The following is a 72,089-nucleotide window of genomic DNA, read 5'->3' as shown; positions in this document are numbered from 1 at the left end:
TGTGTCTCTACTAGCCAACAAAGAAAGAACAATCAAAAACAATTCTGGCCTACATCGGATCACTTACCGACGCTTTCTCCGTGTTAAACTGTGATATTTGTGTCAAATTGCAAATAAAATGAAGAAAAAGTTGGACATTGTGAGGCAAATGACCGAATCAGAAACAATAACGATTTTGAATGTAAACTCTTACTTGAGAAATACAGTTTTTTTGTTTCGTTTGGAAAAAATATTCTTATCCATTCTAAAGTGTGTGTAGTTAACAACCGTTCTATGTATGATAGTCCTATATACTGTAAAGTTCCCTCCCAACTAACATTTTCAGCGCTATAAGCTTCAGTCATTTGCTTTCTGTTATGTAACCATCGAGTAAAAGCAGTCAACGCTGAATAAAAGGAAAGCTAGTCAAATATAAATCGTAAGCTAATATACGACTGCAAAACAAGCATCATACAGCTACCAAACTCTGTTTTCAGAAATTCATTGCTTGTCACTGGGGCTGCCTTTACTCCACCGTATTCCAACTCCGGGAGATTTCCCGGAAGATGTGAAAACTTGACCACATCGAATAGGAGTCCCCACTAACAAAACAGCTGCTACTATACAGTACAATTCGTTCTACTGACAAATCCCCAAACCAGCAGCGCTTTAAAGGCCGTTATGCGATTTCATTACGGCTAGAAGCTGTAATAAAGAAACTGTTGGTTTACCAACACGGCTTGTCGGATATAAACATTTTTGCAAAACAAACTTTAAGCGGGATATATAGCTACTACACAAATTCTTTACAGCTATCCATGTATGCGCTGTGAAATTATTTGGGTTGCTTCTATTGCACTTTAATTCAATGCCGGAAGATTTGCCGGAAGATGTGCAAATCGAGTAAGAGTCCCAGCCACTACAACAGCTGCTTTTATACAGTATGTTTTGTAATGTTGCCAAAACACAAAACAGCAGCGCTTCGTAGCCGTTTAAAGAACACTCTTTCAGCTAGAAGCTGTGAAGAAGAATCTGTTGGCGCAACCACACAGCTTGTTCAATGTAAACATTATTGCGTTTGACGTTTCACAAGCTTTTGCAGCAAGATGAAGTTGGGTAAGGTTTCTTGTGGCACAATTATGAAGCCTTGTCTGGAGTAAAACAAAACGGGCTATTTTCTATGTTATTTATATATAGCAGTGTAACAGCGAGGACATCATCGGGACCAGTGGATACGGAGATCGGGAGTTCGATTCCAAGTAGCGGCAAGTACTTTAATTATTCAATTTTAGACGTAATAATTCCAGTTCCACATGTATTGCGTCACGGTATCCATAACCTAATTATATTTAATCGTTTAATTTGGGGATGCCGTAAAACTATTATTTAACAACTGCGAAAAGGCTGAAAAAGCGCCTTCTCAAGATGTTATTCAGATAGTGGTTACATAGGAGCCGAGAAAAGAGCTATGACTAGGTGGCATAGAAGCTGATCGCACAGCATGTACAAGCTGATTAAGTTCGCCAGATTCATTGGTATAGGGCTTGCATAGAAGCTTCCGTCCATATGTACAACACAGTAACTCAGCATCAAGCCGTATTAAGGACGCTTTGTTGACGTTTACATTCACAATAAATGTTAGTTGGGCTATTACATGGATCAATATGTGTTCAAATTACAATTTTTCACAGGTTTCGTTATTCAACTTTCAACATAGAGCGACATTATCACAAAAGAAACAAATTCATTGCAGCAATAAACGACAGCACGAAGCGATTGTGATTGCTGAAGTGCAAGAAAGGATGAAACGGTATGCGTAGATTTTGGGAAACTGCCAATAGAGCGCGGCACAAGACTGCGCCATGAAAGGAGATTTGCTGACACACAAAACAATGCAATGGTGACAGCCAGATATAATGAATGTGTACCAATAAATAGGATAAACATAGATTGTTGATGACGATCAAGTGGTGGAACTGTACTGCCTCCATTCTCATAACAATCTCATATGAATAGGAAAATGAGCTAAGATGGGACTGTTGTACGAGTGTTGTACTATGAGCAACTGCTTGTAAGCATTGTAATAACAGCTACTCACCTTCACAAAGGCAGCATTGATGTAATTATCCGTGGCAGTTGGCAACGTTACCCGAGCATGATCGTACGGCACGCAGTCAATTGAACGATTCTTTTCCGGGAAAAGCCGAGCCACGCTCACTTGCCTTTTGGACTCCTCCTTAACCTGTGAAAGCATAACAATTCTCATGAAACAATCTCTCCTATCGCACCTCAAAATTCTGTCTCAACGAACCAACAAATCCTGCAATTCCTTCCATTTGCCGTCCAGCGGCGTGGTTCCGTTCAGCGTTTTCACATTCAAACTATCGATAAACTTCTCCAACCGTTCGACCTCCTTGTGGAACCACTTCAGCGTGGCCTGATCCTCGAAGGGATCTCGCACCGACTGAACCGTCACAATGCTACTATCGACCATACTTCCGACGCGACTGTGCGTGCGGGAAGCTGCCGGCGCCGCCACCGTCGTCGGAGCTTCCGGCAAAGACCCGGCACGGACCGCCCGAATCGATGCACTTTCCCAATCGAAGTTCTGATCGATGGAACTCAGGTCCGAGCAGATCGACAGCTCGTCCGCGCTCTTTTTGCGGTCGATCGCGATCGGTGGATCCGGTTGAACAGGGATTACCGGTAGAGATGGAGCTGCTTTGGTCGGTGTTAGGATTTCGCTTTTGATGTCGTCGTCATCGGCCGGGGGAACCGAAGTTTGCGGTTGAAGGACAGGGGCCGCCACGGGTGCGGGGGTGAAGTCGATGCCGGAAAGAAGATCCAAGTTGGACGAACTTTTGGTGGTGAGTGTGGCGGGAGATTGAGGTTGGGGCTGGGGTCGAGGTTGTGGGGCTGCCGATGAGACTGTAGTTCTTGGTTGTTCGGCCACTGTTTGTTGAACTGGGGTTGGTTGTTGGTAGTTTGTGTATTGCGGCGTTTGGTCGGTGGTAGCTGTGTTCGGGTAAGTTCCGTAGTTGTAAGCGGTGGATGTTTGATTTGCGGGAGTTTGAGAGTGAGCATTGCTGTTTGAATACTGATTAGCATAAGTGCTATCTGCAGATGCCGGCTGATGGTTTTGGGTATAGGTCGATTGCGTAGGTTGATAGCCGTAACCTGTAACTCATAGATATTATAGAGCTTGTTTTAATCAAACGATATGTTTGTTATATTTTGTACAGCACACATGCTTCACGTTCCAAATTTGTCAAAATAAATTGAGAAAAGACGTGCTTTCCACAGATTTTTTTTATACGGTTGTGAACAGCTGCACGAAATAGGTAGTACATCGAAATCTACTGAAGATATGGGATGAAGATAAACTACCTGCACCGAGAAAATTTTCTACTCAGTGACTGAGTTGGTCTTACTCAGAAATCGAAAAATCCTTTTATTCTTACTCAGTTTCCGTTGTAAATGGGACAACCCATTGGCAATGAGGACCTCGGCTGGAGGACCTCAAAGCTCAATGAGGTACATATACAGGTGGCGCAGATAAACATTGAGAACCACTGGTTGTCTCTTTTGTTCTACCGCTGATCTTATGCAACTCAATTAGTGACGTCACTAATAACAACTAGTAGTTCGCAATGTTTATCTGCGCTTTCTTCTCTTTGCAAGGAGAACATGGACTAAAAGGCACCAACTACTGATGAATAACACTCATTAATTTTATGTACAAAATATGTCACGTATTCTGTTAAACAGAACGAAACTCGGCATCAAAATGTCTGATTTGCACGGCGTACAAGGGTCACACGATGGGCGGGCCTAAATGTCCAGGCACGCGAGGTGGTTGAACCAACCGACGATAATGCAGGTTAAACAGCTAAATCTGAACCACTATGAAGCCGCACAACAGTTGTTGTGACAGTCAGTCACGGAGTCAAATACAGACACCGCCCTACTATCAGACCCGTAGCGCATCCCTCCCGATAACGGGAACTGGCTAGCGGATAAGGCCAAGGTCGTTTTCCGGTTCAGGAAATAATTTCCATATCGTATGAGGGCTTCGCAATAGCGAAGTTTATTGCAGTTGTTATGCTCCCCCAGGTGGCCGATAGACCAGTTCTCACTAATGCTGGATTCGCTATCAAGCGCACTCGTGGCATTGAGTCCCGTGGTCATCGGTGGAGACCAATGAGAGTCTAATAGAGGTGGGGAAGACGATACTTCGTGTGCGTGAGATCCGTGTCTGGTGCAAAACATGTCACTACTACAAGCAAAGCGAGCTCCCATAAGAACGCTTGTCAAATAGTGACGTCACTTTTTGTGTTTACATTTTTCTTTGCTTACTAATACATAGCCATCTCTTCTTCTTCCCCACCTGTAATATACTCTCATTAGGTGGAGACTTCAACACCTGGGAGATTGAGTGTGGTAGCCGCTTGACTAACGCGAGAGGCTGGGCTAGACTGAACATGGATTTCGCGAACGTAGGCGACAAAAAAAACAACAGTAGGAACGATGCAGAGTCCATCATTGATGTGACCTTCTGAAGACCGCACGCTATGTCTGAACCAGCAGAATATAAAAAATGAATGTACATCGGGTTTCTTTCCACCAAACATCAGTATTCAAGCTATATTTTCATTTGCAGAAAGTTTCAAAATATTCTATCGGTGAAAATTTTTCCATACATTTTGTATGGGAGAGAAATTGCCCGAAATGAGAATTTCATGCAAATTTGTATGAAAAACAGCTAAAAAGATGATAAAATCAAAATTTCCCCGATGAAATATTTTAAAAGTTTCTGCATATGATAATATAGCATGAATTCTGATATTCTGTGGAAAGAAACCCGATGTACCGTCGTTGGGGGTGAGAATGGGTCAAAAAACGATACTCAAAGATTGTTTGTTATATAACAAATGCAATTGAAGTCGGAGTAACTTTTTATTTGGTATGTATACTCTCCTATGTGGTAATGATAGTTTAGCAAGAAAGTATCACGTTATATAAATTGCTTAGTAAACTACAAATGATTGAAAATTGATCCAATCTCACCCCTTAGAGGGGGTGAGAATGGGTCAAAGTATTCGAAATCACGTATCTAAAAATATAAATTAATTTTATTGATCATATATAGTTAACCTACTTAAAACACAATGTTATCATGACGAATAAAAGCTTAGGTAATTTTAAAAGATGATTAATCCACCTAAAAGGGCTAATACAACCGATAAAATGGTTGAAATTTGATAAAATAACGTTTGTATACTGTATCATCATTTTTAGCCATCATAATCATCCTCATTAAGAGTTTCAACCTCCATGAGAGGAGGAGAAATTACAATGAGGGCGGGGCGAAGAAAGAATGAAAGATTGATTGTAAAAAAACATGCTAGTTTTTGTATACTGCATAAGAAATGTTTAACCAAACCCTCCGTTATAAACTCTTATGTACATGATCATTGGCCTCCATATTGCTAAAGCAAATCACTCCATCTTAAGATAGAGGGTCGTTCAAATATTATGTTAAGTCTATTTTGTGAGCTTTCGTTATTGCAGTACACTAAAGAGTAGCTGATGATTAGAGGAACTGTCCACACGCATGGGTGTAATGTTATAAATGATTTTAGGCACTAAACGTATTAACACACTCGTTTGACGCTTCTTGACATATTTTTGAAAAAAAAGCACGCTTTAGTGGAAATACGGTAAACATGGCACCACTCTAACGTCAAATGAGGACTTGATAACAAGTTGAATTTTTAGTTAAGGTTATGTGCACTCGATAACTTGCTTGACCCAATCTCACCCCCATTCTTAATATTGAGACATAGGGTCGAAAATATTAAGTTTTTAAATAAAAAGAGCAATGACAGCCCGCTTTTTTTATTACATCAACCAGGTAATACCTACAGCTAACCACTTATAAGAAAATTTATGGTTAGGTACTTGTATTAAACATTACGAAGGAGAATTTTTTTCAGAGTGATTTACTAGTAGTTTCATCATATAAGTTTAGCCACAAATTTAACAAAAAACGATTATTACAAAACATCTTATTCTACATCATGACGTGTAAAAACATCTCCCCTTTCAAATAATATAAAGTTTTCAATATAAATTATCGATAGTTATTGAGCTATTTCAAATTTTATGTTTCTCTGTTTTGACCCAATCTCACCCCCCAGACCCATTGTCACCCCCATCGACGGTACATTCGATTTTTATAATGTGCTAGTTCAGACATAGCGTGGACCGGGTCTAAACGCTAGCTCAGACTGGAGAGTCGACGATGGGTACACGTACAGTGCCTGTACAGTGACACAGCATTTGATGAGCGATTGCTTCTGGAAGGGTAACACCGACTATCTATCCAGCGGTGATCTAGTCGGAACTACAAGCCGGCAACCACGAGTACCCTGGCCTCCTCCCAATACGAACCTCGGTTAAGAAAGCTATCAACTGTATGTAATTAGATTCCAAAAATGAATTTCGGCTCCGCAAAGCGTTACACGCGATTGAGCCAAAAAATAAACTTGCTGTGAGTGAGAACTAACACTTTTTTAGAAGTAGTGACTGACCCAACTTGCGCAGCGGTTGTGTTTATAAAAATGCAGCGGGATACGCGGGACCACACATAACTCGCGAACGGAACGTCCAATTTGAGCCATTTTTGATTCGTTCTGTTAGTTTGCACTCCAGGAAACTTTTTTTTGCTAGGTTTCTAGCTGTACTCTGAATAGAGTCAAAACCTCTACACTAGTCCTAAAGATAGTACAGAATACGTAATCTTTCAGAAGCAGTTTACCAGCCGTACGCGGATACTGACATCCAATAAGACACTGTTGCAAACTGACTCAGAAAGTTACGATAGGAGATTGGAAAATTTTCAATTGATCAGTCTTAAAGTCGTCATTTATCAGGATTTGTCTATATCGTGTTCTACACAGTTCTTACTTGTCTTTTTGTTTATTTTTGTGGTATGGTCCGATATTTTTTTCTATTGTCGCCAGTTGTCGTATATTTGTCAAGATTTCTGAAATATATTGTCTTATTTTGTTCGATAGTTGTTACGTCATGTCATTCAGTGCTCTTGGGTAAGTCTAAGTAAAATGCTAGATAGTTGTTATGTTTGTCATTTTGATTTATTAAGATACGCGTTTTTATACCGGTGTATTTTTCCACGATAAAAAGTCGTCTCGTCCACACACAAGCATAGAGAAAAAAGTATTAGTTCTTATTTTCTATAGATGTGGGCTGTTCCCGCTCCGGCTTTTCCCGATCTAGGCTATCTAGGCTAGCTGTGTAGTGTCGGTAGCGGTTGTCTCAATTGGCTAAGAATAGCACTACGGACCGCCTGATCCAGTGGTAAGAGTGCACTAAACAGGTGATCCCTAATTCATGGTGTTATGCGGCTTTATGCTTACCGTGCCAAGGAATGAATGGTTAGAGGGGTCCAATAAAAACCTAACCACATACGGAGCCTGCGGAGAATTAGGGCGTCCTCCACAGTATTACGCCCTTACTGCGCTAACCAGAGCAATAGTGCAGTGGACCTTGCGTTTCGCATTAGCATTAGCATTAGCATTAAGGCCGGACGGGACGGTGGGTGAATCGTCCGCCATTGCTCTGTTGTTAAAAAGATGCAAATCTCAACTTCTACGTCATATTTTCGACTAGAAATTTGATCGTTCATTTGCTCACTTTCGGTGCACAATCGACTAAAGTTTCAGCTTCGTCAGTGCAGTAGAAATTGACATTTCCTTCTTCAAAATCGCGAGGCAAATTGATAGAAAGAGAGACAAGATAGCAAAAATTACACGTCGTCCCGTGCGGCCTTAAGCGAGTCGCACAAATTCGTAGGTGGTACAGTCCTTGACCGCTGGTATGAGGGTTGCCTGCTTCCCGTCCGAACCAAAGCACAAAGATTTGGGACTAATCTCTGACTCTTAGACAAGACTGACGCAATCCTCCAATGGTCGAGCACTGTCCTGGCCACGTCCTTGCGACTGCTGAGGAATGGGAAAGGATGGTTAGTTTTGGACACCTATGAAAAATGTAGACAACTCTACGATCTCTCAGGCCTAGGTGTCACGGGAATTTGGGTGTTGTTAGTGGAAGGGTAAACTCCAAATAGTCCATAGATGTCTAGAGATGAGTTTAGACTTTTATTTGTTTAGAAAAAAGTTAGTTTTGCTTTATTTTTTGAGGAATTTGCAATGTATTTCTCACTTAGCTAAAATCATTGCTTCTAAACAATCGATTACCACTAGGACTTCCGTATTTTTTTTGTTTTAATATTTTTGTGAAACCTTGGCTGGACAGTTATGAAGCTATTCTGAATATGAATAAGTTAAAAAAATTTTTTGAAGTAATTTAACTAAAAGTTTTAATTTGTTGAACAAAATTCTGTCACATGGTTTTATGGAGATCCACTGGGTACTGATTTTACAGAAATTCTTTTGGCAATATTTCAATTGTCACTAAAGTTATCCGCAAAAATTGTTTTAATTACGGTAACTTCTGTATAGGTTACCTTGTGAACCCAGTTTTGCTTCTTTCATTATAAATGAAGTGTCGTGCCTCGAGCATGCTATATCTTAGAATAAGTTTAACAGTATGTTTCAACATTTCCTTATGGATGCCTTCAAGCAAGCTTTTGTTTTCAGCATTTTTTCGCTGGTATTTGGCAGTATTGCTACGATGATTACATCATCGGAAGTATCTCAAACATTAATTTGATCAGTTGGATGGATTACTTGGGTAGTACAGTTCATGGATAACTTAACATAGAATTGCACCTAACCCAACTCTGCATGAGCAGAATTTGTCATGAGTTGACTGATTGGGTTATGTCAGATGAGGAGTGTCCATTTGACCTTCTTTGCACTTTTGAGTGTTCCTTCGCAAAATTTGCGTATTCAGGCGACCCTGATCAACAAACTAGGAAACCTGTACTAATTGGTTGCGATCACATTTTATGGATAACCCGCTTCAGAATTTCATTGTGGTTTTGTACCTACAACGCCCTCCATTGTGGTATACCATAACTATTGCTTTGAAAGAAGCTTGTCTTCTGCAGTCTATGCGGACCGCATAGAGGTCCAATTCTGAGAAAACCTGGCAGAAACTCAATTTTTGAACATGTCTTATATGGGATACAGTACATTGAGCATTCATCCATGATACCAAGAGGACTAACTGGCATTTAAAACATTTTAAAATATTGATTTAGTATCTTGTTACAGCACTGAATTGCTGCTGATGGAAAAAGTGCTGAATTTTTGATAAATAACACAATCAAGTTAAACCACTACAAAAGTCTATTGATATAAGTAATACAATTGCTTTCAAAAGTTTATTTGTAAGTTCTTGTGTATATCAGACATCTGCAATGAAGAACGAGATCAAAATAACACTTTTGGCTTCAAAATTGACATTACATGTCATTAGTACGAGAAATTCTTACAGTTCGACTTCAAAGTGTCTTACAAATCGCTCCCCGCTACTCCCCGCGGAGAGATTCCGTTCAAATGCTCGTTTGTGTATGCAGAATCGATTAAAGAAAAATGCAACTGCCAAGAGCTGCCAAAACAATAGCGCCATGATGATATGTGTATAGTAAAATTGTATGAAAAACATCAATTTTGTTCGGATTTTGTTCGAAGAAATCGACAAAAAATGAAAATGCCTTTAAAATGAAATTCAGCGCAAAATCATGTTCCAATACATTCATATAGACTAAAACTAGCAGACTACTATGATTTGGCAATTTTTGCCAGGTATTTTCAAATCTGGACCACTGTGGACCGCAAGAGGTATTCCTGAATGGAACTCTGATCTGTTCATGTTCAAAATATCTTCGGATAATCCATTCGTTTGTAAAGATACGAATCTCTAGCTTCTGCTTGGGAATTATAGCTATATAGTCGACTTAGCGGGCCCTAAAAAGCTCTGCTTACTTCAAATCTCCAGGAGCAAATGGGGTTTTGTCCTTTTTTTCTCCAGAGGGATTTGAGTATTTCAAACATGTTTTGGACTCTAGTTTTCTATGGGGTATTTTAATGGCGTGAAATTACTCCATAGTTTTATCCAGAAAGGGTGAGTTCGTTGTACAAAGATGGAATGAGTTACAGATTTATATGGTTACCTCGTTCTTTCTGAAATGCTTGAAACGCAAGGTCGATTATCACATCGATCTGTGATGTTCGTCTGGCTGACATGCCTATTCATGTGAACTCACATGCCTCCCAATTTGGGATGTCCACAATGACTCCTTTACACAAAGTTGTATACGTTTTCAAGAAAGTACTCGCTCAAACGTAGTTTTTGCTTGGGTGATTTCTTGAATATTGAGGATGCTTTCGATGGCGTGCCATTCAATGTCATATTGAAAGTAGCATGACGTCACAAGCTACTTCCAATGAGCTATGGGCTCTCTTTACGCTTATGCGTTTTACTGTGTCCTTTTCAGTGCACTGATTAAACCCGTTGTGGTATGGGCTATGATCTCTCTTTGCGCGTTCATTCCCTCTTCTAGGCTACCCCTTCCTATTTCATCACCTTTCCCTTTCCTAATTCCCATCCCATATCCCATTCGGGAAGATTCAAAAATTACGTCCATCGTTTTTCGGGATTCCCCCCCCCCCTCCCCCCTCTGTCACGCAATTTCCCCATACCCAATACACGTACTGTCACACTTTTCTAGACCCTCCCCCCTCCCCCAAATATTGGACGTAATTTTTGAACGTTCTTTTCTCCCTCAGGTAAATGATGAAATACGCTTATATGTATGGCTATGGCACAAATGGAGGATAACGTGCCCCTGGAGCCGGCCTTCTGATATCCAGAAATGGACGCAAACCGGTATCTGGCGTTGTTAAGGACAAACTTGTTAGAATCCCAAAATGGCCACAACAATGACCGACATCGACAACTACTCATGATTTCGAGGGCACAAATCTCTTCGTAAACAAAACCAGCACACCTGACCTTCTTATTTTAAGCTATTTACATGTGAGCAAGAACAGAATAATCAAATGCACTTTTGTTTGAAGCTTGCCTCTTGAGATTTGTGCGTCTGAAGTTCTGATGCACTGTTTAAGCGGGATTTTATGACGTTTAAGAAATCGCAGAACTTGCTGTGAGTGACACTTTTTTAGAAGTAGTAACTGCTCCAACTTGCGCAGCGGTTGTGTATATAAAAATGCAGCGGAATACACGGGACCACACATAACTCGCGAACGGAACGAAATTTGAATTTTGGTTATTCTAATAATAACTTTTTAATAGTTTTTTTTAGTCGACAGGCGAATAACTAATTTTGATATTGTTCAGTTTTTAATAACTCATTAATGGTATATTTTGCAATTCTCAACGTTAATTTTTTTTTGTTCTTGGTTTGCCATTGTAATGTCAAAATTTGACATTCTTCAGTTATTTCATAGAACAATGTCAGTTATTATTTTTGCCCTTTTCTGCCGTCATTCTGCAAAGTGACGTAAGCGCCATTCAAAATGTCGATATTTAATGGTATATTATATATAATTTCTGGTGTAAAAATAACACTGTGGTATGTCTGATGTATTAGAAAGCAAGATCTAGTCGCAATCTATCATCTATAGAAATAATCTTAGAGGATGAGCAAGAGTTTTATGCATAGGGGTAGGCGGGGCATTATGGACACCCGGGGCAGAATGGACACCCTCAATATTTTGAAATATGCGAACTTTTTTGAACTTTTAATGAATGGAGAATATAGGCCATTTGTCTAAAATGCAGTTTCAAAAAATAAACATTCGAAATTAAAATTATACTTGATTTTACACAAAAAAGTTGCGTCTTCCGTTTTTTGTGCATGGAAATTATAATTTTCACACCATCTAAGATAAGATTTAGTGATTAATTTATTGCAGGTCGATTGAAACCTGATATTTCAAGAACACATGCAAGTAGTTTTGCTGTATCTACATGTTTAACATGTTTATATTTTCTTCTTTATTATATCAAAAATCAAGTTTACAAATATCTTCTGCTGCCGGGGCAAAATGGGAGCGGGACATTTGGCATAAAGTCATTTGGCATAAGGTCGTTTGGCATAAGGTCATTTGGCATAAAGACATTTGGCATAACGGTCATTTGGCATAATGGACATTTGGCATAATCGAAATGCACCCTTCTTTGTTATGCCAAGTGTCCATTATGCCAAATGACCGTTATGCCAAATATCTTTATGCCAAGTGACCTTATGCCAAATGACCTTATGCCAAATGACTTTATGCCAAATGACACAGACCCGGGCAAAATGGACACTCACCTTTTTGAAAGAAGCGGCAAGGGAAAAATATAACCTAAATCACAAACCAACCAAATTCTTCGATTTCAGTATATTTTCGGTTAAATGTTCACTATAGTAGACATAGGGTGAAACAAATTGGTCAAAAAACGACAGAAGTGGAAAATAGTTGTTCTAGGCACAGCTGTACATGCCGACAAAAACGAAGCTTTATCCAAAACAGCCTGAATTTAAATTAACTGAACAAAAATGAACTACTTCGGCGTATTATTCATCCATAATAGTTTGTTTTGTAATGAAATGACTTTATAGGTGTAAATAACGTACGAAATTCGTAAAAGTCTCATGGTGTCCATATTGCCCCATGGGGGTGTCCATTCTGCCCCGTATGCTTGAAGACGGTCATGAAAAACTAACATTTTTCAAAACATTTTTTGAAGTGGATAAATCATTTTTCTTCGTGAGCATTCTTATGCAATAGATGCTAAATAGACTTTAAAAGGATACATGTATCAAAAAACTAAACTTTTTTTACATCTTGCCAGGTAAAGTTGGCAAAAACCTTAGGGTGTCCATATTGCCCCGCCTACCCCTAATAACCAAAAAATGGGCCAAAACTATCAATGTCGCTTACGTCACTTTGCAGAATTTCGGCAGTTTTGTCACTTATTTCAAACAAACCAATGGCAAATTTTACCATTCAGTAATTCTTTTTGAATGGTAAAACTTGCAATTGTTTTGTAATTCTTTTCTGCCCGGGCAAGAACAAAATATTTCAAAATGTAGAATAACTGAACAAGTTATGGTCGGATCACTTAGCGGTCTTCGACAAAGTTGTTCGACATAATAGTCACCAATAATATCAAAGGGTTTGATCATTGAACACTTACAGCGCCACCTAGGCTTAGGCTTAATCGATTTTGCTCAAATTTTGAACATAGATTCTGGGAGTCCAAAACAACTAATTCAGGAGATAAGACTTAGACTTAGCATTTTTCGAAATTTTTGTTTTTCATGTAAGTGTGGGCCACCATAGAGAGAACATTTTATATGTAGGGAAGGGGAACCATCTCGGCAGGTGTTCTATTTTGGGCACTTTCCTGCTATAACTCAGCCAATTCTGAATCAATTGACACCATTTTTGGAACGCGATGAGATACGTATAGTATATAGCCGTGTACAAAATTTCAAGTCAATTGGTTTGGAATTGACTGAGTTATAGCGCAGAGTGCCCAAAATACCGGCCGCTGCCCAAGTGGTTCGCTACCCTAATATTCCGTAATTGTTCCAGTGTTAGGAATGATTAGTTTTGAGCCTAGCCCCATGTTGTGATGCTTTGCCGGAAATCAATGCTCGATACATTGCATTGTTCAAGTTGAGGTACATGAAGGGAGAGGAAAGGTAATACCTGTTAGTGCTTTTGGTGATACTATCACGACGGCCATTCAGAATGGTTCAACGGGTGTAGATGAGAAGATCATCCCTGCTGGCTTGCAGCGCTTGTAAAGCTCATGGTGAATTAAACGTAAGCCAAACGAACGCGGAAAAAAATACGAACACGCATATTACAGTGGCGTAGCCAGAAATTGTCTCTGGGAGGGTAGGGTGGTGCTAATTTCAAGAAATCTCTCCGATATATGATTTCTCAAGTGGAAAGTGATCTACTAGTCGAAATATGTGAGCTGTACAAAAACGAGCGATTTCGGTTGATATTTAGGGGTGGCGCAAAGGGTTCAAGTGATTTTTTTTACTAGAGCAAACTTTCAAAAAATCATTTCAAATTTAATTTTAAATCTTATTTTTTCTAGACTAATTGGGCCAAATTTGTGCTCAAAATTGCGATATCTCTACTGGTTTTCGAGATATTTCAAAAATATGTCATATTTTGGTACCCAACCCAAAAAAACCATAAAACGTCATTTTTTCCAAATATCTCAGAAACCAGTAGAGATATCGCAATTTTGAGCACAAATTTCGCCCAATTAGTCTAGAAAAAATAAGATTTAAAATTAAATTTGAAATGTTTTTTTGAAAGTTTGCTCTAGTAAAAAATTCACTTGAACCCTTTGCGCCACCCCTAAATATTTTTTTTTTTTTTTGCTAGGTTTCTAGCTGCACTCTGAATAGAGTTGAAACCTCTACACTAGACCCGAAGATAGAAAAGAGTACGTAATCTTTGAGAAGCAGTTTGCCAGCCGTACGCGGAAAATGATATCCATTAAGACACTGTTGCCTACTGACTCAGAAAGTTACGGTAGAAGGTTGGAAAGTTTTCAATTGGTCAGTCAGTCAGGATTTGCCTATGTAGTGTTATGGTCACACGGTTTGTGTTTGTCGTCTTGTTCGATTTTGTGGTATGGTTCAATATGTTTTTCTTCTCGTTAAGTCAGTGGTCGTATGTTTGTTTTTTCATCGAATCAATCAAACCCTGTATGTTAAAATATAGTCGATCCTGTGTCAAATTGATTTCTTGATTTCGCTAATCGTTTTCTACTTCTCTGTGTTCATCTCTTGTGTCCTTAAATTGTCATCGGTCCAAAACCCACAGAAATATGCAACTGAACTTCTGATATTTTTCTGTTGGTTCAAAATACCATCTAAGAGATAAACAAAAATACGTCAAGTTGGTCAGTTGATTGCAATAAAATTTAAAAATAATAAAGATTGCTTGTCAACTATTATGTATTCGTCCCCCTACAAATACTATGAAAAATGTTCAAATTCGTTCAATTGTCCTATCGGTCCTACCTAGATAAACCATTCTCAAGCGTAGCCTAGAAATGTCAACCTAGTCATACACAAGTAACGTTGTTCAGTTAATAAAAAGCAGTCAGTTTTTGTACAAAATGTCACGTCGAACGCATTGACGTCAACAATGCGTTTAAGTGTTCGCACGTTAGCTTCGAATCTATCAGCACAATTAAGTGCTGCAAATCTCCTTCCCACTATTAATTCTTCGATCGATTTTAATTGCTTTATTTAAAAAAATATGACCAACTAACATTCTAAAAATCTGAAAACGCGACTATGACATTAATAAACTGCCCCTCTTCGCATGTCGGTCCCATGTTGTTTTTCAAAGCGTCTACCATTTGTATTACAACTCCAATAATGTTCAAAGAAATGTATTCACTTCATGCATATCCTTTTCGTGGCATATTTAGCTGTGAGATAAGACAGGAAAAATATCTCATTTTTTTTGAATGACTTCGAGAGTGACAAAAATATGATCTGCATTAGAAACGACATGGGACTGACATGCCAAGAGGGGCAGTAAATTACTAATCAAAATCAACCGAGAAACGTGGGAAATAGAGCCCAAACAACATTTTGAAGTCAGCTGGCTGTAAAAGGTTCCAAAACCTGTCACAAATCCTACAATACTTTTATTAGGATTTGTAACGATCATCAAAACCTTCTTAAATCCAACCGACTTGGAACTATTGCTTGGGAATAGACTCTAATGAGCCCTGGCGGATCCTCCATGTTTATCGAGCATGTCTGATGCATATGATCAGCCATACTCCATCTGCAGCAGCCGGTTCGTGATGAACCGTTGGAGGCGCATTAAAGTGTTAAAAAGGTGATATGTTTCACTAAAGAACACTACATTACAATAATAAAAATGAAACTCCTTCACTTTAATACCGTCAACCCCTGCGAACTTGGCCAGGGCCTTTGCGCCACCCCTAAATATCAACCGAAATCGCTCGTTTTTGTACAGCTCACTTATTTCGACTAGTAGATCACTTTCCACTTGGGAAATCATATATCGGAGAGATTTTTTGAAATTAGCCCCACCCTACTGGGAGGGGTTTTCAACGGTCAGTGATACTTTTTTTGATTAGGTATACATTTACATTTTGTAAAATGTTATGAGCAATTGTATTCGTAGTTTGAAAATAGCGGCGCAGCCGAAAATTTTTTCGTCGCAAAGCGCTTTATACTGAAAATTTGTTCCACAAATTTTGGCTCAGGGGGGGGGGGTGGATTTAACCCTAACCCCCCGTGGCTACGCCAGTGATATTAAAAAAAAGTATGATCTTCCATCCCACCTTCAAGTGATCCTCACAAGCAGCATTTTTCGTTCAAGCACTTTGAATGTCCATTTGCAACTTGTTCACACAATAAATCTGCCTCGACCAAGTTGGCAGAACACGCTCATACCCCTTTCTATACCAAAGGGCAGGACACTCCAGAAAACTTTTCAAAGCGAAAATCATTTTCAAATTGAGAATTTTTAAAATGAGGGACTTAGCATTGAAATGCCAACAACGCAACGGACAGAATAAAGTTAACCGAGACGACTGGTGTTAAGCTGTGTTAGTATATATCAAATGATGCTCTGATTTTTTTTCATAGCTTCTATTGCTTCGAGAATTGACAATTCTTCAATTTCTCCTCGAATAAAACTGGAATTGGGCTGAAATGAAGTTTTAGCAGTTTTGCTTCTAGTTTCGAGAATTGTTACGTGGTTACATGTTCAACTCACCAGTATTTCCATAGTACGAATTCTGCGATTGATCCTGCGTTGAATAGTACTGCTGCGACTGCTGCTGCTGCTGTTGCCCAGTTGCGGATCCATCGGCTGTGACCATCGTTTGCTGTGGCTGCACATTTTGTTGACTGTAATCGTAGCCGGTTGCACTAGTGATGGTGGCACCGTAGGGATAGGTTCCCGCACTGGGCACAGTGGGCTGTTCCACTGTTGCACTGACGACCGGCGTTGGAGTGGGTTGACTGGGGACCGTGTTATTGTACGGTGACCCGTAGGTCGATACTTGAGGTTGTTGGACTTGGTTGTTGTAGTCGTATGGGTTTGTAGGTTGAACAGGATAGTAGTTGGAGGCGGCGGATGATGCTGTAGTTGTGGTCGTCGCGGTAGCAGTTGCTGGTGCAGCACTATACTGACTTGCGTAGGATGTCGGTTGCTGGGTGATCCCCGTGTAGTCGTAGGTTCCCGTTTGAGGATTGTAGGTGTATCCGGGATAGCTAGGATAGGAACTGGTGGAATCTTGGTTGATCTTGTGAGGTTCTTGCGGAGTCGGTTGCACAGATTGAGCGTACGATTGAGGTACTTGGATTTGCGGTTGCTGTTGTTGATAGTACTGACCGGTGGTCGTTTGATTCGGAGTCGTAGAGGGGCCATAGGCATTGTACTGTTGACTCATGGTGCTACTATCGGCTTGGTAGCTTCCATTTTGGGAGTAAGTTGCTGCAGCGGAAACTGTTGGAGCAACCGACGGCGTTTGATAGGATTGCGTCGGTTGTTGGAGATTCATAGCACCAAACTGTTGATTGATTTGATTCCACTGTTGTGTTCCCTAGAAAACATAAAATTGAAAAACAAAATTAGTTAAAATACTCTTACAAGTTGTCATGAAGAATATCTTCATGAAATGAAATTGTTTTTATTTCCTTACCTGGTTCAAACCAACTTCACTGGATGAACTGGATGAAAGCGATGGCGAAGGTTGCGAGGCCGGATACTGATTGTTGTTGTTGTAATAAGGTGGCATTGGATTCTGATAGATGGGATTCACATAACCCGTAGTTTGCGGCTGTGCCTGGGTGGCGGTAGCCGTAGTCGAGTTGGTGACACTCGACTGGAATGTTGAAGAAGGCATTGTATGACTCCCATAGGGCATCTGCTGCTGTTGTTGTTGTTGTTGTTGATAGTATTGGGAGTAGTCAGTTGCAGATGCCGCTGGAACGTTGTTTGCAGCCGAATAGTAATTGTAGTTCGCATAAGAATCCTGGTAATAACCGGGGACTCCGGTAGCAGCGCTTGAAACCGGAGCTGTACTTTCAGACCCCACTGGATTGGGTCGCACTGGTGGGATGTAAACCGATGGATTGTTGTCCACACCAGAAGCCTTTATAGACCCTAAACTAATGTTCCCGGATTTTAGATAATCTTTCAATTTTGGTCCCCCACTTGGTTTGGGGCTCTCACGAGAAGGCTCAGTTCTTTTCGCCATATTGCTGGACCTAAGCTTTTGATTGCGTTCTTCATCCTGAACATCGCAAGCGGCCTTCACTCGCGAAAAAAGCTTCTGAACGTTAGCCTGCAATTTCTTGTAAAATTCCAAACCTTTGGCGCTCTTCGAAAGTAAATCTTCGTACACGTCATACGACCCCTGAAGCGACGAGAAAAACTGTTCACGCTTGTTTTTCGCCTCGCTGATGGATTTGATGATCGGAGCACAGCGCGCATAGATATCAGTCAGTGCTTTCAGAATGTTGGCTTGGGCTTTGAGGTTGGCATCCAGGAGGGCTACCAGTTGATCGTGCTTGGCCAGTTCTTTTTTGAACAAATCTTGCATGCGTTTCTTATTATCCGCACCTCCCTCCAGAGCAATCAGTTGGGAAGTGATGTCGTCGTTGGTTACATTATCACGCAGATCCTGGTAGAGCTTTGCACGTTGTTTCTTCATTTCGTTCACCTGAAAGGCAATATTAAATGCTTAAAGTAAATATTGAACATCTAAATATTCTAAGAAATAAAGAACATTAAGATGTTGATAGCTGATTGTAAAAGACAGTTCAGCAGACTTACCTTATTCAGAATACTTTGCAGCTCCTTCAATGTTCCCTCATCGAATTGATCGCTGCTGGACGGAATCTGCAGCTTGATGTCCGCAAGAGGCTGCGCCAGAATCTTCAAATTCGAAACGTGCAATCCCATCGCCTTCCGCAGCGTATCGTTACTCTCACCGGCCTTGTTATGTGCCTCCTGATACTTTGCGAATTCGCGGTTCAGCTCGGCAATGTGGCCACCACCGTTCGAACGCTGACCAATCTTCTGTTGATAGCTATCCTCCTGGATCTCGTCTTGCTTCAGCATGTGTTTGATTTCCTTCAGCATCAGCTCCACCTCGGAACAAGTCTCAGCCAAGTTGGACATTGACTGCACCAAGTCCGGAATCGCACTCGGCTTGGCATTCAGCTCGGCACAACGATCAACCAATCCCTGCGGCAAGCGAGTATCGTTGAAACTGTTCGGATTTTGCACGTTGATGGCGTCCAAGTTCAACGAACTCATGAAAGAAGCCAACTCGTTATCCTTGTCTTCGACTCTGGTTCCAATAGTTCTCAGCAGGGTCGCCTTTTCTTCGCTGTAAACCGAACTGCTCTCGTGTGCCTTCATGGGAACCAACCGATGGAAAATGTCTTCCCCCATGGCATCCGCATCGGTCACGTTGAACGCAATCCCATGCACCAGATTCGCTCCCTGAACTGCGGAAATCGAACTCAATTCCGGTACCTCTTCATGGTAGATAAATTCGTTTTCATTCTTGGCCGATTTGCGTTTGGCCTCCACCACGTCCATCGTAAACTGGAGCGCATCGTTTACTTGGTCTGTGGAGGGAAAAAATTGATTGGATTGATTCGTTTTAATTATCAAACAACAAAGTTGTTTGAGGCTCAATCGCATATAACACTTCGCGGAGCCCACATTACTTACCTTGATTTGCAAGTCCTTTAGATTCCTTCCGTGCTTCTTCAAGCTTATCGAATGACGTTTGATAAAGCACAACTCTCTCACCCATTTTCTGTTGCTCCTCTGACTGCTGTCCTTGATACAGCAGCAAAATGCACGACAAATAGGAGATCTTGAATTTCACATACTTCCGCCACTCCTTAAACTGCTTGCTACCCACGATGTCTTGGATGCGACCATCCTCTCCGTTCTGGGTCAATAAGGCGGCCAAAGCCGAATTGTAATAGATCACAATTTGAGCCGTCACTTTGGCTATAATTCCGGACTTTCTGTTATCACAAAGACTCTTCTCCATGATGCACTCCTGAGCCTGAGCGAAACAAAGAGCTTGCATGAAGATCAACAATTCCGTCGACAGGTCGCCCTGCAGTAACAAGGCGTAATTATCCTTTATGTATCCAAACGCCCAGGCTGCACACTGAAAGTGCGTACAAGCCTTCTTCATACTTTCCGGATCGGCTCGCCCTTCGGCCGCTCCCAGTTGCGTGTGCAACGCTCCATAATTATGCAAAACCACTGCCATTTCGAACTTGATGTTACTCTTCTGCAGTGTCGATCCACTGTACAAATCACGCCAGCTGAAACTGAGCATCTGATGACTCTCCGGCATCTGGGCCAACAGGAATCGATTCTGGATCGAATGCAGCTGGCAGTAGTATCGCTTCATCACCGTTGTCCCATCCACGTCCTGCGATGGTCGAACGGCCGTTCCCCGTAACTGTTCCAGCTGATGACATTCCTTCGAGTACGAGTCCGGATCTTCATGGTAGTACTCCGCTATGTACTGTCGTGAGAAAAAAATGAAACACAACAAAGATAAGTTTAATCACCGATGACGTCACTTTTGATTACATGTCTCTCTACCACAAACGTTTGAAACCTTCCTAGACTTTTCCAACCAATTTAATCAAAAATTTTCTTCCAATTTCACCACCCAGAAAAACACCCAATTTCCCTAATTAAATTTGCAGTCCCCGCCCGTAGTTATCGGAAGACGTGACACCATTTTTCACCCAATCAAGAGAGAACAGTTGGTAGGCACAAGGAAAATACCTGTTTCAGCGGCCCGAAAGTGGTCGGTTCCGGGCTGACTTTCAGCTCGAAGCTAACCATCGGCATCCGGGGAACAGCTTCCATTGCGGGTGGCACTGATTTCGAACCGATTACACCATAAATTTAAGCGAAATCACCGAAAATTACGCAAATTATGTCGCACTTTTCCTCGGTTTGTTGGCAGAATGATGATTATTTTTTTCACTGCGCGCTGACGTTTTCCAAAGAAGAAGAAACGAGAAAAATAATGACAAAAACAACCGGGATGACAGCTAGTGGGTGCGATTGGGGAGTGTTTAAAAAGTACGTTCACATTACTGAGCATTTCGAGAATAGGGCACTGCATAAAAATCTCTCCTCTTTTACTCTTACATACATTTTGAAAACAACAAGGCCAAGAAACTTCAAAATCCCATACAATATCAAAACAGTGCAGTGCCCTCTCACGGCGAAACTCTATCACGGAGAAAAATATTTTATAAGTACAAACAAAATTTAGCATGATTCAACCAAATTTCAAGGTTGATTTTTGCACAAACAAAATCTTAGCTTCATTGAACTGGTGGCATTGGTTAAAGCAAATTAAAATCTTAGGTAACTGTTTTGAGGGTGCGGTACCTTAATTCAACCAAATTTTATTTAAATTTACCATTGTTTTGGTTATTCAATTTTGACAGCTATCGAAACAAACTTAAACTTTAGTTATTTCAATAAAATTGTTTAGTTTCAATTTAACAAGCATTTCAAAATAAACAAAGAGTTTGTTGAAATTACTTTGATGGTTCATCCCTCCCAACCCTCCTCTTTCTTCTTATCATGTTTTTTTTTATTGCAAATAAATGATGTGGAAATAAAATGATGAATCTGTGTTACCATTGTTTTATTGCCAGAAAATCATTCTTATCCTCGTTCTTATCATATATTATGCTTATGGTCGAAATACAAAGTGATCGAACGTGCGAAAATTGATTTTTAACCTACTTAGAAATGTCGCAACTCAATTTGGATTAGTGCATGTTGTTGCTCTTAATTAGCTTAATGATGCGCAACAGAAAAAATAGATTCAAATTTACTTCGCAGCTGCAACTTCGCATGTGCTTCTAGCGACGACTTCGATTTGGTGGTGCGACGATAATATTTCATTAAAAATCCGGTCGGAACATTGCTTACTGCTATTAAAAAGCCTGAAAACCGCAGGGGGAAACACGATATTTTGCGAAATTCTCGTCTCAACATGCATAATCGATCTGGAAAAAAAATACATTGCTAATAAGGAAAAACAGTATGTTTAAAGTAAAATAAAATTACCCATACGCTGATAATGGTTTGTGTGGCTCTGCCTTCCGGAGATCGTGCAATTCAGATGATCCGAGCAGCGAAATGACCGCAAACACTAGTCAAATTAACTTTCAATCACCAAATAAACGCCAACAAGAGGGAGGCAAGCAGCAGCAAATTGGCAACAATGGGATTATTGTAGGATGAGTACGGCTGACGCGGCGCAGCTGGCGGTATGAACAAACTAATGATTAAGTTTGCTTCGAACCATGTTTTGGATTGGTTTTCACCCAACCAATTTTTTAGGTAATTTTTACTGAGTTAATTGATTTATTCCAACCTGAGATCAAGCTTGAATTTGCCAACGATGAACATTTTCGTCAACCTAAATTTTGATATTAACAAGCATGCCGGCAGTTGATATAAGGTATATTTTTAGTTTGAATCTAAGTAAGCATTGCTTTGAAAGAATAAAATCACATAGGCTAAAAATACTTGAAAAAAACATTTGTTCTAAACGGAACCCCAACGTGGCAATGAATATGTGTTTACCTTGAAGTAACCAAGATCAGACTTTGAACATCAACTAAAATTTTGGTTGCTTCAAATAAGCTTGATTTTTCTCCGTGATCTCTTTCGCTCTTTCAGAGAGTTTGAAAACAACAGGTGTTGGTCCAGCTGTTTTCAAATTTCCCGTAGGAGAGAAAGAGAGAGATTTCTTGATGACGTCACCGTGCATTGGGGTATACGTATCTCGCGTTACATTTGAAAAGGGCCTATCCTTGAAATATAAACAAATCAATTTTGATACCATTCCATAGCATCCCCCAACAGTAACTTACCGTAACTTACTGTGCAAACATCACCCGCATAATCGTAAACTTTATCAGAATAAATCCCATCTTCAAAATGGCCAATCACTGCTTTTTTTCCCATTCATTCATAAGCCCGTGCTTCAAATGGACCAGTAACGGTAAAATTTTGTTTACATTGGTAGGCCTTCTCGTTCAAAGGGCCGACAATCGAAAATTTTCCGAACGGCTCTCGGCCCGAGCGCCGCGAGAGAGAATTCCAAGAGAATTCTCTCTCTCAAAATGGGCCGAGCCTTGATTCGATGTCAACAACAGACTCACTCAGGTGGCCAACCCACGATAAGAAAATTTTAGAAAGACTCAAGGCATACACCGGGTGAAACTTTCAAAATTAGCTTAACATGTTTATCTATAATATTTCATACTTTTTTGATAATTTTTGATACAATCTTTATTATTGATGCACAGATACATTCAATCTTGTGTCATTAGAACGGAAAGCATGTTGAAAAATTCTCAAACTGTGAAATACAAAAAGGAATTGTGATGGAAAATGTTGCATCGATTTTTCTCAATGTTTACGTTTTAGGGATAGGCCCATTTCAAATGTAACGCGAGGTATACGGGCTCAACGGGAAATAGGGCACTGCATGAAAGTCGCTCCTTCTCTTTCTCTCTTACAGATATTTCGAAAACAACAAGGCCAAGAAACGTCAAAATCCCATACAAAATCATAACAGTGCACACACTCAGATTTGATTACCGAAGTCGGTAAAATTTTACTGAGTTTTTGAACAGCAGAGTTAAGTCAGTAATAACTTGCAAGTACCGAAAACTCAGTAAACTAAGAAGCTATCGAACTGTCAAATGAATACTGATTTAGTCAGTAATAGTTGATTCCACTTTTACTGACTTTTCGGTAATCTAATTTTTTGCTTTTTTTAGTTTAAAAAATGTTGTTCCTTTCAGCTTTAATTCCTCCATTTCGATAAATCTTTAACTAAATTCCGATTAAATCGCCCTTGCTGTTGAAAGGAATGGGAATCCATAATGCTACATATTTCCGGCAGAACTACATCAACTTTTTAGCATCAAAATAGAAAGACTCGTTGCTGAAATATTTTGCCGGTGCGATGTTTGAGCTGAATGCATCCGTTGCGCAAACTTTGCCCCAACAGTGTTCTCCGGTCCGGTTCAGCTATTTGCTACATGAACAATTTGTTGAAGATCGTTCTAGTTTTGTTCCTCCGAAGCGATTAGGATTTTCCTGGGGATTTTTCAATACTTACAGCAAGGGTGAATGAATCGGAATTGGAAAATCATTCTGCATTCTAAAGATGGCGTCGGGTTCGGGATCTGATGATCGGAATTTCATCTTGTTTTTTCTTCTATTTTTGACAGCTGGCACATGAGCAATTAACGAAACCTCAGTAAAACTAAGCCATTACTGAAAAGTCGGTACTTCCTTTTACTGACTTTTGCTTCTGCTCAGTAAATCTTCAATTTTGCGGTAATATCAGTACAAACAATTACCGTGTTCAGTAAACAGTCAAATGTTATTGCTGAACATCAGTGATGATGAATAAAAATGCTGGAAAGTCAGCATTTTTTGCATTTTACGGTTCAAAAACCGTAAAATAAATTACCGAACAGATAATCCCAGATTGAGTGTGCAGTGCCCTATTGGGTTGTTAAGTGAATAAAATATTGCTATTTTCTATACCCGAATAAAAAATACAGTAGAAAAACCGAATGTTGTATTGTAACAGTACTATTTAAAACAATATTGTTACAATAAACACCACTGTAAAAATAAAAAATACAAAAACAATAAGATGTAATGTTAGACACCATACAGTGAATTGTAAATGAGATTTTTACAATATACTATACGGGTTGTTAAGTATCGTAACAATATAAAAAAATATTTTTCTCCATATATATTTTTTTTACAAAACCATACATTTTATTGTAAATGAATTGTTCGAAATACTGATACGTGGGCTTTAATATACCGTACATTGTATGGTACACGTATGGTTTCAAACAATAAAATGTACCGTAAATATATTGTTTTTAATTGTAATTTCACTACTGGTTATAAATTTAATCATGGTTTTGGAATGGTTCTCTTTTGTTATGTTGTATTGTTTTACATTAGATAAACCATATAATGTTATATTATCTCGTCATGTTCCTTCGATAATGGCAGTTCTAGCCAAACTAACCTAAACTCGTCTAAGTCTGAGTAGCCTCTCATTGCATTAACAGTTGAAGCTTAAGCTCCCATGTCCCACCAGCCAGATAACCGGGTTTTGCAAACTAAGCATTATTTGTGGCAACACTTTGAGCGGCATGATGGAACTATGCCTAGCGCGCTAAGTGTTATTAGACCACTAATGTAGTTGCATGAAGTGGGTGACGAGGTACATAAGTATCATTACAGCGTGCTTAACCATTATTGCAATATTGAGGCTCCAATTTGACTGAACTATGAAATGTGTACATAACAACTCATGAGAAAACTGTCAAGTTCGATTCAACTATAAGTTAGGTTAAAAAGCGAAGACGACCCAAGTAACTACGGTGCTGAAGCCTTATTGCATGCAGATATACGGTGTACTTAGAGCAATCATTACTTTACATGCAAACTTAAAGTTGATTTAAAGTGGAAATGGGCAATTATGCGACTGCTTCAAGATTATACCAGTATAATCTTAATTTGATTCTATAATTGCCCACTTCCACTTTAAATCAACCTTAAGTTTGCATGTAAAGTAATGATTGCACTAAATACACCGTATATCTGCATGCAATAAGGCTTCAGCACTGTGGTTACTTGGGGAACTTATTTCAGAAGTCGTTTCAGTGTCCAGTCCAGTCCTTATGTTAAAAATGTCAAAGATAAATCGCATTATGTTGTACAAGGCAATTTCACATGAGAGAAGAAGAGAAAGAATAGTGTTGAACTCATCCACTGATTTACGGTAATCTGGCCTGCGTCTTTCCGGGTTGACCTACATTCGTATTCCTCTCATCGCACTCTACATACCTAGCCCACCATATCTCTTGGATATGCAGTCCTTAGGACACCTGGTTTACCACTTTATCTAAACATTTTATTGACTTTAAATAGATGTTTCAACTTATTCACTTTTTTCTCTTTCATTTCCTTTGCAACAAAAATGTCACGGACATCAACAAAACAAAGCACGGAAAAAATCATAAACTGAATAAAAAATTAAAAATGCACGGAAAAAGATTGTTTCGGAATAGTGAATGGTTTAAACGTAAGAAAAACAGTATAATATATTGTTACATAAAGATCGGATGTAAATGTATAATAGCTACCAATGTGCAAAGCTTTTAGCGAACCATTCCATTACAATACACTATATTGTAGCTGGTACACTGTATGGTACAGGAATGGTTTTCACCAAATACCCTATGGTTAGTTTTTATCCGGGTAGCCTAATCGAAAGAGCTTATTTTTCTGAGTATATCATGATTTCTAGATTCAGTTTAAAGAAGGGCGAAAGTAACATGAGCGAGTTCTCTTCATCGACTCTCTCTTCTTCAAATTAGGTTTTTAAATTTAGAAAAATGTATTGTTTTTTCGATTTCATACGAAAGAGCATCTTTTTCTGAGCCACTATGATTTTTTTCAGATTTTTAGAACTTTATTTTGATGCCTAAAATCAATTTCAAAGAGATTTTTGAAATCACTTTTTGACAGCTGGGCAACTGCTTGACAGCTCCGCCCAGTAGAAAATTCGACGAGGGGTGATCCGACAAATCGCTCCCATACCTGCTCCCATACAAATTTTAAATTGATTTTTAAATAGGTTCCCGGGCACCAAAAATCATGAAAATTTGGATTTCGGCTCAGTTTGGCATGCAGATTCCGAATATGGAATTATCTCAACACCGCTAAAGAAGCCAATTAAAGTGACAAGATGCAAGTATGGTTGCACTTTTTGGTCATAAATCGCTAGGTTGCGATGCAATCTAGCGCCTAAGAGTAAAAAAAGTTATTTAAACTCAATCTAGATTTTATTGGATGCAAATTCCTTTATTTTGATGGTTAAATTATTGTGGATTTACCGGCTACTTGTATTCTACCGGTCGCTTCAATATGGCATCCAAAGTAGCCGTTTTATAAAAAGAGTAACTTAAAAATGTTTTTAAACATTTTTGTTGTAGGCGCTATTCCTCGTTGCCACGAGCTATTCAGCGATATTCATTTTTTGACAATCAAGTTGATTTTTATACAACCCCCCCGTAACTTGACAGATGAGCTCAGTTTCGCGTACCTACTTGCAAATCGCAGATGTCGCTACTGTTCGTAAACAACGGGTCCATCCTTCACTGACGCAACAATTTTTGTCCATGCGAAAACACCTTTTTGTTTCGTGGGGAATGGAAGCCAACAAGAGGCTAGCGTTTCGTATCAAAAGGACGTATTCAACAGAAGCGCAAAAACTAATGTTCGTTGAATTGAAATTATTTCGATTTTTCTTTTTTATTTGTTGTAAGATATGTAATAAATAAAAGCGCATGTTTAAACGGTCTTCCATATTAATTGGTGACTGCGCATGCTAGACCAAACCGAAGTTCAAACTCGAAAAAAACATCAACAAATGATTATTTTTAACTTCCATTTTGGCTTTGCCACCAGATATGTAGCTGTAAAATGCTAGCATAAGCAACCTAATTTATTACTTGCTGGTGCTTAATAACCGCACTAAAAGAAAACATGAGTTTATTATAAATTTTATGAAAGCCGACTGTTTTGCCTTTACCCGTTTTATAGTTATAATTTTCGCTTCTAGTAAACAAAATTCATCATGCCGCACTTAATTTGCATTTATCTACCACAAAAAAGCGGAAACAAGAAATTAAGATTTCTGTTTAATGTTTTAATATTTTTTGTGCAGTTTGTTATTGTCGGTTTGCGTCCTTTTCAAAAGTAGCGCTTGCCGCTTTGAATCTGACAGTACCACCCGGACCAAAATTTTTAGGTACGCTGACGTTGTTCGGCAGCTGTCAAGAAGCTCCCGGGTTGTTTTTATATGAAAACGGCTACTTTGTAACGGCTACTTAAGTAACCGGTAGAATACACTGAACGGCGGCTTGTGGTGAAAATTACTATTCTGAGGGTTAATTTAAATGCACAACGCCACTTAATTTGTGCAGACTGAGTTTCGTTTTAATTCAACAGAATTATTTTTTCAATTTTACCATGAACTCGAAAAAAGTTTCAGTTGGCAACCGGATTCGAACCAAGAATCTTGACATCACCAGGCTCGCACGCTACCACTCAGCTATCGAACCGGTTGATGTGAGAAGAAACAAAACGCACACAAGAAGCGTTGGTGGGTCGATGATCATGTTTTGCCATGGTAAATTTAAAAACATTTTTGTGTTTGTCATTACTGCAAGGCTCCATTCAGTGTACAAATAGCCGGTAAATCCACAATAACAAAACAGTGTGGGCTTTGACTTTTTTTGTCTTTGCTTACAGTGTCTTTAGCACCCACCGTCTCATGGTGGGTAACAGTCCTCCCGAGTGCAGCCCTGCTTCTGCCATCTGTCAGTCATTGAAAACGCAGTCATCTTGAGAAAAAAATCCCCAGTTTGCTTCCTGCGGACGACGACGAGTAGTGCCGCGCGAAAATTGCATTTTTCTCGGTGAAAACTGCTCCCGAAGTGGTCAATTCCGTCGGAAAGTAGTGCCCGCGAGTGTCCACCACCATTTCCCGATAAAATGATTCCGTTTTCAAGCAGCGCAGCGCTGCCCGCGACAGTGTTTTAAAACTGCGAAACAAAAAAAAGTTCGGGATCGCCTCCCTGCTGCTACTGCTGTCATCGGGCAATCATCATCATCGTTGTTCCCGTAGAATCATCATCACTACCATCAGTGGTGTGTTGTGTGCGTAGGAAAATAACATCTCGTGTCCCACCGTAAGAGGGTTGCGATCCCGTTGTTTTTGTGTGGGGATCTGGTGTTGTTGGGATTCGTGGCGTATCAGAGGTCAATCCGGAGACAGGAAGTTCGATTGGGGTGTTGCGAATCGTTGCTAAAGAAGAGCACCGTGCGTTGGCCGAAGGAAAAAGGGTGGTGAATCGCTCTTTTTTACGGCCAGAGTCCGCAGGAAAAGTTACAAAGGTAAGTTTTCGTTTTCGAGTGTGAGGCGGGCGGAGAGGGCGGATGGGTCAATTCACATTCATTTTATGGGTTGGGTGCTGTTTGGTTGATGTCTGTATGTTTCGTTTTAATTTTCGCTGATGGCCCACGAGAATCTCTCGGTCAAGGCTTGTGTTTTCGTTAATTTTAATTTGGCGAGCGTTCGTCTCTTTGGAAGATGCGTGAGGTTTGTGCGATGCAAAGCAAAGTAGAAAGTGTAGTAGCGGAGTGCAATGGCATAGAATGAAATTGTTGATTTTTTTTCCTGAGGAGGAGGTGGATGGCCTTGAGAATCTTGTCGTGGCCTATTTGGGAGTCAGTGTAGATTTTTCATTGCGGCAAGGGTTGAATTATTACTTTGGCACTGCTAGCAGCTTCTTTTCTATATTTTCATTGCATCGCCATTTGCCCTCGTTTTCTTTCGTCGCCTTTTGTGTCTTCTCCATTACACGCTTGATGCATTAACCGAGGCTCTTCGTTTGTTTTTTTTTCTCCGATCGTCTTAATATGGCTATACATGTATCTATCTGAAATGTACTGTAAGACCGTCATACCCTACGCCCACAGCTATGGATCATAATATTTTCGAATTTTAAGGAAATTCGATCTTGCAGCTTAAACTTGTGAGTTTTGGTTATGTTCTCGACGGTGAAACGGGGCTCCTCAATGGTTATTGTAGAATGTGGTAGAATTCAATGTGTAATTGAGCTAGGTTCAAAAATTAAAATTTTGATTTTGAATATTTTATCAGCTTACCAAATCAACATAAATATTTTTGTTTCAAATGAACGATACTTTGACTCCGTACAAGCTGATAAGGTTTTTTTTCCTAGAGGTTTGCCGGATTTTTTCTGGCTAATCCAGTTCTCCCATGCTTCTGACCAGATATTTTAAAGTATTCGTTTTAATTTCTTCCAGAGGTTTTCCAGATATGTTTCCAGAATTTCTCGTTGAATTCCTCCAGAAGATCATTTGAAAAGTTATCTAAAGTACTTTTTGCAATTTCCCTTAGTAGTTTTCCGAGACATATTTCCGGCTGTTTCTTGTGGGTTTATTGCGAGATTTTTGAAGGAAGTTCTTCTGGGGATTTCTTCCAGAGTGTTTCAGAAATTTCTCTTGAATTTCCTTGTGTGATTTCTTCTAAAGGTTTTGAGAGTTCCTCATTGAATTTTCTAAATTTTTCATCCCAGGTTTACTCCTAGAATTGTATCTGAGATGTCCAAGTGTTTCGCAGGATTTATTCCGATGTTCCTCTGGAGGTTTCTTCAATAGGTCTTGTCGAGTTTCTTGCAAGATTTCTCATAGATTTCTTTCGATATTTCTTCAAGAATTTCTCATAAGGAATTTCCCTGGGTTTGGATTATATCTTTCAGGAAGCTTTGATTTCAGGCATGTGGCCGATGTGCTTTGCAGTAGTGATTGGAATAGCTGAATGTATAATCAATGGCAAACAATTCTGTGAAAAACAGATCCTCAAGTCATGTGATATAGTTATACTGATCATGATGCTGCATAATATATCGAACATTTGTCGAAGTTTTTATGTGCCGGGAAAATATAATTCCAAGTTGGTGAGAATATTACAAACTGAGGGAGGGTAATAGACCAAGACCCCTGAATGGGCAATGTGGGTTAGTGTATGGGAATGCCATTGAAGGTTTGTAATATTCTCCGAGGCTTTCGAAATCCAACAGGGCGCGTCCCCGAATTGCGAATAGGGGCAAAAGGGAGATTTTTCGCATTTGTACTGTAATCAGCCAATGTGATATTATCTCCTATGGTGTTGTAGTGCGCATGAATGATCTCATTCTATGGGAATTCGAACCTTGTAATGTATTGTTTATTAACTTCAATTTTCTAAGCTTGACAAGGTTTTGAAGACAAACATGAGATGAGAGAATTTCCTAATAGGAAAGTCACATCAGCAAAGCTTTTACATATGCAAATGCTATCCATGGGGTCATGTCTAGCATTTAATATGCATGGCAATGACTGATTCTTACTTAGTAGGGGTACGACAAGACCACGCGGACAATTCGATTAAAGGCTTAATTGGGAATAATATATTTTCCGGAACTGAAGGGACATTTTTTTCTGGGTGACTGGCGAGTCGGAGAGGGTGGAAGTTTCCGTTTGTATTAATTGACAAAATAAACAATCGGGCGTTTTTTTTCTTTCTATGACTTGCTTGGCATTTTGAGGATTATTGTTTTTTTGGTTTTGGAAGGTATGCGATTCACTATTGAGCCTTAAAATTATTTTGCATCTGAATAGCATTGATATTGTCAAGTCTGTACCAACACCCTAATCCCTCACCAAAATACCCTTTTCCTATCCCATGGCGTTTATGTGGTCAGCAAAGACTATTCAGCCATTACCCATCTTTATCATCGGCTTTGGACTGACTTGCGCTCTCATTGCCCCACCAAATGCTGCAAAATGAAAATGAAATGAAATGAATAGTTCCTTCCAATATTTTGTCGGCGTTCTTTCGGGATTTATTAGAGTTGTTTCCGGGATTTCTTCCAGAGGTTTTCCAGAATTCCTCGTTGGATTCCTCCCCGAGATCCTTCGAAAAGTTTTCCAAAGCTAGGCTGACCATCCGTCCCGTATTGAACGGGACAACACAATTTTCAAACACTCGCCACTGCAGCACAGTTAATGTTTTTGACTCAATCATTCGGTCTTTCCAGCTGAATTTGCATTATTATCAATATGCAGTTCTGTTTTTGAACATTGATTTATTTTTTGTTGGGTTTCCAAAAAGTGTCCCGTTTTAAAACGGGACAAATCTGGTCAGCCTATCCAAAGCTCTTTCAGCAATTTCCCTTAGTGGTTTTTCGGGATAGATTTCCGACTGTTTCTCACAGGATTTTTGCGAGATTCTTCCAGGGGTTTCTTCCAGAGTGTTTCCGGCATTTCTCTAGAATTTCTTCGTGGGATTCCTCTTCGAAGTTTTCAGGTTTCTCCTAGAATTTTCTAAATATTTCATCCCTAGTTAACTCCTAGAACTTTTCTCTGAGATGTCCAAGTGTTTCCCATGATTTCTTCCGAAGTTTCTCTCGAGTTTCTTCAACAGATCTGCCGAGTTTGTTGCAAGATTTCCGCTGGATTCCTTGCAATATTTCTCCAAGTATTTCTTATAGGAAATTTCGTAAGTTAGCCCAGAATATATTAAAAAAATCCCAGCAAGAACTCCAGGAGCAACTATTAAAGAAATCCCAGAAGAAGCACGCATCTCTGGACAATTATCGTTAGAAACTCCGGGAAGAGTTCTAGGAATAATCTCGAGAAAATCTGCAAAAAATCAAACTCGCGACGATCACTGCAAGAAATCCGGTTAAAAACTACGAAGAAAAGCCTGGAAAAAGCTCTGAAAAAAAAACACGGATCACCAATAGTTTTTGCAGAAAAAAAGAAAAAGCTAGATACGCCTATGGAATAAAGTCCAGAAAAACTCTGAGAGGCATCTCAGGACCAAGACCGGGAGCAATCTTTTCGAGAGAACCTTCAGGAGAAATCTCAAGTGAAACTTCAATTTAACAAAGGTTCTGACTCTGACTGAAACTCCTAAAGGTCCGGCTGTAGAAACCCCGGGAGACACTCTAGAGGAAAATTCCGTAAATTTCTTGAAGAAATTAGAGGAGAAACTTCGGAACATATCTCGGGAGGAACTCCTGTAAAACAATCGTGAAGAACTCCTTAAGAAATCCATGCAGGAGCTCTAGTAGAAATCCCAGGAAGATCTCGTGGGGAACTTCAAGTACCAAGAAGAACACCGAAAGGAATACCAGAAAGTTTTCAAGAGAAATCTAGAGAGAAACTCTACCAGAAATTCCGCGACTACACCTTAGAGACATTCTGAAAGAAACTCTTGTGTAGGACTTACTGTCCTTTTTCGCATGTCAGTCCCATGTCGTTTCTAATGCGTATCATATTTTTGTCTCTCACGAGGTCATTTAAAACAAATTTGATATCTTTCACGCCCCATTTCACAGCTCAATATGCCACGACAAGGGTACCTGTGCATGAAGTGAACATATTTTTTTTTAAGTAATTGGAGTTACAGTGCAAAAAGTAGATGCTTTGAAAAACAACATGGGACTGACATGCGAAGAGGGACAGCTTAGGATACATCCTGGAATAAATTCCACGAAAATTCCTTTGTGGAAAACCTCACGAGGAATAGTTTTGGGAAAACCTCACGAGGGATTCTGGAAGCAATACCGAAGAAATTCTATAGGATTCTCGTAAAAAAATCCAGGGAAAGTCGGTCGGAAATCAAGAATCCTGAAGGATTCTCAAGGAAGAAACCCGGAAAGATTTTTATCAAAGCTTGAACAAATGTCGGTAGGAGTCCAGAAGAATCTCCGGGAGGGATTCAAATATAAACATCAGAAAAATGGCGTGAAACAAAACGGAAAGAATCATTAAAGGAACTTGTGAGAAATCCTGGCCGGCATTCCAAAATGGTTTTCCTAAAGAAGTTGCTGAAAATACTTGAAAGAGTTCGACTGATGTGAGAGATTTTAGCTACTCTTATCGGCGTTGCAACCTTGGGGAATCAAAACGACTGTTTTAGATTTGTCCCGACGTTTCGACTCTATTTTGAGTCTTTTTCACAGGGAAACTTTAATGTGATGTTAGTTCGTGGGGGATTTTTGGTGTAGTTTTGATTGAATTACATTCTGATTAGTCGTTTTTTGTTAGGTTGTACATAAAACTGTCGGTGGCATGTATGTGTTTGTACATCGGCTGTGGAGTTAATTTTAAGTACATAAATACATTTTAAGGTACAGCGAATGCTCTGAAGTAGGTCAAAATCAGATCACACGCTGTACGCAGCTTTGGCCTCGTTGTTGCTCTGGAAGATTCAGTCCAAATTTCCTCAATCAACTCGCAATCACGCAGTATATGTTCTGCACTTTCACATGCGTAACACAAGCACTTGGCTTCCGGTTCTCTGGTTTGTTTTGGGAATTCTTCCGCTCTTGTACCGACTTTTAGAACCCTCTAAGCAGAATATCCTCTTCGAATGAGTGTAATCAGTTTTGTACCTTTTAATTCCGCCCTATTTTGCTTATCCTTTGACAGATAACGTGTATTTCGACTACCACTTGTAATCGTCCTCAGTTTCAGTTAACTAGTTATAACTGACTCTGAGGAAGATTACAAGTGGTAGTCGAAATGCGCGTATCTGTCAAAGGATAAGCAAAATAGGGCGGAGTTAAAAGGTACAAAACTGATTACACTCATTCGAAAAAAATATTTCTCTGTTAGGGCTTTATGATCAACAAAACCATTACATCTTTCGCGCCGTCGTTTGAACTGCTCCAGAAGTTTTATCTTCACGAACGTCATCGTGAAAACATCCATCCAGCCATCGATTCAAGGCTGGATGGATGTTTTCACGATGCTTTCGTATGTTCGAGGCAAACTTGCTAAGACGAAAATCGCCTTCATGTCTTCGTCCATCCTACATCCAACAGTTTCAATTTTCTCGAATAGCTCTTCAAACTCACTCAGATGTTGCCGTATGTCACCACCTTCGTCAAGCTCCAGTTTTGACAACTTCTTAATCAGCGCAACCTTCCTAACCGATGAATCCATCAAATAATAGTTCTTCAGCAGTGCCCAAGCTACTCTTGATGTACCGGCATCCTTGATGATTCTTGGTTGAGCGTTTTCAATCAGAAATCCGATAGTTTGGAGCGCCAAATCGTAGTTCGTCTTCCACTCAATCGTATTTCCCTCGCCTGTAGCTTCAGCAGATACGTAGCTCCACAATCCTCTCGGGTCAACACCTGAAAAGCTCGAATCGTCCAGGGTTCGTTGTTGTCGTACGTTAATCGTGTGCTACCCAGTTTCGAAAAATCCATTTTGATTCTACTTTTATACGATTGTTCTGACGAAATGACCAATCACTTTAGCTCCAAATGAAAATCACAACTCAACAAAGCACTGTCGACTGCTGGGCCAATAACCTGTTGAACTCTCCAAGTTTTGTTGAATAAGTTACGAAGTGATCTTTTTATTTGTGCAACTCACTCTGACAATCTCCCGATAAAAATTTCCCTGAGTATTCAAGATGTTCTCTGAGTATTGCAGGTTTTTCCATGGTAGGTGAAATCCCCTGATAATTCCCTGTTTTCCAAGTTTTTGCAGGTTGTAGATACCCTGTATACATACTCGGAGTATTTATTTTAATTTCTCCGAGTAACTTATTCTGCAAGAGATCGTTAATGAAACAGGTTAAGTAACATTTTACTTGCTTTAACAAAGTCAATAAGCAGACAGCGATCTTCATAGCTGGGCAAGTTAACGGGTTCTTGTATTAATTCGATTCGATTGCCGTTCGCTTCTGCTTGTATCATTCCACATTCTGCCGGGTTACATGCTGCAGCATTACCGCCCGTGCTGCGTTGTTCTCAGAGCCAAAAAGTATAAGGGCACCTCACAAAACCATTTACATTTCATTATATTTGTGCGTTAGACTTTTCTGTTGTTATTCAAACGATTTTGACCAAATATTCCATTTCATTCATAATTGGTTGTGATGTTTCAGATTGTGATCTATAATTGGGGAGTGCAGGTAAAGCCTGTATCCGCAATAATCGAGACACAGAAATACAGCTGTAACTCTGCAATGGATAGATTTAAATTGCTCAAATTTTGTCTAATAACGTCTTCAGATGTGTTCATTTTACCTACAAAATTTAATTTGAATCGGTGCAGTAGTTTGTGTTTTAGCAATGAAAGAGTAGAATGTGTTCCATTGAATTTTGTACAGACCCTAGTTTTGCTTTTTAGCGCTGTAATTTTTAAATTTGCCAAAGGAAATGGCTGAAATTTTGAACGCAAACCTCTCAATCTACATTTGTTGCATAGGCAAAATTTAAAAAAAAAATCGAAGCACTATCAACAATTTTATAGTCGAAACATGTTTTGGGACAGAACGCGATTTTAGCCCCTCAGACAGCAATCAGTCAGCACCCTTTATTGTTTCGATTATCGATTGTACTATTGAAAGTCCTATACCAATAATCATCCAATTTTGCAGGCATAATATACACATAATCTACTACCTTCTGTGAAAATTTCATGAAAATTGGCAGAGAAATCCAAAAGTTATGGATAGGCAAACATCGCACATGAAAATCACGAAAAATTTTCACTAACACTCACCCCTATCAACACCAGTAGCTTTCAAACCAATTGATAAAAGTTGATGAAATTTTGCCAGAAAGTGTCTCTATGAGTATCATAACTGCTAACGAAATTTCATAATTATCATCACAGAACTTTGAACTGTAGCGTAAAAGAACCATCTATTATGCAAATGAAAATTGGTCATGATTGCACAAAATACTTAACATTTCGTCTTTTTGTTTTTCATCTACAGTTAAAAGTAATGCATCGATTTTTATGAAACTTGGCATAAATAATAAGCATACACCTAAGAGTTCTCAGTCAATTTTTTGGCCAATTTTACCGATTCATTACAGAGCTACAGCCTTACTTCTGTGTCCCAATTATTGCGGATACAGGCTTTATATTGCATGATCCACATTTATCCTACTTCTCTCATTATTCAATTTTCAGATAGATACCGTGTGGGGTTGGGCCTCTGCCCCGCTGCGTCTAGCGGCTAACAGAATGGGCGACGTACTGATTTCCGATCGCCCTCCGTCTCCAGCGAGGTAAGTGTGGTGCCGTCATCATCGTGACTTTCAGTGAAAGTAATAATTATTCCCATTTCCCATTTCAGACTCTCACACACATCGGAGAAACACCCGCGAGTAACACTGACCGAGCTGAATGTTCTGCGCCGCCACCGGGAACTGTGCGATGTGGTCATCAACGTAAGCGGTCGGAAGATTTTTGCCCACCGCGTGATTCTGTCGGCATGCAGTCCCTACTTTCGGGCCATGTTCACCGGCGAGCTGGAGGAATCGCGCCAGACTGAGGTCACCATTCGGGACATTGACGAGAACGCCATGGAACTGTTGATTGATTTTTGCTACACATCGCATATCGTAGTGGAGGAATCGAACGTGCAAACCCTGCTTCCGGCGGCGTGTCTGCTACAATTGGCCGAAATACAGGACATTTGTTGCGAGTTTTTGAAACGGCAACTGGATCCTACGAACTGTTTGGGCATTAGGGCATTTGCCGATACGCATTCCTGCCGCGAGTTGCTTCGAATTGCGGATAAATTCACGCAGCACAACTTCCAGGAAGTGATGGAGAGCGAAGAGTTTTTGCTGCTTCCGGTCGGTCAATTAGTGGATATCATCTGTAGCGACGAATTGAATGTGCGTTCTGAGGAGCAGGTATTCAACGCAGTGATGGCCTGGCTGAAGTATAACGTTGCTGAACGGCGACAACATTTGGCCCAAGTTCTGCAGCACGTTCGGATGCCTCTGCTGAGCCCGAAATTCCTAGTGGGAACAGTTGGATCGGATCTTCTGGTGCGATCGGATGAAGCCTGTCGAGATTTGGTGGATGAAGCGAAGAATTATTTACTGCTTCCGCAGGAGCGACCTTTAATGCAAGGCCCTCGAACTCGTCCACGGAAACCTACGCGAAGGGGAGAAGTTCTTTTCGCAGTCGGAGGATGGTGTTCCGGTGATGCGATCGCTTCGGTTGAACGGTTCGATCCGGAGACAGCCGATTGGAAGATGGTAGCTCCAATGAGTAAGCGTCGCTGTGGCGTTGGAGTAGCCGTACTGAATGATCTCCTGTACGCCGTTGGAGGACACGATGGCCAGAGTTATCTGAACAGTATCGAACGATACGATCCGCAAACAAATCAATGGAGCTGTGACGTTGCTCCTACTACTAGCTGTCGAACCAGCGTCGGTGTTGCCGTACTAGATGGATTCCTGTACGCCGTCGGTGGCCAGGATGGAGTGCAGTGTTTAAACCATGTCGAACGATACGATCCGAAGGAGAACAAATGGTCCAAAGTGGCTCCGATGACCACACGGCGATTGGGCGTGGCCGTAGCAGTGCTAGGGGGCTACCTTTATGCCATCGGTGGATCCGATGGTCAGTGCCCACTCAATACGGTGGAAAGGTATGACCCGAGGCAGAACAAGTGGTGCGCCGTGAGTCCTATGTCGACCCGGCGGAAGCATCTGGGCTGTGCTGTGTTCAACAACTTCATCTACGCCGTTGGAGGACGGGACGATTGTATGGAACTGTCGTCGGCCGAGCGGTACAATCCGCATACGAACTCGTGGAGTCCCATAGTGGCCATGACGTCCAGGAGGAGTGGGGTGAGTATTGTCCTTTGCTTATTCTTTTGAGGCAAAGTGAGAAGAGTTCATAATTTGATGTTTCTTCGGGACCAAAAAGACCTATAAATAGGTAGCTTTCGAATTAGTTTCATCGTTCAGCGTTATGAAGGTCATTTTAAACGATTTTAGCAATTGCTCCTAGAAGCTCTAAATAAGGAATTACAACAATAGATAACGAACTAACGAATCATAACATGATACTGATAAACACCTAATTGAACTCTCCGCATGGTCACGAAGCTACACCAGTTTAGCCAGAAGAATAGTACTTCATTGTTTCAATCAGAAATTTCATAAACCATCTTTGGATGTATTCCTATAATATATCAAGCTACATCATTTACAGTGAATTGAATAATGGAATCGAAATTTGCTTGCATATTCTATTTCAGGTTGGACTAGCAGTGGTGAATGGCCAGCTGTATGCCGTGGGTGGCTTCGACGGCACTGCCTATCTGAAAACGATCGAAGTGTACGATCCCGAAACGAACCAGTGGCGACTATGCGGCTGTATGAACTATCGACGACTAGGCGGTGGCGTTGGCGTCATGCGAGCTCCGCAAACCGAAAACTACATGTGGTAAATACGCTTTTTCATTGTATCAACTTATAATCTTTTTTTCTATCTCCATGTTTCTATTTTTGTGACTTTTAAGTTTGGTTTATATTTTGATTTCAATGCTTTCGACGTTTTCATTTCGGCTTTTGCGATCAATCATCTTGTACTAAATTTTCGATATAATACGCTTCGACTTTCGATTATTTTACATACAAAACGAACGAGCATCACTACACTCGAACGAACTTACGACCATTTTTTGTTTGTGTTAATCTTTTCTGCCCCATATTCCACCTCTAAAATCTCATGCATATATGTATTTTTTCGTACATTTTTAGGATTCGAAAAGATTCTGTTGTTTAACATTCATACACACTCGACTAATTTTGCAAATTACCCTAGTACGCAAAATCGATCACAAACACACTGGCAGGGGCGTGCGTAGGCGCGCAACACTTTGGGGGCTCTTGCGTTTCATTAAGAGCGATCGGTCTGCTCTACTAAACAATTGACAACGGTGACGGCAGAGTGGCAGCGGCGGCGACATGGTAGATGGCTGCCTGCCGTTAGGAATCAATCAAATGCTCGCTGAAACTATGCGAAAGGGACTGAGTATCAAAGATAGAGAAAGTGCAGTATAACATACTGCAGATCCGAATAATGGCATTCATGATGGATGCTCAATTCCTTCCGATTCTCCGGCGTGGAAAACGAATGAGATTCAAGAAGTGGAGGAATTTAAATTCGATTTAGGAATTATTTATAAATTTCGAGACAAATCGCACCACCATCGCCACGTATCACCATACAGTTGCACTTGCACACGTTCACACACCACGCTGCTAGACGTTAGTGAAAGAAATGATAGGCTAGCTTAGTTGAAATATGTTTTATGTCATAGTCGCACCCCGATCCGACCAGCCCCCGTCATCACCCAATCATTTCGATAGTAGGTACTTTGTTCCTAAATCATCAAATTTATGTGCTGAAAGTAACCTGGTTCGTTTCGATCAGTGTATCATTATTCGCTAATATTTGTGTAACACAAAGCCTACCATTACATTTTTTTTATTTTTATTTTTGAAACATTTTTTTGTTTGTTTTGTTTTTGATCTCATCCCGCTTTCCACCGCCAACGTTTATTATTTCTTACTATTTTGTGTTTGTTTTTGTAAGTAACGTGTTTTCTTCAATTTTCAACTCCAAGAATCCCATATAGCATTATTAGATTGTGTATTTATAAAAATGAAAAATGAATGAGCGATAAATCTTAAAGGTTCGCAATCGAAATCCTTTGCTAAATTCTCTATGTGATTAATATTTAAGGAAATAAAATGAAAAATGGGAAGTATAAAAGCGAATAAAAATCATTAAGGTAAAGTTTTTTTTTTCTTATTTTTTACTGGCAATCAATTATTCTCTCAAAACAAAGCATTGATGTGCTTCGAGTTGGAATTTAGAACTTCAATTCATACAAGATGATGGAAGCAAAATGAACAGTAGAAACTTATACAAAGAAACCAAAATTTTAACGCTTAAATGATTCTAAGCAGAGAAACTGCCTGCTCTCTCATATTTTGTTGTGTAGAGAAGATGAGAGAGAGAGTAAACAAGAAAGAAGACAAAAACAGTAAACGTTTCCTGTTTTTATTCTGTTTAAATTTCCTCCCTCACGTTGGGAGCACGTTCGCAACGCAACGCAATCAGGGAGGAAACGATTGATGATTAAACTGATATTAGGTACTGCATATTTAGTTTTTTTTTTAAATTAATTTTTATATTATGACCTGAAGTCCTTACTATTGACTAAATTATTATAGTAGGATAAAAATTGTTAAATAAAGAAAAAAAAGTGTAGATAATAAGAAATTGCAGAGAATGGATTTCTTTGCTGTGGAACATAAAAGAAAATTGTCCATCCTATTCTGTGTCTAGAAATCACACTCAACTTATAAAAAAACCTCTTTTTGTTTATTGTATTCTACATACAATTTCATGAAATGAAAATTTTGCATGATGCTACCTTCAGAACCCTAGCGGATCGCATCACCTATCGTGGATGACTCCTAGTTTTACAGCTTACCCTACTCTACTAACGGATATTCTCTTCTGAGATAACTTTGCAGTTTTTGTGGATTCCACGGTCTCTTGCTACAACGGGTTCGATTTAATATTCCTTTCATTTCTCGATGACCGTAAAGACGTGGCCGACGCAGTGATGAACTTTTGAAATCAAACTAGTGATGGCAAGAATACCTTTTGGTTAGATAAATAGTGGATAACTGACACTGAGGAAGATTACAAGTGGTAGTCGAAATACGCGTATCTTTCAAAGGATAAGCAAAATAGGGCGGAATTAAAAGGTACGAAACTGATTACCCAACTAACATTTATTGTGAATGTAAACGTCAACAAAGCGTCCTCAATACGGCTTGATGCTGAGTTACTGTGTTGTACATATGGACGGAAGCTTCTATGCAAGCCCTATACCAATGAATCTGGCGAACTTAATCTACATGTACACTACCCGCCATAAATATGGAATCGCATCTTCTAGTATTGCAACACCCCAATTGAATATTGCAGCACCCCAAAAAGTTTGGCATCACCTGAAAACCTTATGATTTGCTAAACTATATCTCAAAAACCGTATCCTCTGCAAAGTTTAGACCTTCGGCAAAGTTGTTCAGCAGGTTTATGACCTTCAAATGGTGAAATGTTTGATACGTAATTCCGCCGCTATGTGGCGCTAGTGTGCATTTACAATGAAGTACTTTGACATGGTTTATCTCATGATTCTGACCACCTAGAATGTTCCTGTCTTCAGCAATGTTAATCAGAAGGGTTATGGCTATAAAATGGTGGTAAGTTTAGTGCGTAATTCCGCCGCTATGTGGCGCTAGTGTGCATTTAAAACAACGTACTTTGACATGGTTTATCTCATGATTCTGACTACCTAGAATGTTCGTGTCTTCAGTAATGTTGATCAGAAGGTCTATGGCTATCAAATGGTGGTAATTTTAGTGCGTAATTCCGCCGCTATGTAGCGCTAGTGTGTATTTACAACGAAGTACTTTGACATGGTCTATCTCAAGATTCTGACCATCTAGAATGTTCGTGCCTTCAGCAATGTTGATCAGAAGGGTTATGGCTATCAAATGGTGGTAAGTTTGGTGCGTAATTTCGCCGCTAGGTGGCGCTAGTGTGCATTTAAAACGAAGTACTTTGACATGGTTTATCTCATGATTCTGACCACCTAGAATGTTTTTGTCTTCAGCAAAGTTGGTGATGCCAGTATTCATTTAAAACGAAGTACTTTGACATGGTTTATTTCATGATTCTGACCACCTAGAAAGTTCGTGTCTACAGCAATGTTGATCAGAAGGTCTATGGCTATCAAATGGTGGTAATTTTAGTGCGTAATTCCGCCGCTATGTAGCGCTAGTGTGTATTTACAACGAAGTACTTTGACATGGTCTATCTCATGATTCTGACCACGTAGAAAGTTCGTGTCTTCAGACAAGTTTGTCAGGCGGTCTATGGCTATCAAATGGTGATAAGTTTAGTGCATAATTCCGCCACTATGTGGCGCCAGTGTGCATTTACAACAAAGTACTTCGAAATGGTTTATCTCATGATTCTGACCACCTAGACCTACCTGTGCGCCGGCTATATTTTGCTCGGCGGCAGCGTGATGGCCATTTTTGGCCGGCGACGGCGGCGACACGCCGGTGGCAGCTTTCGGCGGCGTGAATCGGCGTGACCAAAATTTGACCATAATGTTACATTGACAAAGCAAACAAGTTATCATTACGCTCTAGAATTTGTAGTCTGAGCTATTTCATGACCATTGATGACATAAACTATTGATTGAATGAATACCTTTTGTAAGTCCTGTTCAAATCCGTTGCTGCGACCAGTGATTAGACCTATTGTGACAATACCCGCATCCTTAGTGTAGTTCATGTTGCAATACTACATTGCAATTAAAGGCAATACAATAGAGATTTTGCTACAGTTTTTGTTTCATTTATTTAGAGGGAAGGAATCTCGTTTCTACAGGGAGGAATCTCAGAAGGAATTCCAGGAGGAACCTTGAAAGAAACTGGAGAAATCCGTGAAGAAAATTCTGGGATTAACTCTGCAGGAACTGCTGTATGAAATCTTGAAGGAACTACTGCAGAAATCTCTGGTGGTTCAAAAGTCTGTCTTGGAGAGATCTCTGCAGAAAGTTCTAAAGGAATCCATGACGAGGAATGTCAGGATCCCATAAATGAATTCAAGAAAAAATCCTAAGGGTTTTACAGCAGAAATCCTCGAAGGAATTCCAGCGGGATTTTCGAAGGGAATTCGAGAAAGAATCCTTTAAGCAAGGATTTCTAGGAGGAATCAACGAAAAATAGCCAGGAGAAATTCCGAAAGATTTTCCAGCAAAAAACCTCAAATAATTCAAGTGGGAGTTTAGAAGAAAATTATAAAAAGAGTCCCCAAAGGAATTCTAAGAGGAATCAACGAAAATTACCTTAGAGGTATTTCTGGAGGAATTCCAGGAGAAATCCCTGAGAGAATTCTAGGAGAAATCCCCGAAGAAATTCTAAGAGGAAACCCCGCAGGAATTCCAGAAAAAATCTTCGAAGGAATCTCCGACGAAATTACAGGAGAAATTTATGCAGAAATCCCAGGAGGAGCCACCGAAAGAACTTCGAAAGAAATCTTCGAAGGAATTTCGAGCGGAATCCTCAAAGGTTTTTTAAGAGGAAACCCCCAAGAGGAATTTCCATAGGAAGTCAGAAGGAATCCCCGAAGAAATTCAAGAAGGAATCCCCGAAGGAACTCTAGGGAGAATCCACGAATTCTAGAAAGAATTTCCGAAGGAATTCTTGGAGAAATCACCGAATAAATTCAAGAAGGAAACCCTGAAGGAATTCCAGGAGGAATTCCATGGAGAGTTTAAGGAATTCCAGGAGGAATTTCCGAAAAAAATAAAAGAGAAATCACCACAGGAATTCCAAGAGGAAACTTCAAAGTTATTCCAGGAGGAGTTCCCGTGTTAATTTTAGGAGGAATCCCCGACGGAATATCAGGAGGAATACCCGAAGAAATACGGAATATCAGCAGGAATCCACGAAGGAATTCCAAGACAAATCCCCGAAGGAACTCTAAGAGGATACCCCGAAGGAATTCCCGGTGGAATCCACGACGGAATATCAAGAGGAATCCCCGAAAAAAATTCAGGAGGAATCCAGAAGGAAGTCCAGGAGGAATCCCCAAAGAAATTCCAGAAAGAATTTTTCAAAGTAATTCGTGAAGGAATCCTCAAAAGACTTCTAGGAGGAACCATCGAAAAAAAAATTAGATGAATCCTCGAAGAAATTTCATGAGGAACCCGTGGATAAAATTGAAAAGGAATCTTCGAAGGATTTTTAGGGGGAATCCCCAAAGGCATTTCAGGAGGAATCCCCGCAGGAATTTCAAGAGCAAATTCCGAAAATAATCCTGCGTGAATCCCAAAGGAATTCCAGCAATTATCCAAAAAAAATTTCCAGCAGGACTCCAGTGGGAACTTCCAAGGGAATTCGAACGAAAAATATCCTCTGAAAGAATTCCAGGAGAAATTCGCGAGGGAATTCTAGGAGGAATCACCGAAGGAATTCCAAGAGGAGTCCCCGAATGAGTTCCAGAAGAAATTCCCCAAGGAATTCCAGTAGGAAACCCTGAAGGAATTCCAGGTGGAATCCCCGGAGGAATTCAATGAGAAAATTCTGGAGCAATCTCCGAAGAAATTCGAAGAGGAATCACTACAGAAATTCCATGAGGAAACTCCAAAGGAAATCAAGGAAGAACCTCCGAAGTAATTGCTGGAGGAGTTCCCGTAGAAATTCCAGGGGGAATCCCCGTCGGAATGTCAGGAGGAATCCCCGAAGAAATTTCAAGAGGAATCTTTGAAGGAAGTTCAGCAGGAATTTCTGAAAGAACTCGCGGATCAATCCCCGAAATAATTCCAGGAGAAATCCCCAAAAGAACTCTAGGAGGAGACCCCGAAGGAATTCCAAAAGAAATCTCCGAAAGAATTCAAGGAGAAATCTCCGAAGGAATCCCTGAAGGAAGCCCAGAATGAATACTTCGACGGAGTTCCAGGAGGATATCCTGAAGAAATTTCAAGAGAAACCTCTAAAGAAATTAAAGGAGAAATCCCAGGGGGAAGAGGAAACCCCATAGGAAGATCAGAAGAAATCTCCGAGGAAACTCTAGGAGAAATCCCTGAAGAAATTTCAGGTGGACTCTTGGAGGAATTCTATGAGGAATTCCTGGAGGAAATCAAGGAGGAATCTCCGTAAGAATTCTAAAAGAAACCATCGAAGAAATTCCAGGAGGACACCCCGAAGGAATTTTAAGAGAAATCCACGACAGCGTATCAGGAGAAATCCCCGAAAGAATTTCAAGAAGAATCCTTGAAGGAATGCAACATTAATTTTGTTTGTGCACTGATCGCCGGCGCGAAAAATAAAAACCGGCGGCGTGACAAACTGCGGCGTATGGTGATCAGAATCATGAGATAAACCATGTCAAAGTACTTCGTTTTAAATGCACACTGACGCCACATAGCGACGGAATTACGCACTAAACTTACCACCATTTGATAGTCATAGACCGTCTGATCAACATTGCGAAGACAAGAACATTCTAGGTGGTCAGAATCATGAGATAAACCTTGTCAAAGTATTTCGTTGTAAATGCACACTGGTGCCTCATGCGACGGAATTACGCAGTAAACTTACTACCATTTGATAGCCATAGACCGGCTGACCAACTCTGCTGAAGGCAAAAACTTTCTTGGTGGTCAAAATTATGAGATAAACCATGCCAAAGTACTTCGTTGTAAATGTACACTGGTGCCACATAGCGGTGAAATTACGCACTAAACTTATCACCATTTGATAGTCATAGACCGTCTGATTAACTTTGCTGAAGACACGAACTTTCTAGGTGGTCAGAATCATGAGATAAACCATGTCAAAGTACTTCGTTTTAAATGCACACTGGCGCCACATAGCGGCGGAATTACGCACTAAACTTACCACCATTTGATAGCCATAGACCTTCTGATCAATATTGCTGAAGACACGAACTTTCTAGGTGGTCAGAATCATGAGATAAACCATGTCAAAGTACTTCATTGTAAATGCACACTAGCGCCACATAGCGGCGGAATTACGCACTAAACTTACCACCATTTGATAGCCATAGACCGTCTGATCAACATTGCCAAAGACACGAACTTTCTAGGTGGTCAGAATCATGAGATAAACCATGTCAAAGTACTTCATTGTAAATGCACACTAGCGCCACATAGCGGTGGAATTACGCACTAAACTTACCACCATTTGATAGCCATAGACCGTCTGATCAACATTGCTGAAGACACGAACTTTCTAGGTGGTCAGAATCATGAGATAAACCATGTCAAAGCTCTTCGTTTTAAATGCACACTAGCGCTACATAGCGGCGGAATTACGCACTAAACTTACCACCATTTGATAGCCATAGGTCTTCTGGTCAACTTTGCTGAAGGTCTAAACTATGCAGGGGATACGGTTTTTGAGATACAGTTCAGAAAGTGATGAAGTCTTCAGGTGATGCCAAACTTTCTGGGGGTGCTGCAATATTCAACTGGGGTGTTGCAATACTAGGCGATGCGATTCCATATTTATGGCGGGTAGTGTATATGCTGTGGGAGCAGCTTCTATGCCACGAAGTCATAGCTTTTTTCTCGGCTCCTATGTAACCACTAATTCATCTTGCTGCAAAAGCTTGTGAAACGTCAAACGCAATAATGTTTACATTGAACAAGCTGTGTGGTTGCGCCAACAGATTCTTCTTCACAGCTTCTAGCTGAAAGAGCGTTCTTTAAACGGCTACGAAGCGCTGCTGTTTTGTGTTTTGGCAACATTGCAAAACGTACTGTATAAAAGCAGCTGTTGTAGTGGCGGAGACTCTTACTCGATTTGCACATCTTCCGTCAAATCTTCCGGCATTGAATTAAAGTGCAATAAAAGCAACCCAAATAATTTCACAGCACAGAGATGGATAGCTGTAAAGAATTTGTGTAGTAGCTATATATGTATCCCGCTTAAAGTTTGTTTTGACAATAATGTTTACATCCGACAAGCCGTGTTGGTAAACCAACAGTTTCTTTATTACAGCTTCTAGCCGTAATGAAATCGCATAACGGCCTTTAAAGCGCTGTTGGTTTGGGGATTTGTCAGTATAACGAATTGTACTGTATAGTAGCAGCTGTTTTGTTAGTGGGGACTCCTATTCGATGTGTTCAAGTTTTCACATCTTCCGGGAAATGTCCCGGAGTTGGAATAAAGTGGAGTAAAGGCAGCCCCAGTGACAAGCATTGGATTTCTGAAAACCGAGTTTGGTAGCTGTATTATGCTTGTTTAGCAGTCTTTGACTAGCTTTCCTTTTATTCAGCGTTGACTGCTTTTACTCGATGGTTACACAACAGAAAGCAAATGACTGAAGCTTATAGCGCTGAAAATGTTAGTTGGGTACACTCACTCGAAGAGGGTATTCTGCTTAGCTTAGAAGGTTCGAAAAGTCGGTACAAAGTGGAAATCCACTTATTTTTTTAAGGTGCAATATCAGAGGATACCATTATGGCTGCCACAATTTCACACGTTTTCAATCTTATAAATTCGTCAACAATTAGGGTCTTGTACCATTTGGGCAGGGGGTCTCCAGTTAGCCTAGTGGTTAAGGCTATGGATCGCCATTCCGGAGACGGCGGGTCCGATTCCCGTTCCAGTCGGGAAAATTTTCTCGACTCCCTGGGCATAGTGTATCATTGTCCTTGCCTCACAATATACAAATTCATGCAATGGCAGGCAAAGAAAGCCCTTCAATTAATAACTGTGGAAATGCTCAAAGAACACTAAGTTGAAGAAAGGCTGGCCAAGCTCCAGTGGGAGCGTAGAGCCATAAATAAGAAGAAGAAGAAGAAGAACCATTTGGGCAGGTGTACCTATTTCGGGCATTTGTCGCTAAAACTAAGTCAATTTCAAACCGATTGATTTGAAATTTTGTACAGAGTTAGGCGCGTACAGTATCTAACTCTGTACAAAAATTCAAATCAATCGGTTTGAAATTGACTTAGTTATAGCGACAAGTGCCCAAAATACGTACACCTGCCCAAATGGTACAATACCCTACGCCTAGTTTAGATTATCTGCATGTATTGCAGACTACATCCCAAATTGGACTATCACACTTTTTTTGATACGCCTAAAAAGTGTGATAAAAGTGCACATTTGCCTCGGATCGTCTCGACGTCTTCGGTGCACTTATTCCTCCATTTACAAGGAATAAGTGCACCGAAGACCACAACTCGATCCGACGCGTCCCTGCGCTGCAATCACACTTTGAAGTTGTGTGCACACTATTGTGTCCAGTGCTGAAAAATTCATTTCGTCATATCTAAATTCAAACACCTACAGCTCATTTTAGAAGCTGAACCTGAGAATATGATATATGAAAAACTTGTGCGGCTAGACCAGTTCTGCAAGAAAGTCACGCAGAACTGGTCGAGACGCACAAGTTTCCCATACATCATATTCTCAGATTCAGCTTCTAAAATGAGCTGCAGGTGATTGAATTTAGGTATGACGAAATGAAATTTTCAGCACTGATTGTGTCAGTCCAATTTGAGGTGCAGTCAGCAATAAGCAAAGCCAGGATAAACGTGGTTCGATTCTTCATTCGTCATGCATAATAGGGTAGAATACTAGATTTCAGTACCAAATTTTGAAGTAACGAACCGGATTTTTGTTTGGAAAGATGATAGATTCTTCGTTTCTGCAATGAAATTGTGTAATGAGATGCTGTGATGCTGTTTGAACAAAACTGATATGCACAGTTTCCGGGATTCTTTCAGGCAGGAACTACTTCATCGATTTTTTCAAGTACTTCTCCCGGTATTCCTCCAGGATTCCTACGAAAGCTCCTTCCGGTATTCTTCCAAGAACCTCCTTCGGGACTCTTTGGGAATACTTTTGAGAATTTCTTCCGGCCTCCGAAAACTTCTCTCGGTATTTTTCCAAGAATTTATTCCGGGATTCCACCAGGCACTTCTTCCGGGATTCCTCCATGAACTTCTTACGGGATTTTCCGGGAACTACTTCTGGGATTCCACCGAGACCTACTTTCGGGATTCTTTCAGAAACTGCTTCCGGATTTTTCATGAACACTATCCAGGATTTCCCTAGGAACTATTTTCTGGATTCCTCCTGGAGTTCCTTCAGAAATGGCCGTTATTTTTGAAAAACCTGCTTCTACCTTGGTTCAGCGTCAACACGGCAATCTAAAAAGTGCTGAAATATCGTCTGAGTACACGGTGTTTCGATGTGATCGAAGTGCATGAAACAGCCAACATATTCGAGGTGGTGGCCTATTGATTGCTGTGAATAATTGCTTTTGTTGTGAGGCTGTTTAATTGGCGAATTGCGAAGTTTCGAGCAAACCGCAGTCTGTGTGAAGTCGAAATCTCGTTCACGCGGTTGAAAGCAGCGCTTGCCGGTTGCCGATATTGATTGGAACAGCCTCTTGCGATTCGGTACCGTCGATGATATGCATGCACCTTTGCCTTCTACAACAAATTCTCTGCTGTCTACAACACTTACGTGCCTCGTAAGAAACGGTCGTTCTCCTTAACGTGTAGCAAACCATGGTAGATCTCCAAGCCCCCTAAGGAAAGCGCGACATCGTTTCCTTCTCACGAAACCAGAAAACGAAAATGGACCTTGTACCGACTTTTCGAACCCTCTTAGCAGAATACCCTCTTTGAATGAGTGTAATCAGTTTCGTACCTTTTAATTCCGCCCTATGTTGCTTATCCTTTGACAGATACGCGTATTTCGACTACCACTTGTAATCTTCCTCAGTGTCAGTTATCCAGTGGATAACTGACACTGAGGAAGATTACAAGTGGTACGCGTAGATACGCGTATTTCGACTACCACTTGTAATCTGCCTCAGTGTCAGTTATCCATAGCAATAGGATAAGCATAGGATAAGCAACATAGGGCGGAATTAAAAGGTACGAAACTGATTACACTCATTCAAAGAAAATGGACCATTCTACGTGAGGCAGGGTCAACATTTTTTGAAGTGTGCAGCAAGGTGTCACTAGTGCCTGCGAGTAGTGCTTTGCTCAAACATATTGTTGTACTGTTTGAACTACGAAATGGACTTCCTCGTACTAATCCGGTCACACCTCATACGTTGTGGCCAATTCAACATGTTCTAGAACACTCTGTGTCACGTTTGGAGTGCCCCAAGGCAGCGTTCTTGGTGCTCTAATATTCAATATTTTTGTAAGCGACCTTAACCTGGTCCTCTCATCGTTCAAGCTGTTTTTCGCCGATGACTATTCTTTCGTGTTATAGAGACTCCACTACAAAGTGTTACGTCAATCTGTGATCTGGAAGTAACCATCGACGCCAAGCTCACGTTTAGTGAACGTGTGGGGATAACTATTGCCAAAGCTTTCTCGGTTCTGGGGTTCATTCGTCGTTACGCTTCAGACTTTACTGATATATTCGCCCTGAAGTCACTCTTTTGCTCTTTGGTGCCCAGTATCCTGGAGTACGCTGCTTCTATTTGAATTCCGTACTATATTGCGACATTTGCACACATTTAGACTCGGCTGAAATTCATTATCATCACAGTCGAATTTCGCACACGCCTTCGCAGCGGCTGGCATACACAAGTTCGATTTAGTTCATCACAGGGTCGTCGAATGAACAAAAGGTAAATAAAATAAGTTTGATTAGTGTGAAATGTCGCTGGGAAATGGTGATTCAGTGGATTCTCAAATTATCACAGTAGTCTAAACATTAAAAAAGAAACCCAATAAAACGCACATGCTTCTGATCGAATGTGTACAAAAAAAGTTTGTGCGATTTGCATCAAGGCTGCTACACAGACAAACAGATGTAACACTTAGAACAATTTTCGTGAAAATCCATCGCCCACTTCACACTGCCATCACCTGGTGGAAATGTTTCACGAAACACTGCGCTGTGCAATATCGTCAACAGAAGGCTTTAATCGTCAAACGCAAAGAAAAACGATACGCGCGCCTCTGGTTGTGAAAGCCACAACTATTAAGATTTATAATGACCGTAAAAAGTGTGATTGATGGAAATTTCGCACGTCCTCCTCTCCTTGGCGTAACGTCCTCACTGGGACAAAGCCTGCTTCTCAGCTTAGTGTTCTATGAGCACTTCCACAGTTATTAACTGAGAGCTTCCTCTGCCAATGACCATTTTGCATGCGTATATCGTGTGGCAGGCACGAAGATACTCTATGCCCAAGGAAGTCAAGGAAATTTCCTTTACGAAAAGATCCTGGACCGACCGGGAATCGAACCCGTCACCCTCAGCATGGTCATGCTGAATACCCGTGCGTTTACCGCCTCGGCTATATGGGCGCACGTGTTACGTCTGTTTGTCTGTGGCTTCTACCCTGAAACGACCCTTAGAAAACTTCCAAAAATAACATTCATCACCAAAATAATGATAGCACAAATAAACTGATGAGTCCGCCACTTTCAAAGAACATATTATCGTCGCACCACCAAATCGAAGTCGTCGCTAGAAGCACATGCGAAGTTGCAGCTGCGAAGTAAATTTGAATCTATTTTTTCTGTTGCGCATCATTGAGCTAATTAAGAGCAACAATATGCACTAATCCAAATTGAGTTGCGACATTTCTAAGTAGGTTAAAAATCAATTTTCGCACGTTCGGTCACTTCGTATTTCGACCAAAAGCATAATATCTGTTCGCTAACAAAATTACAAAAACAAAAAGACGATTTTGCTATCCCAACATCGGCAACTTTACCAAAAAAGTACGAATAACACAAATCCATTCACCAAAACATAACATATGACAATTCCGCCACAAAAGAACGCCACAAAAATTAACATTTCGTTATTACCAAAACAAAAAGACAATTTCGTCAATGCAACATCGGCCAAAAAAGAACATTCTGTTCACAACATAATGGCAATTCTACCATAAAAGAACAAATCTGTTCTCGACAAAAATAACAATTTGTTATTACAACAACCTGCAAAAGAAAAGGAAAAAATCTCGGGATAACTCAAAAGAAATCACACGCTCCTTGATCCTCGTCGCCACTTTTATATCCTTCAAAAGAAGAATGTTAATGATGTTAAGAAGTCCAAGGCTTGTGCAGTCTCTGCTCTGTGATCCAATGGCCACCCGTATTTATACAAAGCGAAACAAAAAAGGCGAGCGAGAATCGAACACGGATACTGCTATAATATGCTATACTGATAGCGGGTTAACGATCATGACCAGATCTGCTCTTGAAAATCTGAAGGTAAAACTGAATCACCTTGCTCATATTTGCATTTTGCATTCTCCAATATTAAAAACAAGAACATATTTTATTGACCTTGCGACTTTGAAACAAAGTATCTTTAAATTTGATTCTAATATGTGTTATTTTTCTGCGTGTCCTTGACTATTGCATTCGAACATTTAATGATAATTCAAAACGTGTACAATTTCAACAATTCGAAAGCTGTTTTTAAAAACCGGATTAGTCTAGTATTTATTTATAAGATACATTAGATTAAGTACAGTCTGTACGATTTAATTATCGAAGACGGTTTAATAATATGTAGTTATTTATGTAACGAGTTGCAAAAAGTTGACTTTTTCAGCACGAGCACGAGTCCGAAGAGTGCTGAAAAAATCTAGTTTTGCAACGAGTTCCATACAAAATTTTATGCAATGATGTTTTTATAATGCAACTCATTTGAGTTGCATAATGTTCATAATGCAACTCAAATGAGTGAACATTATGCAACTATTTTTCATTATGTAACTCATTTCAGTTGCATTATGAACCAGTTCGGAAAAGTTGGCCATTATGATATCAAAATGAGTTATATAAAATAGAAATTATGATATTGAATTGCATAAACAAATAAATAAATCCCTGCTAATAGGGGAAATTTTGTATTTTCGGCAGCTTTGTTCTCTTCGTCATGGGTTTTTTTTGAAAGCTGTTGAACTCAGAGTTGGCTTGTTTCAGGAAATTTGGCCGACAAAAACCCCTTATGACGAAGAGAACAAACCTGCCGATAATACCCATCGTCACCCTAGTTCTAGAATTCCTCCAGAAGTTCATTCTGTAATTCACTTAGATGTTTCTGGAATGGAAATCCTTTTTTTTTTGTCTTTATTTTTGAGATTTTCAGCCCTAGGCTGGTTCATCTCAATGGAAATCCTCCATCAATTTATTACGGCATTTTTTATGGAATTACTCTAGAAGTTTGTACAGGAATTCTTTGAGAAATCCCGGAAGATATCACTTGAAGTCCCAGAAGGAACCCTGGAAAATCTCAGGGAGAACATCCAAACAAATTCAGAGAAAAACCTTTGATAGAGTTCCCTGAGGAATAATAGAAGGAACTTCTACAAGAATTCTGGAGCAAAATTCGAGAGAAACTACCGAAGGAATGCCTGTAAGAGGTCTAAAATAAATTGCTGGCCTAATCTCAGAACGGTTTTCTGAAAAAAAAACCTTACAATGAATTCGTGGAGGAATAGCTTAGAACAGAGTCCTTCCTTGGCACTCGATTCCCTCTTCCTTGTCAGCCAACAATCATAGTTCTACCGGGGTTGGTTATCCGACCTCCCTAAGGTTGCTTACAGTCCGGTCTGTGTCACGCGGAGTTATGCATCGGAGTTGCATTGCAAGATGCTGTTTTCAATGGTTTACTTGCAAATGGAAGTTAATTATCTCGAATAAATACTCAGTTACTGAGCTGGTTATACCTAGACACCGATAAGTCTTTTGTTTTCCAACTCAGTTTCTGCTAAAAATGGGACAACTTGTAGTCAATGAGTTAGGAACATAACAAAAGACTTATCGCTTTTTGAGTACGACCAACTCAGTGACTAAGTAGGTATTTGTCTGGGTGCTGCGGAGGTCGCGGAACGAAGTTTGAGGCTTGTAGATTGTTATTCATTTTGTTCTCCTACTTCACTAAGCTGGTCTATCCTGACAAGTGGTTGACCCTCACTCTTTTCGTGCGGTTCGTTACACATAGCAGCGCTATCCCATGTGACCCAATCCACTTCGTTCATAGTAAGTGCGTATGTATGTTACCTGTGACCGAATCAAGCGTCGTCATTGAGCACCTAGTTTCTAAGGTCAAACGTTCAATCGGAAATCATATCGGTTGCAGCATCTCGTTAGAGACCGAATTGCATGCTTTGAATGTTGGATTTTCTTTTGGATAGAAGTCTTGTACCGCCTACATGCTGCATTGCTAATTGATTTAATTTAACGGTATGAATTTCGGTCCCGTACCCATCATCGCCCGGTAGCACCCGTCACGCTGATGTGCGTCTCCGTGTACGACGATGATGGTGATAGCTGCGGGGAATTCCTTTGCAGCTGTATGTCGTCAGTTTATGGAACCGTTCATAACTGACGAAACGCTTTTTAAGTACATATATGAAGAAGTCATTCATATTCAAACTGATCTTGTATTAGATTTAAATGTGACAACTGACAATAGACAAGGTGTCCGAAAATAGTTGCATCATTTGGGGACGGTCCTATGATGAAGTTTATTCTAAGCAAATATATGAGACAGTCGATACGCTGCAAAAATGCGATGTTTTTAATTTCCTTCACACTGCTGGCCGTCCTGATGTCGGTTCGGTTCAATGTCTTGGAACGATGACGCTTTAGCTGAAGTGAATATTTGTTGTATTCTTTACTTTTGTAATTAAAAATTGTTCATATTATTCAGTGTCACTTTTTTTATATATGAGCAGAGCATTGATGACATTACAATACGTATTTGTTACTACGTGCTAGATAACGATTAACAATGCCCACAATTCGAGAGTTACTAGCTTCATAGATGTCAATAACGACGCCGGCTACGTCTTTACGGTCATCAGAGCGTTTTAATGAAGCAACCGTTGCTATGAAAGCCTAGTATCTCTGCATCTCCACGATAGTCTCAGCATAAGAAGTAGCGTAAGGTGCGGCATGGGATCTGCATGGACTTGCGGATCATCTTCTTTTAATCAAATATTTTTCTATATATTTATTTCCTTTTTGAATACGTTCATACAAAACTGTTTGATTATCAAATGTGTTTGTTATAATTCAAATGCATGATGAGAAATTTGAACTGTAATGTTTCCAGTCGAATCCTTCATTTATATTCCACTTCACATGGAGCGTAGCTAAAGCTTAAAAAGTTGCTTTGGGTTATGCGATCTATCTTTCGCATCAGAAGCGTGGAACCACCCGAATGAAGGGTGCAAGGGTAGGCAGTCAGGCGCCAGGGTATGGGTTTGAACTCAATGTAAACAACATAGCAGAACGCCGAGTGTTCGCTGCGGGTTCAGTTGCCAGAATCATACCGATATGTGAGGATTGTTTCGGTGGGGTGTGCGTAGTTTTGCATATGGGGACACAAATCGGGCGCTGTAGCTTAGTACTCGTCTAGTATACGGCCAGAAGCCGAGCGGATCAAGATACTTTGCCAAACGCAAATGGACTATTTATTCTGCGATAGATGAAATGGTGACGTCATACTGAAAATAAGAGTCGAACATTTTGAAATATGGTGTGCTTCCGTAGTGCAAATTAGTAGTGATAACGCATGTAGCTGTCTAATCGCCTTCGATAAGGTTTATTGCCGCGAAATCGCTTCCTGCCATTACACCTGTAACTTCCGGTTATCGCTTGACGAGTGAGGTCATTCATCAAAAAGTATGGACCTGAACTTCAAGTGCCCGCTGTGTCCGCAGTATTTTGATACCCAGGAAGAGCTCTCGGAACACGTGCAGACGTATCACGCTGCTTACTACGATACCTATTTGGCACCACCGTTGCTGATCTTCCCCGGGGGAGAATCCACGGCAGTAGTGGCAAGTGAAACCCCGGCTACGGTTATTACCACGGAACCGGTATGGTGAATGAAATGTCTGTCAATTAAGTATGGTAACCACTAAAGCTTTAATTGTAGGTCTCAACCGCAGATGTACTAATCGAACCGGCTCCGGTTCCAGACGACGGGTGCTGCGAGTGCGACTGTTGTGATTGTTGTGGAGGCGACATTGGAGCGGGAGGAGGCGGAGGCGATGGAGGCTGTGGGGATTGTGGGGATTGCGATTGCGATTGTGACTGTGTGATCATGTAGCAAAAAAGAGAGTTGTCTGTATTGACGCTTGGTATTAGTTGGACAGGGAAAAAGTGCCAGAGAAGAATTTCTTGTTTAGGTGCGCATGAAGCCGAACGTTTTTCAGAAGTATTTTTGTGCATTATACTATTTTAACTGTTATTTGTGCTAGTAAACTGTTGAATACTCAAACTAACATAGGCCATATGTATTTATTTAAAAGCTCAAATAAAGCAAATAACAAATTTATATATAAATTTTTAATCAATTTTGTATGATGTTTTCTTTTAGTTTCTTGTGTTATAAATATTTATTATATTTCATCTCAAACTTAATGTATGTTCAAGCTTCGTCAAAATGGAGCAGTCCTGTGATAGAATAACGAGAAAGATTTTTACGAAATTCGGTCAGTTTGTTTGCTTCGTGCATGATTCCATATTATCAGTTGAGCCTTAATTGAACATTATTGAGTATGGTGGCCCACACTTATATGAAAAACAAAAATTTCGAAAAATGCCAAGTCTTACCTCCTAAATCAGTTCAAAACAACTCCCAGAAGCTACGTTTAAAATTTGAGCAAAATCGATTGAGCCTAAGGGGACGCTCAAAACGCTTGAAGTTTGTATGGGAAAACTTGACCAAATGTATGCAGATTTTTTTGATTTTCGAATTTTGTCGCTAGGTGGCGCTGTAAGCATTCAATGATCGAACCCTTTGGTATTATTGTAGGTGACTATTATATGCCAAATAACTTTGTCGAAGATCGCAAAGTGATCCAACGGCTGGGTAAAAAGTTATACCCTAGGCAAAGTGAGGCAAAGTTTTGAGATTTCATCATTGATATTATTCCTTTACATGTATTGGAAAAACAACAATAAAGTTTATCCTCACTTTACATATGGTATAACTTTCTTCACAGACGTTGGATCACTTTGCGGTCTTCGACAAAGTTGTTTGGCATATAGTCACCTACAATAATACCAAAGGGCTTGATTATTGAACACTTACAGTGCCACCTAGCGGCAAAATTCGAAAACTTAAAATTTCTTCATACATTTGGCCAAATGTTCCCATACAAATTTCAAGCGTTTTGAGCGCCCCCTTAGGCTCAATTGATTTTGCTCAAATTTTGAACGTAGCTTCTGGGAGTCCAAAACAACTGATTTAGGAGGTAAGACTTGGCATTTTTCGAAATTTGTGTTTTTCATATAAGTGTGGGCCACCTTATTATTGAACCTTTGAAAAGGTTTGTCTTGTCCGATGCCATCCATCAGGTCGTCGCTGAAGTAAGACAAGGATGTAGGTATCGGGATGCTTGGCATAGTCCCCTCGTTCGGCCTATCTCAACGTAAACCAAAAACTCAAACAAACACGCATAACTGGATATCGGAAAAGCTATACGCCAAACAACTGTAATATTTCGTTTCAATTTTAGCACTTTGGAGCATTAAAATTGAATGAAAATGTCACTTTGTTTAGCTTTTGTAGACGCCATGATTCTTCGGCTTAGTGGGTAGTCTATACACATGATCATAAATGGCATGATTCTGGAACATTTCGAATTGACTTTTCAATAACTGGACATTTGATGCGACGGTCAAAGGCGCTATTTTGAAATTGTGTATTTGTTTTCAACGAATAATAACTATTTCACAAATTGAATGTGGGCCGAATATTGAGGACATTTTTTTCACTATGTACCCAAATCTTGGCCCATCAGTAAAGTGACGTCAAAAACACCGATAAAGTGACGTCACAACATTGTTTGCGTAAGAACCAGAAAGAACGAATAGGAAGAAAGATTTTGGGTGCGGTGACTGCAAAAATATAACACAATAGTAGGGTTACGTTGTTTTCGTTATTAAATTAAGAAAGAACTTTAGTTTAGTGATTTATAGTTTATAGTAATTTATAGTTTTTTGAAAAATTGGGTTCCGAAAATGTAATTTGAAGGTAAGACTGGTGAACAAACAGAGATAATACTTCAGCAGAAATATTGAAAAATGAGATAATTAGTGGTTCTAGTGCGTAGAAAGCAATAGGCCAACGTTGTATCCACTAATAGGCCAATTTTTGTACCATAGACCAACGTTGCATACCATCGCATCGAATCTTTTCAACTTCTTTAAGTAAATTCTTGAATATTTACGTTAGTTTACTTTCAAATGGTGAAACATACACCGCCTAGAGTGTGTAATATGCTCAACATATTATTTCTAGTGCTATTAATTCATGAGTTATGGTCAAAATTGTCAAGGCAGCTTGCAAATTAGGCCAAGGAATGGTACATATACCCTATATTACCACCGAAACTGTGCCTCACCGTAATCGAAGAGATCCTATCTTGGCGATTGATCGTGAACCAAAACGTGGGTTGCTGTGGCAACACATTACCATGGAGCACCTGAATGACTTCGAACTGGCTGATGACGTTGTACTTTTAGCTCAACGCGCCGCTGAATGCAGAGTAAACTCGATGATGTTGCCGATCGCTCCTCGGCGGCAGGTTTTAACCTTAACATCAACAAGATCAAATCGACGGATGTAAACACGATCAATCCTTCCAGTTTTACGGTAACTGGGCAAGCAAAGGAGAATGTTGAAAGCATTCAATATCTTAGTAGCCAAATGGCGACATCAAGAACTACATAGGTGCACAGATCAAGAAAGTGAGGGCTGTTTTTGCAAGTTTTAAAATTTATTCAAAAACAATCAGATTAGTCGACGCACCAAATTCCGAATTTTCAACTTAAACGAGAAATCTATGCTACTGTACGCCAGTGAAACTTGGTGTGTATCAGTGGAGAACACTCAACGGCTGCAGGTCTTTATCAATAGATGCCTGCGCTATATAGATCGTGCATGATGGCCTCAGAATTGGATCTCCAAAGGGGCGATGCAGATGTCAGCAAAAGCCGATAGCGACAGAAATTCGGGAGCGAGAGGAGGTGGATCGGAAACACTCTACGCAGATGTGAGAACGAAATCTGCAAACAAGCGTTGGATTGGAACCCAGCAGGACATCGCAGCAGAGGCAGGCCCAGAGGTTTATGGCGGCGCAGCCTAAACAAAGAAACAAAGCAAGTAAACAGAAATTTGCCTTGGCCACAGGTCAAGGCGGTGGCGGACAGTCGCCCAAGATGGGAGATCTTTCAATTCGGCCCTCTGCGCCACCATGGGTATTCAGGACTGAAAGTGAGTAAGTAGTAATTAGTGATGATGATTAACCTGGGCTTGTTAGGGGAATATCTGTAAATAAAAAGAAAATCGCGTTAAGTACTGTTCCTTTGAATTCCACTAAGATTTTGCATCCTTTGACAGATACGTATTTCGACCTCAACTGTAAGGTCGTCTTCAGTGTCTTGTAGTCGAGTCAAGTACAAGACACTGAAGACGACCTTACAGTTGAGGTCGAAATACGTATCTGTCAAAGGATGCAAATTCTTAGTGGAATTCAAAGAAACAGTACTTAACGCGATTTTCTTTTTATTTAGTAATTAGTATCAACTTGAAAAGGCCGGATGCCTGCAGATTAAAGCCCCTCTCAAATATAACATGATGCACATAAAACTGTATTGACTGAGGATATTATTTGGAAACACAAAGTGGAGATATATTATGAGAGCCTGTTTGGGGACATTTAACTCATATGGCCAATCCATACCGTGTGGCGTATTAATCTAAACTTTAAAATTCTGGAAAGCCTGGAACAAAATTCAATCTTTTAAAGATAATAATAAGTGAATGGTAGAAATATGGAACGAGTTCACCTAATTTTAATTCTCTAACTCAATGCAGAACTTAACCAAGATTTTAGGACAGCGTTTGTCATAGCCAAATCCCACGAATATTCATTTTTCTACCTCTATGCACACGCAAAAACGACGAGGTTGGCACGAAACCCAGGAAAGGACGAGATCCCCTTTTTCCATACTCAATATTTTCCTCTGGTTGCACTGTTGGAAAACATCGCATTGCCTTCGAGCTTATACCGGAAGCTTTCGAACAAGTTTGTGCTTTACATCTGGGAAAGCTCCTTCTTTCTATGCTCGAAATGGGCGAGGAGTGGGCGAACGTGTAAACAACACCAGCGAGTTAATGTCTGGCCTGTCAGTAGCCTTCGCTTTGCACACGAGCCATCATACATCATCATACACACAATCCGCTCGGAAGTCTACTTGCAGGCGTAAAATGTTAACATTTTTCTAAATATTACCCTTTACAAGCATTATTGAACGGTATTTCGGATCACCCACGAGGTAAGTGCTATATTTTTCAGCAGGTTAACTGATCTGAATGAAAGATTCAAACATCCTTATCGTTTCAAGATCTACGCCCTTCCATCAAACAGCTGATACCAGGAAAGTCTTGACAGGAAAAAAAAATCCCAGCAGAAAGCAATGCTATCTCGTGCCATTTGCTCACAATAGATAGGCACCGTATAACTCTTGGTACGAAGTATACCTAAGCCTCGTTATAACCACTCGATAGATATACTGGACCGTGGAACGGGAACAGTCCTTCTGTCAAGACAATGGATTTCAAATGTCCACTCTGTGATATGCCAATGCCGTCACTGGAGAAGCTCAAGCAGCACATTAAGAATACCCATAGTGCATATTTTTACGATACCTACCTGTTCCCACCGGAAATGCTCTTCCCAGGAGCGCCCTCCAGCGTCGCGACGAACAACTTGGAAGGGGTGATAACGAGCGAACCGGTGAGGAACGTCAGTTTTTGAGTTCTATCCCAAAGACGCATTTTACACCCATTTCCTCCACACGGTTGATGCCTATTCTGTTTTGTAGATTTCTACACCGGAAGTTACTATCGAACAAACGGAAGAACCGTGCTGTATGTGTTGCGAGTACGAAACAGCCGATGGGGATGGCACCGATTGTGGCTTGTGTGACTGCAACTGCGAGGATGACGCCGGTGCGGAGTGTGATGACTGTATGGTGATGTAAGTACACTTTCAACTCTAATCTAGCTTGTAAAAGCACACAGGAAACGTCTGGAAACGTTGAGACCTGCCTGAGGGAATCCAGAAAGAGAGACAAACTCAAAGCATAACTTATAATCGATGTTTTTTTTTTATTCTTAATCACTTAACCTAATTTACAGCTCTTTTGTCCACTTGGGCACTACGTGAGCGATTCAAATTGGACGCTGCACTTACACTTTTGTACAACGCCTACATTTATTCTATTCTAATTCAACTGTATCGAACTGGTGCCTTGTGCTGCTTCAACTTTTCTACCCTGTCCACGGTAGAATGATAATCGATGTTACAACATATAGTTTTTTGAAAGTGCCTATACTTCTGGTTAAAAAACATTCAACTCAAGAACACAAAACATACTGACAAACAATTCGAGCTCAAAATGTTGATTTTTGTATTAGCAAACGTTACGTATCGAACAGCAATCAGAATTCTTCCAGTCGAGCAAACACGCGAAATATTTTTCCTCAATCTTTTCTCAATTACCACCGTCTATCGACAAAGTCGAACTTATACATGTGCCAACAGTCCCAACGGAGGAGGTTCCACCAGGTTCAATCCGGGAAGGGATTAGGTTTTCTTTTACATCTCTATTTTATTGAAACAAAGTTTAATCGGTTGAACGAGTCCTCGTCAAAAGTTCAACAACAACGGTTGAGGAAATTTTAACAAACGCAAATATCTTAGGGCAAACAAATGCTAATGGCTAGACTGTCAACGCACGTGGAGTGCTCTTTCGTAATTCTAAGGAAAAATATTCTAACAAAACAGGAGAAGAAATAGTAGGAATACCGAGAACAAAGTGTCAAAGTGTTTTAGTCTCCCAAATGATGCCAAAAAGTAGTGAACGACGGGGTCGTATCCCAATTCGCACCTCTGCGAAGGTCCTAGTATGAGTTCTAGTATGTGGTCTATGAAAAATAAATATACGAGCGTAGAATAGCTAATTGTCGGTATCAACGATGTTAGTATGTAGTCGATAGGTTTATAAGGGTAGGAACGGACTATCTCGGCATACGTTAGATGACCTATTCGTAAAAAGAAAACAAAAAAAAAAGGTAGCTATCATCAGAGTTGTTTAAAAAAGTAGTTTAGAAATGGTTCGGTTGGCGTGTTTTTTTATCCTTTACATATTACATTGATCGGATAATTTTCTTTACGTTTCCACCTTTTGGGGCCCCAGTTTTGGTTACTTTAAGGATCCCTCACACACACTTTTTCATATTTGTATGGAATATCAGAAGATTAGATGATAACTAACAACTAACAATTGTGTTATACATGTAACTCACTATAAGTTGTTCCTCTGTGACCAGAGACTAAGTTATACATCGATGTCAGAGTAAAACAAACTCAGTAAATGAGTAGGGATTACTCCAGGAGTTCCTTCAGATATTCTTCCAGGAGGATTCGGGGATACCTCTATCAGGGGAGATCCATAAGTGATGCATTCAAGAAATCCTCCAGGAATTTCCATAGGAGGTCATTCAGAGATTAGCTTACGAGTTCCTCCAGGGATTTCTTCTGAAGTTCCTTCAGGTGTTCCTATAGGAGTTCCTTCAGGAATTAGTCCAAAAGTTCCTTTAAAGATTTCTCCAGGAGTTCCATCAAGAGATCATACAAGAGATCATTCTGGGTTCTCTCCTGGAATTTCTGCAAAGATCTCTCAAAGAATTACATCTGATAAACCTTCTGGAATTCCTTCAGGGAGTTACTTCAGTAATTTCTGCAGAAGTTCCATCAAGGATTCCTCCAAGAATTCTTTCAGAAATTTCTTCCCTGTAGTTCTGCCTGGAATAGCTCCTGGAATTTCTTCGCCCAAGTAAATTTGTTAAGTCGAGTAGATTCCAAGGTTCTCCAGTTAGCCTGGTGGTAAAGGCTTGGGATCGCCAATCTGGAGACTGCGGGTTCCATTCCCGTTCCGGTCGAGAAAATTTTCTCGACTCCCTGGGCATAGTGTATCATTGTGCTTGCTTCACAATATACTAATTCATGCAATGGCAGGCAAAGAAAGCCCTCCAATTAATTACTGTGGAAGTGCTCAAAAAAACACCAAGTTGGAGAGAGGCAGGCCAAGTTCCAGTGGGAACGTAGAGCCAAGAAGAAGAAGAAGAAGAAGATTCCTAGAGTTTATAAACGCCATCATAAAGCCAACATAGAATCATTTTGATTTCAGGGCGAATCTCAAACCCGCTTGAAAGCAAATAAGGCATCAAAGTGTTGCTCAGGCAAGGATCCCTCCTGAAATTCTTTCGGGGATTCCTCATGAAGATTTTTCAGAGATTCTTTCAGGAGTTCTTTTAGGGATTCCTCTAAGAGTTCCTTCAGGTATTCTTTCAGGGATTGTTCCAGGAGTTCTTTCAGCGATCTACTCAGTAGTGACTCGAGAATTCAAGGCTGCCTCCTGGTATTTCGTCAGGAGTTCCCTCAGTTATTCCATCAGGAGTTCTCTCGGGTATCTACAGAAATTCCTTTAGAGATTCTTTCAGGAGGATACAGGGATGCCTCCAGATGATGCATCCGGCATTCTTCCAGAAGTTCCTTCAGGAGAGATTAGTCTAAGAGTCTTAGAAGGATTATTCCAGGAGTTTCTTCAGAGATCTCTCCAAGAGTTTCAAGGATTCGTGCAGTTGTTTCTTAATAGTTTTTTTTTCTTGAAGTCCTTTAGGGATTTTTTCATAGGTTTCTTCAAAGATGACTCCAGGAGTTCCTTCAGGGATTCTTACAGAAGGATCCAAGAATAACTAAAAAAGAATTCAGGGACTCCCCAGAAGTTTCTCCAGGGACTCCTACAGAAAAAAAATCATATAGGAATTAGTCTTGGAGTTTCTTCTGAGGTTTCTCCAGGAATTCCTTCAGAGCTTCCTCTAGAACTTCCTCTAGGGATTCTTACAGAAGGAATCCGAAATGCCTCCAGGAGTTTCATCAAAGATTTTTTTCAGAAGTTCCTTCCTTCCGGAAGCGGACTGGCCGAAGAAATCGCCATTGGCATCATTCGTTACGGACAAAGAACTTCGACCATGTTTGGTTCTCCAAAAAGGGGTTGGTGGCTCCACCGAGGAAGCAATCCGTTGGAGAAACTTCTCCAAATGGGAAAGCCTGCGGAGGACAATTGCCTACGTACACCGCTTTATATAAAACTTCCGTCGTCAGATCAAAGGACAGAAAAAAAACATTGAGTAGCTAGAGAAAGCAGAGTTGCAAAGGGTGGAAAATAAACTCTGGCGTATTGTTGCAGCTTACCCCGATAAAACCGTGATTCTATCACAGAGTAACGGAAAATCCAACAATCTGTTCGATAAGGCCATCCCGATCTACAAGCTTTCTCCCAACATCGACGACTGGGGATAATGCGCATTGTAACGGACCACCCTACTATACTTATCGAAGATGGATGAGGAGAGGATACGATGAGACAGTCTACACTTATTCGGGTAAGTGACCGGTCGGGATTTTTACTTCGCCGCGTGATTACGAAGCGATTAATAGAGATACTAGAAAGTTGGAACGGAGTTTAGTGAGGGGAGATAATTCGAAGGGGTCCAAAGTTTGAACCGCTTCATCTGGGGGCTCAACCGGGATTAAAGCCATCTCGGAATAGTATAATTTCATCAAGAAAAATAACGGTGACGCTATCATTCTATTGTTCGCGGGGAGAGGATTGCCATGTGCTTGAAGTGGAAACGTGGATCAGTGGGAATGAGTGCTGATGAGTGGTCATAGATATGAGGAAGTGATAATATGGACGTGGATGAGAAGGGAGATTTTGAAGAGTGAGAAGTGACCACCTACTCGGCATGAGCCGAGTCACTTAATGGATGTGAGTGCCTTATCGTGGTGGATCGAGATAGTATGTGTCGGAAAGGAAAACGAATGTGGTAGTGATTGATTGGAATCAAGAATACGCATTGGGATAGTGTTAATTTGAACTGTATCGGTAGTGTAGAGTAATACAGATAAACGATGGAAGGTGTAAACAATGATTATTCATGGTTGAATTTCCCACCAAGTCAACCTACTATGCCGCGAATTCATAGGGTACAATTTGCATCAACTCCGCGCTCTAACGTGGGGGATCATGAGGAAAATGCTCAATTGGGCGACATCCAGCAGCAGCGGATGGATAACGTACCCAGACTACCTGACGACAACAGTGTCCAGCTGCAAGGGGACACAAACGATCCTGTAATTCCTGAACGTAGTGAAACACCGGTGATCCATCATCAAGGTGCATCCGGAGTTTCAGAAAACAACACTGCGGAGTTGTTGGAAAGAAACATAGAGAGTCAAAATGTGTTGGTGGACATGATTAAAACGTTGCACCGACGCATAGATGCTCTGGAAAGAAATGTTTTGGAAACAAGACCTGAACCTAGGAATCAAGCATCCTTAGGACCACGGAACGAAGGACCTCCATCATTCGTAACGCACCCGCAAGGGAGAACTAACCCAACAGTACTCCAGCAGGAACCTTTGTTTGTCAATAATCCGACGGATGCAGAAAACGTCATGAGATTCCCTGCACCAAATTTGACTGGTACTGTACTACCACCAAGGGCGCCTCAGGCTTACAGTACTGCTTTCGGGGATCCAACATACACCGTTTATAATCCGATCGGGGCATCATCTGGTAGATTTGCAGGGCCTGCGCCAGGTATTTCATTCGGTGGGCTAGGAATGAGTTCGGGATGGCCAGGTGGTAACACACCAACTGTAGTTACAGGCCCCCACCGAGTGGCTTCCAACAAATACCTCGCCCTCATGGAATAGGACCGCTACATCATACCGTGACGGTCGGAATGGCGCCTTCAACGATTAATGATGGACAAACTTCCCGAAATGGATTGTTCCCGAGACCAACGTTTCGGGGCGAAAACGACGAGCGTCATCCGATTGAGTTTCTCACCGAACTTGATCGCTTTTGTTACCATCAAGGGTTAGCAGAATTTGAGAAACTTCCAGTAGCATTGTCCTGTTTAACAGGAGAAGCTAAGGTGTGGGCACGTGGATTTGAGTACCTGTTCCAAGATTATGCTGCGTTCGTGCATCACTTCAAGGAGAACTTTTGGGGTCAAACAGCACAGCGTCAAGTATCCGAAGAAATCGCTCGGGGAAATTATGTACCAAGAAATGGATCGCGTATGGCTGAATATTTTTTGGGAATCGTTGCTAAAGCCCGGTATTTAACCCCACCGCCTACGGAAAGAGAACTGATCCAATTTTTATCACGTCACTTTCCAAGAAATGTTCAACATTTGCTAGGATCATGTATGGACATTGGCTCTGGTTATAATATCTTGCAAGCAGAGGATCGATTTATCAACGGATCTTTACGATACAACAATGGAAATGCTAGAGACGGTATGAATTCACCAAGTTGGCGGAGTAGAGAAGGAATACCTGTAAGAAATTCGAGAGGAACACCTAATGGGAATGTAGGAGGAATTACGGGTACAAATAACGTTAGGATGGCCGTTGTGGAAGAAGATGAATCGTGCGAAGGAATAGACCCAGCAGTGTTGACAGTGTTTGTGGGTCGCGAACAGCTCCTAGAACTCGAAGAGGAGTCAATGCTGGAAAATACTGGAAAAATTAAGCGATCCTCGTACATTACTGTAGAGCTGGCAGGTCTACAAGTCGACGCCCTTGTTGACAGTGGATGTGAGCTCTCTTGCATTTCTTCGGATCTCTACGACCGGTTGAAAGAAACCAAGATTTCTATGCCAGAGTTGCCGATGAAAGCTATTTCCTTACGTGGAGCATTTGGAAAGAAGAGCAAAAATGTCAATCTGCAGGTGCTACTGGAGATACGTATTGGGCAACGATCATTTGACGTCCCTTTCGTCGTCGTTAGAGAGCTTATCAACTCCATGATCCTCGGAGAAGATTTTCAAGACCAGTATGCTGTTTGGATTCATCAAGATGAAAAGAAGATACGTTTGTTGCACGAGGACACCGAGATGTGGGTGGACTTTAGTATGGAGGGGAAAACGTCGCGCTGTATTGAGAATGTCCTGCTATGCGAAAGCATGGTAAACTTCGAGACCGAGGAAGATAAAAAACCGGAAGGAAATGACCATCGGCCCAATCCCCTACTTCTTACGGAATATGAGGAGCAGACCTGGAGAGAATTACAGAAGGAGTTCGAGGATATTTTCTCTGACCAACAACCTGGTTTCACCACCGAGTACTACCACGAAATTTTGGTGACAAATGAAGCGCCTTTTAATCAGAAACAGTACCCCATACCCTATTCGCGAATCAGCAAGGTTGATGAAAAATTACGATTAATGGAGGAATGGGGTGTAATCTCTAGAAGCCCCACTCCCTACGTGAACCCGCTAGTCACCACAATTAAGAGAAACGGTGATGTTAGAGTGTGCTTAGATGCCCGTAGGCTTAACAAGGTGTTGGTAAAATATCATGAAAAACCGGCCAATATCCAGGAGATTTTGCAGAAGTTTAATGGATCCAGATACTTTTCTACAATTGATTTGACAGCATCATACTGGCAAATTCCAATTAAACAAGAACATCGTAAATATACTGGATTCATGCACAACTCTAGAACATACGTGTTTAACGTCTTACCGTTTGGACTGAACACAGCGGTTGCCAGTTTTTCTAGAGCCATGGACCTCATCTTAGGTCCCGAAATACTCGAGTTTGTCGAGAAGTACATAGATGATTTGTTGGTCCATTCCAACACTTTCGCGGAGCATATCGATCATCTCAGAAACCTTTTTTCACGAATGAGGGAGGCGGGTCTCAAGGTGAGCATTTCTAAATCGACGTTTTTCCAAGAACAAGTGGACTTTTTGGGGCACCTCATAGGTAGAGATGGTATTTCCATCGACCCTTCTAAAACTGCTGCGATCAGAAATTTTCCGGTTCCAACTTCCGTACAAGATCTACGCAGCTTCATGGGTCTGGCCAGCTACGTCGCTCGATTTGTTCCCAGTTTTGCTGTGAAAGCCAGACCTCTTTACGACCTGCTTCAGAGTAACAGAACTTGGAGTTGGGGTGCAAACCAAGTTCGAGCTTTCCAGGAGTTGAAAGACTCGTTCCTAGAACATACCATGTTGCACCACCCAGATTTTACTCGGCAGTTCCACGTACAAACTGATAGTTCTGTCAGAGGAGTTGGAGCGGTCTTGTTTCAAAAGGACTGTTCAGGGAATAATCGAGTAGTATCATATGCCAGCCGGGTCCTCAAACCTGCCGAAGTGAACTACACAGTAACCGAATTAGAAGCTTTGGCCATTATATGGGCATTAGATAAATGGCGACAGTACTTATTAGGGCGACCAATCAAAATAATCACCGATCACAAGGCGCTTATTTTTTTGAAACAATGTAAACTGCTCAACGGGCGGCTGACTCGATGGATACTGTTTCTGCAACAATACGATTTCGAGATCGAACATGTTAAGGGTGCAACAAATACCATCGCCGACGTGCTGTCACGCTATCCTGAAGGAACGAGCCAACACGGAGCAAAGGAGAATGAGTCTACATTCCAGGTAGCTCGCATAAATGCCCGGCTGTCACCAATCGAACGAGAGCTACGCATTTCCATGAAGAACCTAGGAATGCTTCAAAATCAGGATCCACAAATTTCGAGCATCAAACAAACAATGGCTCACACGGACGTATTGACGAAAGGCAAGACGGAGTACAAAGTGGAGGACAGCATATTATTCATCCGCACAACCCGAGACAAAGATTGGCGTCTCTGGTTACCAAATCCACTAGTTCAAACATTGCTGAAGGTTTACCATGAGGAAAAGGGACATTTTGGTGTCTACAAAACCACTAACTCGGTTAAACGAGCCGTTTATTGGAGAGGAATGCGAAGAGATATTAAGACGTTCATCAAACACTGCTTGGTTTGTCAGCTAGCCAAGAACCAAAACTTCAAACTAGTAGGAAAATGTAGAAGCATTCTTCCTAGAGAAAAGAACCAAATTCTTTCTTTGGATTTATATGGGCCGCTACCTACGGGTTCCGCTGGTGTCAAGTATATCTTCGTAATACTGGACGTATTCACCAAGTTTGTAACCCTATGCAGTTTAAGGAAACCTACATCGCATGTACTCTGGCGCCGCATCGAAAAATACATCAAAGACCACGGAAAACCTGAAGCACTGCTCTGCGATCAAGGTACGCAGTTTACTTCAAAAGTTTGGACCGAAAACTGTAAGCTACAAGGGATTAGGTTAATCCATACCTGTGTGCGCCATCCACAGGCAAACCCGGTTGAACGGGTGATGCGTGAGATTTCCCGATTATGTCGTACATATTGTCAAGGCAATCATAAGACCTGGGCAAATAAGATAGGGAAATTCGCAGAATTACTGAATGCCGTTTGTCACGAGTCAACAAATTGTTCACCGTATGAGCTACAGTTTGGAGTAAAACCAACAGATATTCTTCGAAGCCAAATCAAATATCCACCCGAAGAAGCCGAGAACGTAAATTTGGAAGCAGTCACGGTGTGTTTATAGAGCAACTTTAAAACAAAAAAATAAGTAAGTCTGAAATTTTGCCTAATGATACTTTGGGCCATTCCCTTCAATTTGCTGGGTCGGAGGAAAACATCCATCGGGGGGTCTAGAACAAAAATTTTTTTTGAAGGTTTTTTATGCAAAAACTGTAAAAAGCGCATTTTGTAAATTATCGCATCTCCTACAAATAGTCACAACTTTTTTGTCTTTGAAGATATAACCATAAAAATTTTAGGCGTTTTGAAGTAGTATGCGTAAATGGCTGTGTGAAAATTTCATTGAAATATGTTGAATGGTTTTCAAATAATACCAAAACTTTCAAACGCATTCTTAAATACTAAGCTTAGTAGCAAAAGTTTAACAAAATATCTATATATTTTTTATATAATAATACATGAAAAATATTGAATTCTAAGCACCTTGAGTCATTATGATGGCGGTACTGTGAAAACTTGTTTTTCAAATGATGAACAGATACATAGTCAAATACATGAAAGGAAAACACACACACTGCCATTATGTAGCTTTTCACTAAAGTATTAATTATTTATTTCAAGAGCGTGGTTTTGCGTATACATATTATTTTTTTCCATTTTTTAATAATTAAGATCTTATCTTAATATGAAATTGCAAGCGAAAAGCTTTACGGGAGCGTGGCCCAATAATTTGGATTACAAAAAAAACTGTTATTTTTTCGAAAGATATAGTTTTATGTTGAAAATATTCTACTAGTAAACAACGCCATAACAATGATCAATCACTCTTCCTCATGCTTGAAGGTTTCAAATTACACAGAAAATATTTTTTAAACATCATATACAAATCGATAAGACTACTTAAGTCATTGTTATCAAATTGTTTTTCCTAGGCTTTATGCTGAACAGCCTATTTTCATGCTTAATGTAGAAACATTTTCAATAAGTACTCCGTTCTTTCAACTATTCTTTCCATACTTATTATCAGTTATTTGGTAATAAATGGTGGCATAAGCAATAAGCATCATATTGCTATTAAATTCAAAGACAAACTTAAGTTTAGGTCTAACAGCTATGTCAAATATCGTAGAATAATCCGGAAACTATGTTTAGTATCGTAAAGTTGCCCTTGATCGAATATTGCTCAACTGAATACTGTTTTGAATTCAGTTCTCGTTATTGTGTTCTTCAATCAAGACAGTGATTAAATGTTGACTCATACCCACAACTTCAATTTTATTATGACGTCTTTAACAGGTTTAACTTGTTTTTATTGTTTGACTAAGGTGAAATACTATTTAATTTTGAGCTTGTAAACATTAGTTAAAAAATTATTTAGTTTCTGTACTTTTTCCTCAAAACAGAGATGTTTCTCAATCCTCGAGTGCTTTTTTTGGCTTACCAATAAACATTTAAATATTTTTTTGGAAAGGCCGACATGCTCAGCAATCATGATAATTGTGTTTATTATAGAATTCGTAATGGATGCATACTTGTACTTGTGAACATGTTTACGCAAAACCACGTTCTTGAAATAAATAATTAATACTTTAGTGAAAAGCTACATAATGGCAGTGTGTGTGTTTTCCTTTCATGTATTTGACTATGTATCTGTCCATCATTTGAAAAACAAGTTTTCACAGTACCGCCATCATAATGGCTGAAGGTGCTTAGAATTCAATATTTTTCATGTATTATTATGTAAGAAATATAGATATTTTGTTGGACTTTTGCTACTAAGCTTAGTATTTTAGAATGCGTTTGATAGTTTTGCTATTATTTGAAAAATATTCAACATATTTCAAAGAAATTTTCACATAGTCATCTATGCATACTACTTCGAAACGCCTGAAATTTTTATGGTTCTATCTTCAAAGACAAAAAAGTTGTGACTATTTGTAGGAGACGCATAAACTTACAATATGCGCTTTTAACAGTTTTTGCATGAAAAACCTTCAAAAAAAATTTTTGTTCTAGACCCCCTGATGGATGATTTCCTCCGACCCTGCAAATTGAAGGAAATGACCCAAAGTATCATTGGGCAAAATTTCAGACTTACTTATTTTTTTGTTATAAAGTTGTTCTACACAACACACCGTGCAGTAAGAGCAACTATGAAGAAAAAGGCCGATGCACGAAATAGCAAGGCGCCAACCCGTACGAAGGTGTTCAATGTTGGGGAATTGGTACTTCTTCGGGCCAACCCGGTGTCCTCTGAATCAGAAGGGGAGATTAAAAAGTTCTTCATGATTTACGAGGGACCATACAAGGTGGCCAAGATTTGTCAGGATGATGTCTACGTATTATCCCACCCACTACATGGAAAGGAGAGGGGACGGTTTCATGTGAGCTCAATGAAACCGTACTTCGGC

General features: G+C 40.3%; 4 protein-coding genes across 4 annotated transcripts in view; 3 read left to right on the top strand and 1 right to left on the bottom strand.

Annotated features, from left to right (window-relative positions):
• The window catches only part of LOC109408362 (tyrosine-protein phosphatase non-receptor type 23), a 22,504-nt gene extending 1,440 nt beyond the window's left edge, over positions 1-21,064 (bottom strand). Inside the window, exons 1-7 of the mRNA XM_029875446.2 lie at positions 20,844-21,064; positions 19,755-20,574; positions 18,846-19,648; positions 17,710-18,732; positions 16,779-17,610; positions 2,291-3,156; positions 2,078-2,221 (exon numbers count right to left, since the gene is read on the bottom strand). Coding sequence (XP_029731306.2) covers positions 2,078-2,221; positions 2,291-3,156; positions 16,779-17,610; positions 17,710-18,732; positions 18,846-19,648; positions 19,755-20,574; positions 20,844-20,927 — 4,572 coding nt within the window. The 5' untranslated portion in view covers positions 20,928-21,064. The remainder of the gene's footprint in view (positions 1-2,077; positions 2,222-2,290; positions 3,157-16,778; positions 17,611-17,709; positions 18,733-18,845; positions 19,649-19,754; positions 20,575-20,843) is intronic.
• Positions 21,065-28,544: 7,480 nt separating this feature from the next.
• Positions 28,545-40,850, top strand: LOC109417384 (kelch-like protein diablo). The gene is made up of 5 exons (XM_019691487.3): positions 28,545-29,102; positions 36,723-36,820; positions 36,889-38,401; positions 38,815-39,002; positions 39,320-40,850. The coding sequence occupies exons 2-5, from the start codon at positions 36,777-36,779 to the stop codon at positions 39,342-39,344; spliced, it is 1,770 nt and encodes a 589-aa protein (XP_019547032.1). The 5' UTR covers positions 28,545-29,102; positions 36,723-36,776; the 3' UTR covers positions 39,345-40,850.
• Positions 40,851-55,405: 14,555 nt separating this feature from the next.
• Positions 55,406-56,497, top strand: LOC109408335 (uncharacterized). The gene is made up of 2 exons (XM_019681620.3): positions 55,406-56,021; positions 56,081-56,497. The coding sequence occupies exons 1-2, from the start codon at positions 55,827-55,829 to the stop codon at positions 56,252-56,254; spliced, it is 369 nt and encodes a 122-aa protein (XP_019537165.1). The 5' UTR covers positions 55,406-55,826; the 3' UTR covers positions 56,255-56,497.
• A 3,615-nt stretch (positions 56,498-60,112) lies between these two features.
• On the top strand, positions 60,113-61,350 carry LOC115268315 (uncharacterized). Its single transcript, XM_029876346.2, has 3 exons — positions 60,113-60,492; positions 60,562-60,953; positions 61,042-61,350. The coding sequence occupies exons 2-3, from the start codon at positions 60,768-60,770 to the stop codon at positions 61,198-61,200; spliced, it is 345 nt and encodes a 114-aa protein (XP_029732206.1). The 5' UTR covers positions 60,113-60,492; positions 60,562-60,767; the 3' UTR covers positions 61,201-61,350.
• The last annotated feature ends 10,739 nt before the right edge of the window (positions 61,351-72,089 follow it).

This window comes from Aedes albopictus, chromosome 3, assembly GCF_035046485.1.
Source record: "Aedes albopictus strain Foshan chromosome 3, AalbF5, whole genome shotgun sequence".
NCBI lineage: Eukaryota > Metazoa > Arthropoda > Insecta > Diptera > Culicidae > Aedes > Aedes albopictus.
Note: the sequence above shows the minus strand (reverse complement) of the source record. Positions and strands in the feature narration are given on the sequence as shown.

What these genes read in the sequence shown, in the direction of transcription:
- LOC109417384 (XM_019691487.3), top strand. Translation starts at nt 36,777, where the DNA reads ATGGGCGACGTACTGATTTCCGATCGCCCTCCGTCTCCAGCGAG. An exon ending in CGCCCTCCGTCTCCAGCGAG is followed by an intron (nt 36,821 to 36,888) that starts GTAAGTGTGGTG and finishes TTCCCATTTCAG; the next exon opens with ACTCTCACACACATCGGAGA. An exon ending in TGACGTCCAGGAGGAGTGGG is followed by an intron (nt 38,402 to 38,814) that starts GTGAGTATTGTC and finishes ATTCTATTTCAG; the next exon opens with GTTGGACTAGCAGTGGTGAA.
- LOC109408335 (XM_019681620.3), top strand. Translation starts at nt 55,827, where the DNA reads ATGGACCTGAACTTCAAGTGCCCGCTGTGTCCGCAGTATTTTGATACC. An exon ending in CGGTTATTACCACGGAACCG is followed by an intron (nt 56,022 to 56,080) that starts GTATGGTGAATG and finishes CTTTAATTGTAG; the next exon opens with GTCTCAACCGCAGATGTACT.
- LOC115268315 (XM_029876346.2), top strand. Translation starts at nt 60,768, where the DNA reads ATGGATTTCAAATGTCCACTCTGTGATATGCCAATGCCGTCACTGGAG. An exon ending in GGGTGATAACGAGCGAACCG is followed by an intron (nt 60,954 to 61,041) that starts GTGAGGAACGTC and finishes TCTGTTTTGTAG; the next exon opens with ATTTCTACACCGGAAGTTAC.